This window comes from Macrosteles quadrilineatus, unplaced genomic scaffold, assembly GCF_028750875.1.
Source record: "Macrosteles quadrilineatus isolate MER2022 unplaced genomic scaffold, UCM_ALF_1.0 Scaffold_6__1_contigs__length_79288215, whole genome shotgun sequence".
Classification (NCBI taxonomy): domain Eukaryota; kingdom Metazoa; phylum Arthropoda; class Insecta; order Hemiptera; family Cicadellidae; genus Macrosteles; species Macrosteles quadrilineatus.
The window spans coordinates 50,179,802-50,251,890 of record NW_026542599.1 but is presented as its reverse complement, the minus strand read 5'-3'; the positions used below and the strand labels follow the sequence as shown (position 1 = coordinate 50,251,890).

General features: G+C 31.6%; 2 protein-coding genes across 2 annotated transcripts; one reads left to right on the top strand and one right to left on the bottom strand.

Annotated features, from left to right (window-relative positions):
- Positions 1 to 30,282: 30,282 nt before the first annotated feature.
- On the top strand, positions 30,283 to 32,244 carry LOC128997519 (dynein heavy chain-like). Its single transcript, XM_054423159.1, has one exon. The coding sequence runs from the start codon at positions 30,283 to 30,285 to the stop codon at positions 32,242 to 32,244; it is 1,962 nt and encodes a 653-aa protein (XP_054279134.1).
- Positions 32,245 to 39,505: 7,261 nt separating this feature from the next.
- LOC128997019 (hemicentin-1-like) lies at positions 39,506 to 66,437 on the bottom strand. The gene is made up of 8 exons (XM_054422597.1): positions 66,305 to 66,437; positions 49,527 to 49,614; positions 48,308 to 48,451; positions 46,054 to 46,271; positions 43,237 to 43,401; positions 42,003 to 42,137; positions 41,055 to 41,268; positions 39,506 to 39,962 (listed from the first exon to the last, which is right to left on the bottom strand). The coding sequence occupies exons 2-8, from the start codon at positions 49,612 to 49,614 to the stop codon at positions 39,850 to 39,852; spliced, it is 1,077 nt and encodes a 358-aa protein (XP_054278572.1). The 5' UTR covers positions 66,305 to 66,437; the 3' UTR covers positions 39,506 to 39,849.
- Between the last annotated feature and the right edge of the window lie 5,652 nt (positions 66,438 to 72,089).

Sequence of the window (72,089 nt, the reverse complement as noted above, 5' to 3'; positions counted from 1 at the left end):
AAAAACCAGAAAGTAAAAAAAGTGGTAAAAGTTTATCATGGAAGTGAGATTCTTTTGGGCCCAATTTAACTAAACTGTACTTGGGCTAAGCCTAGGGACTAGCATTTATATAAATAATGGAGTTGGAAGAAATGAAAACCTTTAAAAGTGACAAATCCCTAACATTATCTTTTGCTAATACAGTGCTAAGTAAATAGTAAAAATAATTCACATTTAAATTTATTTTAATATTTGCTATTTTATTATTTGGTAATACAGTATTGTATATTTACATATTTGACCAATAAATATTAGTTATTCATAGCAATACTATATTGTTAGTTGTTTAATGGAAAACTATTTTCATGCTTTACTCGTGTAAATACTAATGTACTAATGTATGTAGTTTAATATATACGCTCCACTGATTTCCTATGGGTTAAATGTTTTAACATTGTGATAACTACAATAATTTGGGGGATATTTGTTCAAGGGATCTTTGAACCAAATTGAAGACACGATATATAGAATTCCTGAATCAGTCACACCTCAGTAAATACAAATTAATAAAATGTAGTAACAATCCATAATTAGGAGAAGCAAAACGTATGTAGTCTAAATCCAAATTTTAATTTATACATCTTAACAATTCTAAATTATAGAATGAAAAACAAAACAACCGTAGTGATATTTATATTAGTGTAGCCTATTATTCTGTAAAAAACGGGTTTTTTACTGCATATGTATTTCATATTCTCTGTACTGTATTTATTTATATTTCCCAAGTTTGTATAAAGGAATTATATGTATAGAATATATCTAGGCATGTTTTTAATATGCATTTTTTCTTTATTATTCCTGACAACATATCTTACAGTACGCACAAAGATAGAACGAATGGTTTGAGAATAGTGGTTTAGCAACAAAGGTAGTAAAATTCTAAACATATTCAAAGCTGGGGACTGGAAACGTCAACCCGAGTAACCGGCAGTAAATTTTTGTCACAATCTGAAATGTTTCTACACCTCTGAATATTGTTGACCTTTTGTTGGTAGAGCTAAAATAAAATATTTCTACATTTTAGAATACATTTTTCAATATCATTCAAATAATTAAATAATGTTTCTACAACACATGTATATAAATGTTATAATGCATATTACTGTATGTTTTTCATTCAATAACATTTTCTTTAAACAAATTTTTTTTCAATACCACATTGTTGCTCTAAAATATTACTGTAAACAAAAAATGTAACATAACATGGTTATTGCGAATGCTGTAAAGTCCGTTAGTAATTAATTTATTCCAAAATTGAATTTAATATGTCATGTTGAATCATTAATTATAAAGGAACATTTATTAACAAGATATATCAATACAGTACTCCTTAATAAGCATACTGTCCTGGCATTGCAGACACGGCTGAGCCTGAGCATACCTTCTTCTTCTGCGAAAGGTGGCATGTCCGCCGAGCCTCCTTGATCTCCGAGATCGGCGTCGACATTACTCCCGACAACATCGTTGGAGCTTTGCTCCAGGGGGAAGGAAACTGGAACTATGTAAAGCAGTTCGTCAAGGCCATACTTCGGGATAAGATGGCCGACCTCGATCGGCCTTAGTTTTCTAAGGAAACCAGAAGGAAAGCCCTAGGGGCGTAGTATAAAAGGCCTAGCCCGAAATAATGTGCGAAACAGTTCCAGGCTAGTGTTTTAGGAGACGAGGGGATTTTCAGCCGGCAGTCCGGGGACAATGAGCCCGCGGGAGTCCGGCACTACTGAGTGGCCATTGAGCACCTCAGTGTGCTTAAATGCATTTTTACCTCCTCCCCATAAAAAAAACTCCTTAATTATATCAACATTACAACCATTATATTTTTTATTTATATATTGGGAAAGAACAAAATATGCGTTTGGTATTGTTTAACAAAACCCAGTTATCCTTGAGCATTGGACATTTAAAACGTTGTTTAGGCCAAATTAACAGCTGGTATTAGATAGTAACAACGCTTAACAGGATGCCTTAACCAATTCTTCAATCTTTACACACTTATTTTAGTTGAAAGTATTCATTATTGGTCCAGCATCTTAAAGAAATCACTATTCACATTCTTCAGTTATTACTCAATTATGTATAGGTAACTGTTTAAAGGTGCATCTCACGTATTTACACTTCACAAAGGCTACAATCGTGCATTATTTTATAAGAAATGTATATTTTTTTTACGAAACATATGGGACAAGAGTAAGATATAAATGAACTAAGCTCATATGAACTATACACAATTATTGGTTGAATATTCGTAATAACTAAGCTGTACAGCTATAATTTATCTCCTACTAAGAATTCGTTGTGAAATTTCCCCTTAAGTCACCAAAAGCCTAAAATTAAATCGACATTAGGATCCCTTTATTTTATAAAATAAGTTAGGTATTCTGGTTCTTTTGTTTGCGTTTTTTAAATATTTAAAATCTTAAGCTTTAATCATAACTATATGGTTGTCAGCTCTCATACTACCATACTCTGGACACTATGGCTTAAAATTAAATATGGATGCATTTACAAAGCAAACTTTTGCAATACTGTATTCTTTTCAATATAGTAATTTGAACAATGCGAATGATTGTATTAAAAGTGAGCGTGTACGGATAATGCACTAATTATATTACTGAGATTCAGTAGCATTATAAGTGCTTTATGCAGTATGTGTAAATGTAATAGTTATTTGTGTAACTAGTGGGCAAAGTGGCACTTTGCTGCACACGGGAGCAATGTTTACGAGTGGGGAATAATCTCGAGTGCAGCAAATGCCTTTTGCACTCGTGTTACACATTATATTTTTCCTACAGTCACTATAAAGCATATAAATAAGTAGTCTTTCAAACACTATACAACACGGTTTTAGGTTCAGCTGGCAACACAAATAGGTGTCCTAAAGAAAGTAGTCACCGTATCACTCCTCTATTTTTTCCTTGGCAAGCAATGTGCTCCACGACTTGAGATAATAGTTCCATATATTTTTGTAATTTGAAGTGGTTTCCGCGCCTAAACAAATGCTTTAAAGGTAGTTTCTTGTTTATTAAGATCGTAGGAATGTTTTAAAAAGGTTTAAAAGAAAAGTCCAGAAAGTTCAGAAATACCGAAACTATAAAAACGAAATGACAGGTTAAATCGTAGTTATAATAGCCAATCAGCTGCTCATAGTATTATTACCTTTAAGTGTTGCCAACCTATTTCCAAGCGTACATGGTTACGTGCATAATAGAACCAGGCTGTTTTGTATTGTTCCGTTGGAATCCTAATGTGTGCCAAAGTATAAACCGTACGACAAAGTATAAACAGTATAAATATGCAGCAATTAGCAGCTTTATGTAATATAAACAGTACAAGGAAGCCAACTTTGTCGGGTGACTGTAGGAAAAGTGCTTATATTGTACGTATTGGCCAAGAATTATAAAAATGACACAGTTGAACATTTTAACTACAGTAGAACCTTGATAACAAGACTCTCGTGGGGATTGTAAAATAAGACTTGTTATCAAGGTTGACTTCTTATCGAGGTTTGTAATAACATGTGATTAGGGGTAAAATAATTTTAAGGGGATTTGAAAATGACACTTGTTATCAAGGGCGACTTGTTATCGAGGGTCTTCTTGTAAACTAGCTGTTCTGAATCATATTCAGATTTAATTGACTACTCGATTCCCGTATGTAGGACGGGCCAACAGCTCGTTTTAGTGAACACTGTGACTGAGATTTGATGTAGAAACTAATTTGTTTCATAGTATTTCTTGTGCAAACTCCCTGAGATTGTTTGGACCACATTCCATACTTGGTCAACATGGCGCTGTTCTAGATTGGAAAACAATAGGGAACTGGGTAAAATTATTTATGATAACAGCTTAAACCATAAAAATAATTGGTGGGCGTCACAAAACTCTTTGTTCACCAGCAAATGTCGAAAGAATGTGAGTCACAGTAACTCAAAGTCCAAAGAGGTTTACTAGGATGGTTTCGTTTTTGGATGCTTTACTTTGGCTTTTTGCTTTCTTTAGGGGTTCTCTCCCTACAAGCTACTTGAAATATAAGATTTTTCAAAGTTGCCCTAGAGATTTTCTTGAATTCTCTAAGAAACAAAAGATATTCCTTAAGAAATATTGGAAGGAGTATTCGATGGCATTTTCAAGTGACTGAAAAGGAATGTCAAGTAGGACAAGGACGTCATTTGAAGGATTTTGTTTTCAAGAAATGGAAAAATGAATTTGTTAAGTTAAAATGGCAAAAGATAAGGTGTGTTTTGATGTGCCATTTATATAGGGTGAATAGTGTGTATTTTGTACTTTTTATAAATTGGGGCGCTTTCATTGCCTTATCCTTGCACAATTTACTGTACATTAAAATGAATTATCATTGCGCATGCAGTTGCAACATGTAGTATTGTATCATCAGCAGAAAAAGTGTTAATCCTAGCCTTACCATACTTTGTTTTATTATTTTACTTTTGGTCATTTGATAAATAAAAATTAGATTTTTGTGCTTTCGTACACCAGTTGCATTTACATACCTAGTTTTGTAAGGGAGAGGTCCAAATCTTGGTCTTGATATAATGTTGGCCTGTTAGATAGTAGGCCTACGGTATCATTAATTGATAGCCTTAACATTGTTAATGAGAAAATTATTTTATTGTTATTTATTAATTGTTATTTGGTAATAAATAAAAATTTCTTTGATATTATTTTATATGCCATTGATATTAACTTATTAAGCGTAACCTGGAACCATAAGAGCATACAACTGTATCAAATATCATGTAAGCTTAGGTGTTTCAGGATTCCTTGCTTGTAATATGAAAGAAATCCTGTTTATTTGAGCGTGACTAAAGGTTTAGGTTCTGTATTTGTCTGACCCAAGAAAAACTCTGATCTTCTTGACTGATTTTATTCACCTGGAAGTTTACGGATCACTAGCAAGTCTTCATTTTCCAAATATAAATCTTAAAACGATCTCGTAAAGTTAGCTTGATGATCATAAACACTCAACTTACACAGCATTATATTTATATGCATATACAGAGCTACTATAATAATGTTTTCCTAATGATTATTTGTCTGAGATTACAAGAATATTCATTAACACCGAATAACATTGATACAACATACTGTATAATAGAAAATAAAACTACGAAAGGTACAAAATTAGAAATAAATTCAAGTATCTTGCACTATAGTAAACATTAATTTAAAATTAGTCGTAATTAAAAACACATCTTTGTAACTCATACTGAACTAATTTCTAAGGCAATTATACTTATAAGTAGAATACAATGTATTTTTAGTTTTCACATGTATTGTTGAAGCAATATTAGATTTGATTACACACAGTGTAAAACTAAACTGTTGTTTTAAACTATTAAAAATATAATATCTAAGATGAAACAGCCAGGTGTACATTCGATATTGAAATAAAACTCATTTGAACACAGTCTATTGACTCATGCTATTCTGGAAACAATAACTAACAAACTGCTGAAAAGTTTACCGTACATCTCCCATTTTTTGCCAAATCCTTTACACTATACTTTGAAACGCTTTGAACGCACATTCCTTGTTTAAACTGATATTATAATGGGTGTATAAAAACTAACTAAACTAAATATAATAAAAAATACCGGAAATCTAAGCTATTATATTAGTGACTAGACCAGCATGAATTGATATTCTAAAATGTTATTATTTAAAAGAAACATTGTTAATTTTTACTATAACATATGAGATTTGTACCTAAATAAGCCAAATAACATATTCGATGGATTTAAAAAGTAAGAAGTAAAATATACACTTATATTTCACTATTACTAAACGTCTCTTTAACTCCAGTAAACGTTTTCGCGCCAGTTTTAATTCGATAAATAGCGTACATATATGATGGACACATGTTCCTACCCACTGATGAAGATACATCCTTGCTCTCTAAGGCAATTACTCGTGAAATGCTGGAAAGATTGGATATCGACGGCTTAATAGACACACAAGATCAATTTTGCAACATTTACAACAGAGATGTTTAGGATAGCTATTGCACTTATACTCGTCATACTTGTGTCAACATATATTACCACTATTTAAAAAAATTTTACTAAGCTTGAATATAACGATAAAATCACGGAAGCACTAACATACTAACAAAATAATTTTCACAATTTTTGCGTTTTAATCTATTTTATTAGCGAATTTCCCTAAGGGGAGCTATATTACCGTAGGTCTCATGGTAGACCTAGGCCCTAAACCAATTTACTTTTTCACTTTGGTGTCCCCAGAGGCCAAAACCACCATCAACTTTATGTATTTACGTATGTATTTATGTATGTGTCCATAAACGCAATAACTTGAGTAATTTTTGTAAGGTTTTGATGAAATTTGGGTTAAAGGCGTAAGGCGAAATAAACTTGAATGAGTTCGCGAACCAGCATGAGACCATAGACTAAGGAAACAAAAACGTTTTTTTTCCTTAGTCTATGATAGGACGGACCGTGGGAACTGGGTTTTACGGGGGGTTTTATTGGGTAAAAATTGGTTCCCAAAGTTCCCCAATTTCGCACTAGGTATTTTAAAGAGCTTTACAAACTAAAATAATTCAGTATATCAAAGTGTTTCAATCCTAACCATACGATTTCCTAATACACGAAATGTGATTATTGTGCGACAGGCTGCCACAACAACCAGTCAATATCAATGGAGTTACTGGAATAATGTGGTTTAGTACTTGATATTGGAACATAAGATCTTTAGGTTTCTATAAATTAAGGTTGCATAAATTAATTTTAAATAAAGTGCCACACGAAAAGGTTTAGTTTTCTAAAAATGCAAGTTGAATTAAAGATTTTTAATATTGACAAAGGAAAGTGTTGTTGTACATAGTATACTGCTTATAGTGACATTGCAGACGCATTTAGAACATTTCAGTTTTCCTACTCAGGAGTTAGCCACATAGTATTCTAAAAATTATTAGGTGAAACCTATAATGTGATGGTCAAAAATATTTTGTTTGAAATTAAAATTCATTCCTGGATCTTAGGTTTCATTCAAACTGCACTTAAGAAATATGAGTGTGTTTTTTTTTTTCAAGCAATGATCTTCAATCGGTCAGATGGTTAATAGTAAATGTAAATTGTAAACATTTTCAACATCACGCAATTTTATTCCTGAAAATGTTAGGAAGCTGAAATTATCTCAAAATATTTTTACAAACTAAGCCTGGTTTGCTGTTACGAGGATATTATTAATACAATGTTATTGTATAACATTTTAAATCACTTAATTTTTTGCCAGAGAAAAATCTTTAAACATTTGAACATTATAATTGCAATTTCTTTGAATTAAATAAATATTAGATTCCAGAATTACCAAAGCTAAAGTAAAAGTTCGACATTAAAATAATAAGTATGAAAGGTAGCAAAATTTGTAATCTACACTGTTATAATAAAAGTTCAAAACGAAAGAGACGAATTATTTTTATTATTATTTATTACTTTATTTGAGTTACATGTTTCGTAACTGGATTCAAATAAGTTATCAATTAACTCAACTACTAAAATCAACTATTACTCTTGGAAGAGGTAGGTTTTTTCTGAATCAGCAAGCCGCTAGAAAAACTCATCAGCCAAAATTAAAAGTTTTTGCAGCGTATATAAATATGCAACTAGTATATTAAGTAAATTGTTGTTTCCTAGATAGTTTAAACTTTTTTTAATGAAGCTAATATGCTTGTGGTCATAATATTAAAATCTATATTTTCAGTTTAAAGCTTAAACAACGTTACAACTTTACACACAGTATTTATTTTCAGAATTTCCTTTAGAGATAAAGTAGATTGTGTATAAATCATTGATAAACAACTAATGGTAAGATATGGCATAAACAATTTTAGTCAAAATTATTAATATCTTTTAAGCTAGAAGAAAGGTGATTTCGTAAAATATCATATCAAGTACTAACTAAGAAGCGAGTTTAACTGTAAGAAAGGACCGTGTGGTCCTAACTATCCTCAATAAATAGGTATTTTCATTTATTCATTTATTCATTCATTCATTCATTTATACTACATTATATACATTTCGTCAAGTTCTGAATCATCAATGCTCTAAATGTTCCCTACCAAAAAAGCTACCAAAAAAAGGTTCTGAACGTGATTTTTTTGTGTGAAACGTAAGGATATTAAGTCAGTGATCACACTCTCCAGAGAGACTGAGTAACATACTACCGTCCTGGGACTGTGTGTGTGATACACCGTGGCAGGAGCCGACTTGAAGAAGGTTTTCAAACAATACTTTCACCTAATTTGATACCCAAGTCTTACATATCACATATTCATTTCTATATATGCTTTAAATGTTTATTAAAAACTAGTATACATTATTATGTCGTTCATAAAAATTTTTGTTAAAAGATCGCATCTGTGAAACACAAAATGTTTTCTCTTAAAAAATGTGCTGTCCAACTGATTATATGCAAATTCACATTAACAATGCAAAATACTTGCAGAAGATCACAAATGAAGTTATGACACAACTGAGTGAACCAGGACATTAAGAATAATATAAATACTGTCAATTTAAAAACACGTAGCTACATGATCAATTTACTTACAGTTATGGAGTTTCTCTGACACAGATATTCTACAGAGTACACCACGAAAAGAAATGTTTTAGAATGAAACAAGGTAGTTAAACATTCTTCTACACACATACCATATTTTATTTTAGGACTGTCTATATCTGACCATTAATAACAACCTTATATTTAAAAAAAGTATTTAGTTTAACTGATGCAAATTTAACTCTCAGCATATGTTGAGTAACTTAGAATCAAGCGTTATCTTCTATATTAAATGCAAAAAAAATGTAGATATGACATTGAAAATGGGTTGGTTGATAAATTTTGGCTGTATTATTTAATTTTTTAACACAATCTATTTCGTTCCAAGCATTTTCAGCATTGGCCAACTATTGTAAAAGTGGTCAATTGAATATGGAAACTGAGTCACCTCTTGACATTATACTGTTTAATCTCTTATTGTTAAATGTATTTCTTTCTACAACACCAAGAACGTCCTACAAATGGAGATCATACTCAATTCAAAGTTTTGCTATGTAGACAAATATCTTATTCAAGCCAAGTGCTAACATTAATACATATTATGTATCATTACATTTTTAAATTTAACACAACACATGAAAGGAATGAACACCATTCTCTCATGTTTTGGAACTGCAATTTAAAAAGTGGTATAATTTTGATCAATATAGTTTTTTTTATTTACATTTAAATTAATTGCAACATTATAAATTGTTATATAATTCAATGTTCCACTTTCACCATAGTTTCATTAGCCTGAAAGCACAAAAATATGCCAAATAACACTTATAATAATATATTTACACTTATAATGTTTACTCACAAGACGGTAAATAAATATAACAGATAGTAAGTGGTGATCGTTTTCGATTGGACACTCCAATCATAATCAGACCCAATAGGTGAATATATTATTAAAATATTGGGTCTGATGATAGGAGTGGTAATAAGTAATCCGGTAATATCACAATGTGTATTAATGTTCTACCCCTGCATCTAAACGATAGAAAAGAGAAAAGTTCTTATTGTGTACCACAGTTTCTGGCTGTTAGTTGTTTCGAATAAGTTGTTTTCAAAAATGAAAAAAATGCTGCACCCTGTTGGTAAACCTTATAACTCTATAATGTCATTTAATATCATAGAACCAACTTATGCAGTTTAAAAAGGTAACTACATTTTTTAGTTCCTTTAAAATAGGAATACTCATAAGGCTAACATAGGTACCTCCATAGCCACTGGGGCGGAGCCCGAAAAGATTTTTGAGATAAGAATATATCTCTATAGGTTAATCAGGAATGTGAGCTATCATCATATCAAATTTCAACCCTGTCGGTTTAGTATTTTACTTGTTTCAAACAGCCATCCATACATCCAAACTTTCTCACTTGTAATATTAGTAGGATTAGCTTTCATTTAGTATTCTTATGATTACAATTAATGGTATATATCAGAATGCAATATTTGCATGCTTAACGGATAAAATGATATCCATTTTCACTTGCATCTTCATATTCATAATTATTTCTATTTAATCGGCTGTAAGGTAAGGCAAAATATTTGCCTTTATTAATTGAATTTATTTAATTTATTTTAATTAAATTAAATTTAATTTAATAATTTAATTTATTTTATTTAATTTATTTGCCTTTATTTATTAATTTCTAATATCATACTTGAAACATTATGAGTTTTACTATGCTGCATACAATGCATTAAAATTGCAAATCAATAATCCTTATCCGTACTGAATCGTTTAGGCTAGAAGTTTGGACCGAGGCAAATGCTACTGTGGTTGGAAATTGCCGCAACATAAATCGGTTTTATTTGTTTCCCAATAATATGCCTAAGTTTGTGGAGCTTAACACATTTGTATACAAAATGTACTTTAGTAATTTTTTGTTATTACTAGTAAACCACCATTTTGATAATCATATTTTTTTAGATTCATACTGTAATTTTTGTAGATCAATAAAATTTCAATTTAGCTTTTCTATTTTATTATACAATTATATAATTTAGATCCTTCCACTTCAAATCTCAGAAAAAATTCGGTATTATATTTTTTCTTTTGAACAGACGAATAAAATCATATCAATAAAAGAATTAAAAATTATATACTTTGCTTCGTTGCTTTCATTTGGTATCATTGCTTGAGGTGGATGTTATACAAGTATTCTGGAACCTTTAAACGTTGCTAAATTAACTATATTAAAAGTGGGGTTTGGTAAATGCAAACGATACCCGACTGACGCTTTGTTTGAGGAATCGTCCATTCTCACTATTCGACAGTTATACAGTAAAGAAAGCGGTAAAGGCGAGCAGTGCAATTATTTGTGTAATACTAAAACGCTATGGGAAGGGCGTTATTATTTACAAAATTTTTATTTAGTGAATAATATATGCCATTACTATCCAAAAATTATGTAAAATGTCTTTTTATCAATATTTGCGATAATTTCAACCTAATTAAATGATACTAAGAAAAAATAATCTGAATAATAAAAAAAAAAAAAAAAAAAAAAACACTGAGGTAATATATTCTCAGTGAGAAGAACTCAACATTATTTCACAGTAACTACTCATAAAACGTCTGCCAAGACGTTTCAATTAAGAGAAGTATCATCTTAACAACTTGTTGTAAAGTACAGTGTCATGGAAAGTTTTATTCCAATGCGTACACGTCAGGCAAAACTAACATTTCAATGTGTCAAAAAATACATCTTTTTATTTTCTTTTAGCGTGTTTTATGTTTCTTTGAAAAAATTATTGTTCTCTAAACCGATATATCTGCTGACATGAATTAAAACTATCTAATTTAGTTTTCAATCTCTATAAAATATTGTTAACTTTAAAAAACAAATGTGTATTCCTCTTTTAAAGAATAAAAACATATATAATTATAGATATAGATTATTACTAATTTATACATACAGTGGTAAATATTCATGTAAATATGGTGTGATGATACAACTACTTACCATATTTCAAAATGAAACTATAAACTATTTGACAATTAATTGATAGCAGTAATTTGGGCGACTCCAATGAAACTGCTTCTCCGCGGTATCACTAAAGTTTCCATCCAATTCAATCTTTTTTGACAGAACCAATGTTTGTATTTTGTGCTAATTATTCAAAATTATGTTGTCCTTCATAATCACAAAATATCATCATATCAGGCTGATATAAAACATTCTAAATTCACTTTCATGGCTATCATTAAATCAGTGATTAACTTTTGAGTTTTAAAAATATGATCACTCTGTAATATTATGAAATGAACATTAGGTGAACCATATATTTTTACATCATATGTGCTAAAGGCATATTTAGTAATATTAAGATTTAATAATAAACCGTCCACATGGAGTTTGTTCATTTTTATTTTCACTTAATTATACATTAAAAACAAATCTTTAAGTATTATATGTTATCAATATTGTATTTTTGAGTTGTTTCGTTTTCTTATAAGAAAGGTGTACATATTTTCTGTCACTTTGGCTACAAAAGTAATAAGCTTCAAAGCAGGAAACCTGATTCATTAAATTATAAATAATAGGTGATAGGTGTATTAAAGTTCATGACAGATTTTGTTCGAAATCGAGTGTTCTGCTGTAAAGCCCGCTAATGTTCCTGTTAGTATGCAAAGCCGTCAATCCTAGGACTGACTCTGATCCCATCCATTAGATGTTCAATCTGCACTCATTTAACACGTTCAAAGACGTTTGATTGATAATAAATTATAGTATAATATAGGCTTGTATACCATGGATAAGAACGATTAGAATCGAGGATATTTCTAATGAATAAAGGCGAGAGTGTTTCTATTAAGTATGAATATTTTAGTGGGTTTTTGTTAAATCAGTGCAGTAATTATTTATAAATCATGTATACTTTTGATTGTACTCTCAATAATTATGCAATGGTTAAAATGTTGTTATGTTTGATTTAAACAGTCATTTGTAAGCTAATTTATTCAACACACAATACGACAAACTCTCACTATTCATCGCATACTAAAGTGGCAAGCACATGTTGTAAGCATGTGTGACGTTAATTTTAAATAACATTTGTCAATGCAGATTTCGCTATTGTTGTCATTACTCTTACTTTCTCGTATCAAAATAGGAGATTGAAACGGTTGTAGAAAAATAATATGCCTGTTGATACTATGCTTTTATTGTACGTCTACGTACAAACTAAATATGCACAAATAATAGTACCGGGGGTCCACAAAGTCTTGGCCCAATTTAATAGCTTTGCTGTGCAATCACCATTAGAGTCAAACTTAACCTGTATACATTGTTTTGAGGAGAATTTAATCAAGTGTTATTATATTAAGTCGGCAACACCTGAACACAGCTGATTTACAACAATACAGTTATAATTCTATACAATAACAAATCAGAAATGGTGTGTTTACAAGAGGAATTACAGTGTGTTTTGTTTTTTCACGAAACACAATCCCATATAGCAGTTTGACGACCTTTTAAAGGAAAGTAAGAAAATCTTTATGATTCCCAGCATTGAATTGTTAGGGATACGAATACCGTTTAATTGTTAAAGTAATTACTGCTGTTAAAGCTCTAATGGTGTTAAACCTAGTTCACCATTTAATTTTGTAATACATTTTCATAACTTTCCGTAAAACTCACCGTGGATCATTTCAAGATCACTTATTTTCAGATTTTGAGTTTGTACATGTTTTACACTGCAAACACGTATTTTTTTATAAATTCATTTATGAAACATATCTTTTCATTTTGAATACCTTTCATATACTTCAATACTTTATTCTGAAATGGTGACTATACGAATGTAGGTATTTTAAACCAAGTATGAACGGAGATGAGTGTAGGGTGAGTGGCGCGATCTTGTAGTATTGAACTCACCTTTAATGTTAGTGTCTAAGGCTAACATGTTTCTTAAACCCGTTGGTAGTAATTCTAATGTTCGTAGCTAGCTAAGCTTAACAAATTAAAATAACCATTACGTGTTGTCCATTCATAGAGGGTAATAACAAATGCGTTAGACTATATAAATGTACAAAAAGAATCCAAAGAATGTTTCATATTATTTATTTTTAATATGCATCCAACATCATAATGTAACTCATGTTATTCTGCATACCTACGCACTTACTATTAACATGCATGTTTATAGCTACTTAGTTTTTAACTGACTAGATACACAAATGGTTCTTATTCATACACTTTAAAAATCTGTGTATTTTATATTTTTAAAAGCAGATTACATTATTAAACAAGATTAAATTGGTAATTGTGCTATTACACTAACTGATTTACTAACGAAAAAAAATAAAAACACCGTAAATTTGAACACTTCTACAGTGCAGTAGAGAATGACAAGGTTTTACATAATTTATGTGATTATTTAGTGGTAACCTCATCTATGTACAGAAACAATATCTATGTATGAAAAATACACAAACTAAAGGGTGGGATCACTGATCTCACTTCCTCACATTTCACTTATAATCCAACATTAAACCAGTTACTACCAGAGAATAACGCACTCGCAGTCCCAGTAGAGCAGTATGTTATCTAGTGTCTTAGGAGAATTCGATCACTAACTTAATCTCCTCACATTCAACTTTTTGTTTTCTGCTGTTACTTCCTTTGAAAACCTCCTTTTTCAAACATTTGTTTGTAAAACATACAAGGTTACTATTACAAAGTATTCATTTAAATACCTTTAATGTTATAAAATCAAACGCCTATTTTAATCATTGGTTTATTTTAAGTCCGTCATTATATTTTTTTTTGTATATACAACTAAATTATTTTATGTAACCTGCTTAACATGTAGCAAACTGATTTGAACCTTAAACTACAACTAAAATTGCAAGAAAGGTCTATCTGAGCCATACTCAACTGACAAACTAAAGATAATCCAAATTAGGTAATAAACAAACAAGCTATTAGATGATTCTGTGTGATCGTTTTCTGTTTCGTGGAAACGTAACACAACGTGTAGCCAATATTGAGAATTAGTAGTTTTCTTTGTAGTTTTCATCACTAGGTGTGAAAGTGAAAAGTGTTTGTACGCAATCGTGTTATACAACTGAAGTGCTGACGATCTTGGAAATACGATTACAAAAAAGACATTTTTGCACTTGTTTCATCATACTGTGGAAATAACCCTTCTAATCATTACCAAATTAGACCACATAATTTTAGGTTATACAAATTTTTCATCGATGTTTACATATGTTGTTTACAAATATAACTTAAAATATTGTCTTATTAGCAGCGTTTCCACAATGTAGTAATAAAGTTTTGAGGTTAGTAAACCGAAAAATTCACCATAAATGTTTCTGTTACCTATTTTACCTAAAACGATAAATTCACTTATAACTGAAACACACATTTTTGTATTTAAAGTATTCTATAATTTTAACAATGTAGTTTTCATAGTTATGAGTGCTCAAATTTCCCCAAAAATATTTCGTTGCTATTCTTAATTTGTAAACATTAGGATATAGAGAAAAATATTGTTAATATGTACAAGTTGTTCAAGATGCGTTCCGTAGATAAACATACACATGGCTGAGAAAGTTTCAAGCAATGCTTTCACCACTCTAATAAAATATTAACTTGCAGCGAGAGCTGAGTTTCGCAGTGTGTACAAGGATAAACCTCCAGATAACTTAACTTTGAAACAATCTATTCCATACTGAACTCTATGTTTATTTTTTATATCGTTAACAATTGTAAATGTAGTGATGCACTTTGAAACTCCTAAAATGGTATGCTTAAATTAATATTTTTTCCGCATTAACAACAATATGATTTACACAACCCAAAGTATATGTCATTTTTATTCAAATTTTTATGTTTGTATGGCTATAAAACTTCTTGATCTTGTTGTCTTAATATATGAAATTAATAAATTATTTGTAATTTCTCCACTTCAGCTAAATATTGTTTGAAGTAACGCTTCCAAACTATATTTAATTCCGAATTGATTTTTTTTATGTTCATTAATAAAGATTTATTAAGCTCAACTTCACAATGTAGTTGGCATATACTAATATGGGATAACAAATGTATTGAAAAAGATACTGTGTGTAAGTAACTATTTATAATAATTGTCTACTGTAGTAAAGATATCTTATGCTTATGTGTCAATTAATTAGTTCTGATTATATCCACATATAGACCAAAGATTATTTTTATTCGATATGCCCTTTAAACGTTTTAGACTTAAACAATACAGTGCTGAAGATTCTTTTTTTCAAAACTACAAATAGGCCTCCGCTTACAATTGAAATAACAGATTCCTCTAATTGTACTTAAAGAACATTGTAAAACTTTTTCACTTTATATACAAGCATGTTTTGAAATGACAAAGGACATAAATTATAAAAAAAACTTTTACCTAAGATTTTTTTGTAGTTTCATATTTTTGGGGTTTATATTATGACTTTAACAATTGTTTGAAACAATATTTTAGCGTATCAATTGTTTAAAACTACTAAATGATGTTATATAAATATTTAATAATTAAAATTAATGTGAATTATTTAATTCACATCAATTTAACGTTTATTTAAAAGTTAATTTAACACGTATAACGTTTATTTAAACGTTATACAATATTTTGTGAGCCAATATTGGAAATTATTACAAACGTTAGACATTATGTGTGAGAGGCACAGGTGCTGAGAGCGAGTTGTAAAGTTGTAAGGTCGCTTGTATGCTGAATAATATTGGAGCTATACTATATAGCTCGAAGGAAAATGTTTAAGTGAGTATGCTTACATTAAATTCACAAACGACATGTGATAATATGTAATATAAACATTTTTACTTCAAGCAAATTCGACACACCTACTATCGTTTGAACATTGGATTTCCCAAAAAAAGTTGTGAAATTCTACATAAATTCAGTTAATTAGTAATATGTTTCCAAACATTTTTTCATGGGCAACTTCTCCTTTGGTTTTAAACCGTCAAAATTTTGTCTTAAATAATTGTCATTGCAATTTGTCATTGTGTACTTGTATAAATTAAAACAACATTTGTTGTTCAGTGCTTCTGTTGTAATGATCACTTAATCTCAAGAGTAATACAACAAGGAGGTGCACCTATGCCAAGGTACTATATGTAACATGGTTTGTATATGCCAAGGGATTATTAGGCTATGCTTTGATAAAATGTCAAGATAATGTATTCAAGTATACGCCTACACAGTGCTAAGAGGATGTGGGCTTGTCCTCTAATATTCGGACCATCAAGGTCTGTTATCATAACTCCAAATATTTAATGGAGTAATTATCATATTTATAAGTTTATGTCTAAATTTAGTTTAATATCTTAATTTATTTAATGCACACGTATATACAACTAACCTAATAATAACCTTCCTCCTATAACAATTATGTTTTTGACACACACATAATTATAGTTAGGTTAATTGACAAATTTTTCAGTGTTACTGAATGTTGGAAAATTTTAGGGCTGGGATGTTCATATTTTTATAAGTTTCCTTTTTTTATCACTAACTGTGATAAATATTTCATTGGATTGCCATTTAAATGTTTGCAAGCATTTATACATGTAGTCGTTAAAATCATAAATTTCAAATCTAAATAAAATCACGTTCAAACACAGTATCACAATGGATGTATCTTGTATACAGGGTGGCTGGTCATCAGTGTTACAAAATTTTTTTGGCGTAAGAACAAAGTAAATGCAGTGTTATGATGCATATAAAAGGTTCCAAGTCCAAAAATTAGCTTCCCAAAGAATTATTTTATGTTTTTCAAAAATAACTATGTTTTCAAACTTAATACAGCTATTTCTCAATTACCGGTAAATGGATTTGAGTAGACAATGTCATTTTCGTGTTCTACATTAAATTTTAAATAAGAATAATAGAAAATGATGGAGGATCAGTTGTAAAAACCCCATTGTAAATAGATTCAAACATAAAAATTAAGATGTTTGATACAAATTTAAAAAACTTTGGTCTATTGTATTTGTTCACACCCTGTATACAAGAAAGTGACCGATTATGTTAAAAACTGCGCCATTTTATAAGCTTCCTAACCATATGCTACACTATTGAGGTTAAGATATTCTGTTGTTTGTTTTAGTGGTTTGAATACCAGAAAACAGGGAACTTTTTTACTGTTTTTACTGTTCAAGCTATAACAAAAATACAACTTTTGCTTAATACATGCCGGCTGTCTATGTTTTAAATGTTAAAGACACCCTGTTTTCTGGTATTCAAACCACTAAAACAAACAACAGAATATCTAAAACTCAATAGTATAGCATATCGTTAGAAAGCTTATAAAATGGCGCAGTTTTTAACATAATCGGCCACTTTCTTGTATACAGGGTGTGAACAAATACAATAGACCAATGTTTTTTTTAAATTTTTATGAAACATCTTAATTTTTATCTTTGAATCTATTTACAATGGGGTTTTTACAACTGATCCTCCATCATTTTCTATTATTCTTATTCAAAATTTAATGTAGAACACGAAAATGACATTGTCTACTCAAATCCATTTACCGGTAATTGAGAAATAGTTGTATTAAGTTTGAAAACATAGTTATTTTTGAAAAACATAAAATAATTCTTTGGGAAGCTAATTTTTGGACTTGGAACCTTTTATATGCATCATTACACTGCATTTACTTTGTACTTACGCAAAAAAAATTTTGTAACACTGATGACCAGCCACCCTGTATAAAGCGTTGTTGGATGTAGATTTCCTTTGGTTAAAAATATACATAAAATGCATGATTAGATTTTTGTTAAGTTTTAGAAATATTCACTGATATAGGCCTAATACATTTTAATATCTACAAAACGAGGTTTTTTTTAATGATCACTAAAAATATCGTGTTTGGTCTAAACCAAGTTTTCTAAAAAAAATATATATATTTTATATTTTTTTTAATAAATATTAACAGAAGTATATACGTTCTTAAACAATTTTTGTTGCATAATATGTTACCACCAACCTTGGTGGACTAAATTACATAACTTAGCCTTCTCGTCACCAAATTAATTTATTACAAATCTAACTTTGAATAAAGTTGGGTTGTGATCAGCTGATTAAATTGATTTAGCGTTTGTAGAATCTGATGTTTCTGCCAAGTGTATTCTCTTTGGTAGCAAAAAAACAGCTGACCTTTTACAAAGTTCATGTCGTTCACGGAAGTTTTTTTTACAAAAACCAAAAGCCAACAAACTCTTAATATTACAGAATCTTATATTTTTTTATTTGTCAAATATAAAACAATTAACCCACAATAATACCCAAATATTTAGAGTACAGCTATTTCCTTTATTAAGTAATTTGACCATACATTAACGGAAAGTGGTTTAATTTCCTCAAACACGTGCGCTTTTTGCTCCCATATTCCGAGTAAGCATAATTAAATAGTAACACTTTATTACAAGCTAAGAACAGTTATTTCCTTGTACAAATATTTATGTTGAGCATAGCTTCACCTCTTCTGGAGGTTAGATTTAGAGGTATGTTGATTGCATCGCTGGTGATTCTGAAAACCAAATAACTCAGGTAAGGAAAACTTGAAGTTATCAGTGGTAAATAGAATAGTTCTCTAGGAATTCATATATGTTGTGCTAACAACAACAAGGTTAAATGAGATTTATAAAGTTATTAATTGTTACTAATTGTTTATAAACTGTAACAAATCTATGGTGTAGGATAAAATATTTTAAGAGACTGACCTTACAGCACAATGTGACATTTTCCTACTACATGAGAACAAATGTTAAAAGTTAGCCTGACATATCAGGAGTATTGTGCAGCAAGTCAACCATACAAAAAAGCACGTAAATCCTAAATATGCGCAACTAATGCCGTTATCTGTGTTGCTGGAATAACAAATAATACAACTGAATTTTATATTTAAATTAAGTACTATTTTTACCCTATAGAAGAATACTTTTGTCATATGAAAAAATAAACTGAACTTTACACGTTAGGTACTACTGTTAACACGTTGTACAACTGTTTTCCAGCATGAATATAAATTACGAATATTTTGTCAAAAATGTTATAAACGTTCAAGTAAAAAAAAACTTCAACCAATAAAAAATACAAATGACAAGGAAGTGAAACGAGGCAACCTCTTGACATAGTATTGTCTGTATCCTGTTGGCTGTCGTCTTTGTTCTTCAGTAGAAAGACTGTGACCTAAGCATAAAGCTCAATCGTTGATTAATCTTTTCGTTTTGTGGAAAACATCTTACAGGAATAATTATAAGAAGATTTTTACATGATGTGCATGAGTTTGAAATACCGTTTTGCTACTTTAATATAAAGGTTGAGTCGATGCTTAATACAATAGTTTTAACAGCTTTTTCTACCCATCTACAGGAACAAAAAAGTACATAAACCATTGTCTGTCCTTAAGCGTTTAACTGTTATGGCTTAATTCGTGATTTTTAAAATAACTTGACGTTGAAGTGTTTACTTGACTTTAAAGATGATGTTTATAATAATTAATTATAGTCAACTTTAAAATATGATCACATAAAAATTTGTCAAATTACCGGAACAACAATTTACACTCATTAAGTGCTAATGTATGTAATCATGTTGAAGATTAATAGAGATACGCATTTGCTCATTGTGAAAACAATGGATAAGCCCATTAATAAACATCCATCCTCATCGTTCTGCATTAGTCTGATTAACATCTCCGTGATTATCATTTAGCACTAAGTCCTCATTAGATAGTCATTTCATATGTGTCAGGGGATCATTGCTTAAATAGGTATTGCAACTATTTCTCGAAACCAGCGCATTACAAATGAAAAAAACTAACGATTGGTTGGAATTGTTCAGTTTCGTGGCTCTTCTGAAACCCTTTCTGGTTGATTGATTTTTAAATTACAAAATAGGTAATTTGAATTTTTTGGAAAGGATTAAACTGGAATCTTTTAGCAATAAATAACATAATTTGGCCTGTAAAAGTTCGTTTGTTGTAAACGACACCCAAGAATCCAATGTTATTAGTTAAATTGGTTTAGTTAGTAAACCAGCATTTAATGTGCAGCGCATATACGTTTTTTGCCATTAACCATAATACTAAATTTAAAACCAAATAATTATGGGTCGTAGAATGGTTGTAGACATAAAACATTCAAGGGTCTTAGGGTCTTATCAGAATAGTATATTTCGTATCTAGAACCGCAAATGTTCGAGACGAAGTCTAGAACTTAAAACGATCGGAGGCTGCAAAATCCTTTTGTCCATTAGTACTAACGCTATTTGTCACCACAATATACAAAATTGAGAAAATGTATACAATATGCACACTAACAGTCAACATAACCGCAACTTTAAGGTTATGTGAAGAAATTTTTTGAGAAATTAATAAAAATAAAAAATAAATGTTGCTAAGCAGTGGTGATGATAAAACAAGTACATAATAATTCAAATTAACATGTTATACAGCTTGGGGCTGTCCCCAAATGATGATGGCAGCTAGCATGGACAGAAATACATAGCTTTCAGCCTCCAATTAACGTTAGTAAAGAGGCCTAACACATCGTGGTGTGGTGGTGAAATAGTATATTTTGTACGTAGGGCCGAAAATGAGGTTTTGACGGCGCAATATCGCTTTTAATATTATTGAAAGCTGCAAAAACATTTCAGTCTGTGGTATGAATAGTATTTTCGACCACACTATACCCTATTACCAATATGCACACTAATTCAACACAACTACTAAAAAATTAGATGGTATAAGTTTTTTACAACACCACGGTGTTTTAGCCGTTTTACAAACGTTTATTGCAGGCTAAAAGCTACGTATTGCTGCCTATGCTAGCTGTAATAGTTTTTTAGGGACCGAGTAGGTACTTACCTCCCTAGGGCCTAAAACCAGCGAATTATTAAATACACAATCAGTATCCATAGCATTGCAATAGACTTGTTTTAATGTAACCGCTGCCTAGTAACTATTTATTATTGTTTTTGCTGAATACTGACATTATTTCTTGACATAAACTTAAAGTTGTAGTTGTGTTTACTTAGTGTGTATCATTATTATTGTGGCAAATAGTGGTAATAGGGTATAGAGTGGTGAAAATAGTTTTCGTACCACAGACCGAAATGGTTTTGCAGCTCTCGAACGTTTTAAAAGCGATCTCAAGCCGGCAAAACCTAATTTTTGGCTCTAGGTAAAAAATATAATAATATACACAGGGTGATTGAATTTTATTTGCTGTATTAGCAGTGCAGGAATTATAGTTTACAACTTGTGTTTAAAAAGTGCAAATGTAAAACTAATGAAATGACAAACTATGTTTTGTATATGTAATGTTGCTATGTATATTGCAGCAATTTAACCTGTAAATCACGAATACATTTGCTCTTACTAAAAAAATTGAATGTTTAACATGATGTGATGCTTAAATTAAAACAGTCATTTGTAGACTAACTTATTCAACACGTGATATGACGGACTCTTATTATTCAGTGCATACTGAGAGTTCGCCATGTTGTAAAGATCGTGTAACGTTCATGATGAATACATTTACATAATGCAGATAACCTTTTTAAAATACTTACATACACTTATAATTGTTATAGAAGCAATAGTTTCTTTTACATGAAACAACTCATAAATAAAGAAGAGCATTAACAGGCAGCAACTTTTTTTCTGAAAAAAATAACAAAAACTAGCAATTTATTAAATAAGTAATTTGTAAAATAAGTATACAATTTCTTAAGCTTAAATTTTGAATCTTAATAAAATATGTATTGAATAAATGTTGAATAAATAAATAAATTACCTGTTCCTCGCACAACAAGGAAACAGCTTGGATGCGTTGAGAACGCGTTTTTTATGTACAGCCATTTAGCCAGTTGGGCATAATGGGCATTAAGAGCGGTTTTAGGATTTCCGGCTTTGCATTATTAGGGACAGTCTACAAATAACTTTAATTAGCGTTACTATTGTGTGTGTGTATGTACTCAAATCAATTGTAACAATTGTGATAGCTTCTACATTGGACAGACTGTGAACTTTATTAACCGCTTCAAAAACCGCATATCTGCGTGGAGGAAGAACAAGGCCATGGGAATAACTAAAGCAAGGTAATCAAAATCACTTAAGATATAAGTTATGTAACGTTATTTTATCCTGATACACAAGTAAATAATGACACATTATATCTTTCCTACAGTTACTATCAAACCTATAAATAATAAGTCTTTCAATCACTATACAACACGTTTGTAGGTTAGGTTAAACTCAAGCGTTGAACGAAACGGAAAGCACTGCAACAGCTGATCGTAGTTGAAGTATCTTTATGTTAGGTTTTGCCAAGCTTATTTTCAAGCATCTATCCACGTATTACCTGCATATTAAAAGCACACTGTTTTGTGTTGTTTGGTTGGAATACTGAATTGCTGCAAAAAATTAGTACGGCGAAAGTAAATTATTGCAGCAATCAACTACTTAATCACTTATAATGAGTGCAATGAAGCCCACTTTGTGAGGTATCTTAACCGTAGAAAAAAATATTTTCTAAGTAAATCTACTGTAAGATATATTGGTAAAGATTTTTCGAAATATGATTATTAAAACAAATAGGTTATATGTAGCAAAAGTACACAGCGTCACAAACAATAGGATCAATGTTATGTTTAATTTGCGGAAAACATACAGCAAAACTAACCTATTCATATTATTTATGTTAACAGTTAGATTATTAAACTGTAAATACAGTACAGCTGATTTAAATTTTTAATTTATTTGGGAAGGTAACCCTAGAAAAGTTTTTGCTAAATGTTTTTGTTAGAAAATGTAACTTTTTAGGAGCAAAGGAATGAAAATTTAGATTAATCGAGAATCAGCTTGTAACTTTTCCTTGTTCTGGACTTTCGCCTGGGAAAAAAACATTCTATGTTATATCTGCTGTCATCAATAATTTAAACTTTCTGTTCGAGTGATGACAAATGAGTTGTACTTTTATTTAACACAACAAATTACACACCGTAGGAAATAATTACCTTTTTTATCTCCTTGCCTTCTGGTGACAAACCCACGTCCACGTTACAACGGTTGCTCCCAGGAGGGCAGTATGTTACTCATTATCTCTAGAGAGTGAGATCATCGACTTAATCTCTTCACATTTAACTTCTTTTTCTTTTTTACATACATATTTTTATTTTATAGGCCTCGTTAGAGTTTAACACTTGATTCATGACAACTTTTATAATAGAATATATAAAACCTAATGACATTTAAATATCCTCATATGATCAACTAAAAATAGTCAACAGAACGTGTGTATTTAAAGTTAGATTTTAGTTTTACAGTAAAAAATACCCCACCACAGCGAACCTGCAGACTTAGTGAATTTAAATTGGGGTAATTGGATTTTTAACTTAATAGTTCTATAAACTAGACATACTTATTTCCTAATTTATATAACATTAGATTTAACGAGTACCTAATTCTGCTGCTACGGGGAAGGTAAGAAGGGTTTTTTTACTTAATTTTAATAGTATAGGATTAAAGAAATAAATATGCCAAATTTGATCACTATACATTCATAAGCAAGTAAACTACAACAGTTTTCTTTTTCTCCATAAGAATAAATTGGGAATCTTAAATATAAAGTTTTTTTACATTTTCTACATATTTATTTGCTTTTTAAACTCTAGCACGATGATAGTATTGAAATCTGACATTTCCTAATTTTAAAGGCAAAAATTGGAACACAAACTTTAGTTTTAAAGTTTTAACCCCCATAACACCCTGTTCCCATGACCGGTTCTTGCTGGTTTACGAAGTTATTACGGTTATCAGACCGTGCACCTTAATGGAAGATTTCATCAAACTCGGACCAAAATTTAGATATGTATGTATATATATATATATATATATATATATATATATGTAGTTGTTGAACGAATAGTGTGTTTAGCCTCTGTGGGGACAACAAAATTAAAAAGTAAATCGGTCCTGGCCCAGGTCTTACCGTGCCACCTACGGTAACAACTACTTTCCTATGGGAAAACTTCGATGTCGTTGCCCATACTACAACATCAATTTTCGTCAAAACCTGTTTACTTGGGATAACAAATCATTTATCCTTGAAATTAAAAACCAAACTACTTTATTAACGGTTTCAAGCAAGGTCCTATAAAAAAAAAACTATATACCAAACACAAAAAAATATTTTTTAAATTACTTTTACCTCAGAGTAATAAAACAAAATTTTGTTTTAAACAACATTTTAATTTTGTTTTATTACTCTGAGCTTTTACTTATAAATGTCATTAATATAGTCTGGAATATAAATTTTTAAATGCACTCGATATTGTGATTTTTAAATAACGACGATTACATTTAATAATAATTCACGAAACAAAATTTTTGCCACATTTCTTAATATTAAATCATAATCACGATTCTGTAAAATAGTAATAACACCTAATAATACGAAAAACTTGGTCCCTAATGCCATTAATTTTAAATATTAGGTTATATTTCATAAAACTAATAAATTTCATTTTTTCTAATCCAAATCGATACAGTACTTCCTGTATTTAAAATCAATTGTACAGTTAAATTCGGTGTTCATATATAAAAACGTTAAACATGTTTCTAGATGTACTATAAATATATACAAATAATGTTACAGTTGAGAAAGTTCTTAGCAATGTTTTTACTTTCTAACAAAATATTTACTTTGAGAGTCAAGTTTTGCAGTGTAAATCATAAGTAGTAAGTTATTTTTACAAATATGAATTTTTTTTGCATAATATAAAAATAAATGTTCAGCGAAATGTAGTAAGAGAATATTGGAAAATATCAAAAGTGTTAAACAGTATTTAAATCTGTAGGAGAGTGACCAGGTGCTTGGAGTTGTACTATTGTAACGTCTCTTGAAGGCTCAGTAATATTAAAAATACTATCTTATATGGGTGGACAAATTTTTTGAGTTTTTTTTTCGTTTTAATAGGCTTTATTATTATTTGTTTGTCACAATTTGTCCAATTAATATTTTATGTTGAACTCTCGTATTAGTATTAAGTATTCTTAGAATGCGTTCTTACATTGGTGAATGCTGCAAATTCATGGTCAAACATTCAAAATTAATGTCAATAGCTTCAATTATAAAATGTTTTGGGGATGTGACAGCAGTGTTCAGGTTACTGCTTGCAGATTCTAATTTTCAAGATTCATATGTAAGGTAAAAAACAACTTACTGAAAATGTTTGATTAGAAAACTTGGTGTGCTAACTGTTCACAATGTATTTACTAGATTCACTGGATATGTTATTTACTGGATTCACCAATTTAATCATCAGACTACCATTAAATACATTTTTGAATTAGGTAATAAAATGTTTAATTTGATGCCACAAAATGTAAAATGCTTAGATAATAAAAATCAAGGTACATTTGAAATCACTATCGATAGAATGAAGTGTGTATGATGTTGACAAATTTTTCACTTATTTAAGGAGACAAGCTATGTAAATGACCAATAATTGTAAAATATGACGATGTTTTTATGTAAATAAATGATTTGATTTTATGTAATACTCGATATTTAAGAGTAATAAGCAACAGGGCTTAGCAAAGGGATAGTATGGGAGAATGGAGATGGTTTGCATATGTTTTGAGATTATGCATGAGTATGCATGACTTGAGATATCATAAACAGACGAGTGGTAGATAATGTATGCAATGTACACCTACACAGAGTTTCTAGGCTAATCAGTTTGCATACTGATTAAAACAGGACTACCATAATATAAACTAAAACTATTATACCAACAAATAAACATCCTTATGAGTTTTTCCAGAAACCATTATAAAATACACGTAATTTGTTTTAAAAATTATGTTCAACGTTTCTTTTCTTAGACCAATAGTAAAATATACTTTTAAATCTGAGCAAACAGTCTAGGTGTAATATTAATCTTATTTGTAATTTGATAATATGATAATGTTGTGCATCTGTGTTTTCTGACAAAGGTGTTAGAATGGGTAGTAGAATCTACAAAATTACCTCCTAAGGGAATTTTTCAAGCGATGTTTGTTCTCACTATTAAAAAGATTTAAAAAAAGTATAAATACTTAACCTTTCCAATTATCTCTTTAAAAAGGCTAATTCAAAATCTGTTGTCCAGTACAATCACCGCAGATAAATGAAAGGTTATGCGTGTCTCAATAATCACTAGTTATTTCAAGCCACAATCCCTAGTGTATTGATTGAATTCCTACTTTAAAATAATATATAAAGCACATGCAAGTTAAGTATAAACATGACATAATTTATCCCTATAAAATAATCGATTACGGCAATAACATATATATTATTTATTATTTTATTTGCCAACGGATTTACACCAATTTTACAGTTTGATTGAGTTGTAAATTGCTCATTATGACTAGATAACCCATTATAATAACAATGAAAGGAATGTCAAATATAACAATAATAAGAGTAAAGTATACATGTGAAAAACTTGGACATAGAAAGAACTGAGTAACGATAAGCAAATGAGCCACAACAAACAAATCAAATCAAAACAAATCATGCACGTGAATTTTACTGCTACATAGCTATACAAAATAGCTTGTAAAAAAGCGCTATATGGATACCGTCAATTTCATCTTAGCAATAGATATTGGCAACCTTCGTGAAGATGAGATCCAGTATTCAGTGCCAAATGACAAAGTTTAAGTGTCTCAAATCCTGTTTTCATGGGTCACATGTGTCTAGAGTTTGGCAGTTCTTAGAATCTGGCTGATGCATTTAAATAAAAAAATATTTATAGGTAGCTATTCGATTTTTCTATGGTTCAAATTTAGACTTGTTCATGCTACATTTACTGATCACTTTATACAACTTTTTAGAATAACGATCTTTAAAAAATATATATATATATATACAAATGTATAAATACGTCTCTATGTGCTTGGATCAGTTTTTTTTATATTCCATTCTTAAGAAAGTTTATTTAACTATTTTCCAGGAACTTTCACAGGAAAACATAGAAAACAATGTCTTTGTTCGTTCTAATACTAAAACAGAAAACATTACTTAAATCTACCAATTCTCCAAATTTACTTAACACAATTTTTTTTCTAATCAACAAAACATTTATTAAAATCTTGAATTGAGTTTTGCATCTTATGCCAGGAACTCATTTACGCTACAGGATAGATTTGACAAGGCAAGGAAGTCGTTATTAGTTGAATTGGCAGCTGACTTAGCTAAAGTTTAAAACTTTATAAGACAGTCAACTTATAAGTTAGATGATATTACGTAAGTTTCAATCCAAACGAAGATATCGTATCGTAGTCAAGAATTATTGTTTGGCTAACTTTAACTCTCTACTTGCGCTTTGTTGGGTTGCACGAGGAATACACTTGATATAGCAATTATTTATTTGAGCAATATATATTAAATGCTACTTGATTGTTGAAAAAAATCAGTTAACCAAGTGTATAAGTTATAATAAAACTAATAAAACAATTATATAACATTACTAGCTGACCCGGCGAACTTCGTATCGCCTAAGTTATAGGTTTCCCCTAAGACAGACCGATGGAAAGAAAGTACCGTTACGTTTAATTTTCAAGATGATCTCGTTCGCATCGATCAATCACGTCCTGGTTGAAGTTCGTTCGCTACGCTCACTCACCTTTGGGTTGGAGCTCGTTCGCTACGCTCACTCACCTTTAGGTTGGAGCTCGTTCGCTGCGCTCACTTGCCTTCAGGTTAGCTCGTTCGCTACGCTAACTCGCCTCCAGGTTGAAGTTCGTTCGCTACGCTCACTCACCTTTGGGTTGGATCTCGTTCGCTACGCTCACTCACCTTTAGGTTGGAGCTCGTTCACTGCGCTCACTTGCCTTCAGGTTAGCTCGTTCGCTACGCTAACTCGCCTCTAGGTTGAAGTTCGTTCGCTACGCTCACTCACCTTTTGGTTGCAAATTAGCTGTTGTCATAAATGTAAAAGAAATAATAGTGCTGCACCCTGTTGGTAATCCTTGTAACTTTAATGCTATTGAACATCATAGAACAGAACCAACTTGTTTAATTGAAACAGCTGTTAAGATTCATTAATTCCATTTCTCATAAGGTTAACATGGGAAACTCCAGAGCCACTGGGGCGGAGCCCTGTTAAGAATTTCGAAACGGGAAATAGTTTACGTCCGATTCGCATACCTACAGAATTTACACACCAAATTTCATAACGATCGGTGAAGTCGTTCCGGAGGAGTTTGCAGACAAACACTGTGACACGAGAATTTTATATATTAGAAGATCTAACCCCTTAAAATATAAAATTCAAATGTGATATCTATTTTACCACAATTATTTAGTATAATTATTCCATAATTTGTTTTGAATAGGTTAGCAATAACAATTTATGTAATTACTATAAAGAATAAGAAATCCAAACAAATTCTTCATATATCAGTAACAATTAATTGAATAAGGTCAATTGTATGTAGCCTCATAATGTTGTAGTCATTGTATAGTTACACTCAAGTATTATAATGGAATTACACAAAGGGTTCAGAGTTATTGAATGTATCGCGTTGTTGTGGAATACTATTCGTACAGATAATGTATAACTGTGAATTTGCTATAACAATGTCACACAGGCTTAAAAAGGGTGGATGTCATCACATTGCACTATGCAATGCTTTACATTCCTACACCAATGAGTTGATTGTTAAATGTTTGTTTTCAACGCTTTCAGCACATTCCATTGTTTAAATGAACCAGAGGCATTTGATTGTTACTCGACAATGTGTATCAAAATATTGTTTTATCTGGTTTGGAGTTTAATTAATTTAGTCTTTCTTTTGTTGTTTGTGACATAAAGCGTATAATATTAAAATAAATACTGATATTAATTTGTTTAACTTTTAGTAATTGTAATCCCTTCACATATGTTATTAAAAATGATATAAATATATTTGAAATAGCTCATTAGGTGCTTACTTGTGTACAAGGCCAATGGAGTGACTTTTTTTTACAAATTTCAGATCATGCTATTTCTTACCTATAAATATGTAATTATGATAAATGTGAATTTCTAAACTATGATATCTATATACTACTAAATAATATTAATTATTTGTGACAGACGTATACAAAATAAGTTTACCAGAAACTAATTAATATAATATTTTAATCTATTTAAAAACACCAATCCTCAATCACCCTTGTTTCTTTTTTTATTTCTATAAAAAATAGATCTTCAATGTTGCGTTTTCATCCCGTTTGGAAGAAAACTATAGTTTTGCGATTGATTTAAAATTATGAAATTAAATGTAATTTAAAAATGAAAGTCAGTTAAGATTTTGTTCCTTATGTTATGTGATATTTCCCAGACCTTATTACAGGATATCTTAAATTAAAGTCGGGGTATGTATATTCTTTAGGAGCTGTGATCCTCAACAGGGAATGTGTGGGTCACTCATCTGCACGTACCTGCCATTTTGCTGTTCACTCAAATATGTTATTACAAAAATTGAGATGTCGTGGATATAGTCGACGTTGTCGAGGATACAGTCGACGTTGTCGAGGATACAGTCGACGTTGTCGAGGATACAGTCGACGTTGTCGAGGATACAGTCGACGTTGTCGAGGATACAGTCGACATGTCGAGGATACAGTCGACATTTCGAGGATACAGTCGACGTTGTCGAGGATACAGTCGACGTTCTCGAGGATACAGTCGACATGTCGAGGATACAGTCGACATTTCGAGGATACAGTCGACGTTGTCGAGGATACAGTCGACGTTCTCGAGGATACAGTCGACGTTTTCGAGGATACAGTCGACATGTCGAGGATACAGTCGACATGTCGAGGATACAGTCGACGTTGCCGAGTATACAGTCGACATGTCGAGGACACAGTCGACGTTGTCGAGTATACAGTTGACATGTCGAGGATACAGTCGACGTTGTCGAGGATACAGTCGACATTGTCGAGGATACAGTCAACGTTGTCGAGGATACAGTCGACATGTCGAGGATACATTCGACATGTCGAGGATACAGTCGACATGTCGAGGATACAGTCGACATGCCGAGTATACAGTCGACGTTGTCGAGTATACAGTCGACGTTGTCGAGTATACAGTCGACATGTCGAGGATACAGTCAACATGTCGAGGATACAGTCGACATGTCGAGGATACAGTCGACATGTCGAGGATACAGTCGACATGTCGAGTATACAGTCGACATGTCGAGGATACAGTCGACGTTGTCGAGTATACAGTCGACATTTCGAGGATACAGTCGACGTTGCCGAGTATACATTTGACATGTCGAGGATACAGTCGAAGTTGTCGAGTATACAGTCGACGTTGTCGAGGATACAGTCGACATGTCGAGGATACAGTCGACGTTGTCGAGTATACAGTAAACATGTCGAGGATACAGTCGACGTTGTCGAGTATACATTCAACGTTGTCGAGGATACAGTCGACATGTCGAGGATACAGTCGACGTTGTCGAGTATACAGTCGACAAGTCCAGGATACAGTCGACGTTGTCGAGTATACAGTCGACGTTGTCGAGTATACAGTCGACATGTCGAGGATACAGTCGACATGTCGAGGATACAGTCGACATGTCGAGGATACAGTCGACGTTGCCGAGTATACACTTGACATGTCGAGGATACAGTCGAAGTTGTCGAGTATACAGTCGACGTTGTCGAGGATACAGTCGACATGTCGAGGATACAGTCGACGTTGTCGAGTATACAGTCGACATGTCGAGGATACAGTCGACGTTGTCGAGGATACAGTCGACATGTCAAGGATACAGTCGACATTGTCGAGTATACAGTCGACATGTCGAGGATACAGTCGACATGTCGAGGATACAGTCGACATGTCAAGGATACAGTCGACGTTGTCGAGGATACAGTCGACATGTCGATTATACAGTCGACATGTCGAGGATACAGTCAACATGTCGAGGATACAGTCGACATGTCGAGGATACAGTCGACATGTCGAGAATACAGTCGACATGTCGAGAATACAGTCGACATGTCGAGGATACAGTCGACGTTGTCGAGTATACAGTCGACATTTCGAGGATACAGTCGACGTTGCCGAGTATACACTTGACATGTCGAGGATACAGTCGAAGTTGTCGAGTATACAGTCGACGTTGTCGAGGATACAGTCGACATGTCGAGGATACAGTCGACGTTGTCGAGTATACAGTCGACATGTCGAGGATACAGTCGACGTTGTCGAGTATACATTCAACGTTGTCAAGGATACAGTCGACATGTCGAGGATACAGTCGACGTTGTCGAGTATACAGTCGACATGTCCAGGATTCAGTCGACGTTGTCGAGTATACAGTCGACGTTGTCGAGTATACAGTCGACATGTCGAGGATACAGTCGACATGTCGAGGATACAGTCGACATGTCGAGGATACAGTCGACATGTCGAGGATACAGTCGACGTTGTCGAGTATACAGTCGACATGTCGAGGATACAGTCGACGTTGTCGAGTATACGTTCAACGTTGTCGAGGATACAGTCGACATGTCGAGGATACAGTCGACGTTGCCGAGTATACACTTGACATGTCGAGGATACAGTCGAAGTTGTCGAGTATACAGTCGACGTTGTCGAGGATACAGTCGACATGTCGAGGATACAGTCGACGTTTTCGAGTATACAGTCGACATGTCGAGAATACAGTCGACGTTGTCGAGTATACATTCAACGTTGTCGAGGATACAATCGACATGTCGTGGATACAGTCAAACGTTGTCGAGGATACAGTCGACGTTGTCGAGGATACAGTCGACGTTGTCGAGGATACAGTCGACATGTCGAGGATACAGTCGACATTGTCGAGTATACAGTCGACATGTCGAGGATACAGTCGACATGTCGATTATACAGTCGACATGTCGAGGATACAGTCAACATGTCGAGGATACAGTCGACATGTCGAGGATACAGTCAACATGTCGAGGATACAGTCGACATGTCGAGTATACAGTCGACATGTCGAGGATACAGTCGACGTTGTCGAGTATACAGTCGACATTTCGAGGATACAGTCGACGTTGCCGAGTATACACTTGACATGTCGAGGATACAGTCGAAGTTGTCGAGTATACAGTCGAAGTTGTCGAGTATACAGTCGACGTTGTCGAGGATACAGTCGACATGTCGAGGATACAGTCGACGTTGTCGAGTATACAGTCGACATGTCGAGGATACAGTCGACGTTGTCGAGTATACATTCAACGTTGTCGAGGATACAGTCGACATGTCGAGGATACAGTCGACATGTCGAGGATACAGTCGACATGTCGAGGATACAGTCGACATGTCGAGGATACAGTCGACGTTGTCGAGTATACAGTCGACATGTCGAGGATACAGTCGACGTTGTCGAGTATACAGTCGACATGTCGAGGATACAGTCGACGTTGTCGAGTATACATTCAACGTTGTCGAGGATACAGTCGACATGTCGAGGATACAGTCGACGTTGTCGAGTATACAGTCGACATGTCCAGGATACAGTCGACGTTTTCGAGTATACGGTCGACGTTGTCGAGTATACAGTCGACATGTCGAGGATACAGTCGACATGTCGAGGATACAGTCGACATGTCGAGGATACAGTCGACATGTCGAGGATACAGTCGACATGTCGAGGATACAGTCGACATGTCGAGTATACAGTCGACATGTCGAGGATACAGTCGACGTTGCCGAGTATACACTTGACATGTCGAGGATACAGTCGAAGTTGTCGAGTATACAGTCGACGTTGTCGAGTATACAGTCGACATGTCGAGAATACAGTCGACGTTGTCGAGTATACATTCAACGTTGTCGAGGATACAATCGACATGTCGAGGATACAGTCAAACGTTGTCGAGGATACAGTCGACATGTCGAGGATACAGTCGACGTTGTCGAGGATACAGTCGACGTTGTCGAGGATACAGTTGACATGTCGAGGATACAGTCGACGTTGTCGAGTAAACAGTCGACATGTCCAGGATACAGTCGATATGTCGAGAATACAGTCGACGTTGTCGAGGATACAGTCGACGTATAAAACCACATTTTTTAACTATCCAATGCAATAAATTTGAAATTGCAGAAACCTTTATCAGTCTTTTAAAAGTGCGGCCTGCGTTATTTAACATAGTGCTAGACTAGCGTGCTCGGTGGCCTGTGAACTACGAAACACTCCAAACTCTAAATTATTGATAGTGAGATGTTAGCCATTGCCGCGAGATGTTTTTTTACGTGGTGCATATTGTACTAGTTTTATACTTGAATCAACTATAATTCTTTTTAGATTGTCGAGGATACAATCGACATGTCGTGGATACAGTCAAACGTTGTCGAGGATACAGTCGACATGTCGAGGATACAGTCGACGTTGTCGAGGATACAGTCGACGTTGTCGAGGATACAGTCGACATGTCGAGAATAAAGTCGACGTTGTCGAGTAAACAGTCGACATGTCCAGGATACAGTCGACGTTTTCGAGTATACAGTCGACATGTCGAGGATACAGTCGACATATCGAGTATACAGTCAACGTTGTCGAGGATACAGTCGAAGTTGTCGAGTATACAGTCGACATGTCGTGGATACAGTCGACGTTGTCGAGGATACAGACGACAAATCGAGGATACAGTCGCAATGTCGAGGATACAGTCGACATGTCGAGTATACAGTCGACATGTCGAGGATACAGTCGACATGTCGAGGATACAGTCGACATGTCGAGTATACAGTCGACGTTGTCGAGGATACAGTCGACGTTGTCGAGGATACAGTCGACATGTCGAGGATACAGTCGACGTTGTCGAGGATACAGTCGACGTTGTCGAGGATACAGTCGACGTTGTCGAGGATACAGTCGACATGTCGAGTATACAGTCGACATGTCGAGTATACAGTCGACATGTCGAGGATACAGTCGACGTTGTCGAGGATACAGTCGACATGTCGAGGATACAGTTGACATGTCGAGTATACAGTCGACCTTTTCGAGTATACAGTCGACATGTCGAGGATACAGTCGACATGTCGAGTACACAGTCGACATGTCGAGTATACAGTCGACGTTGTCGAGGATACAGTCGACGTTTTCGAGGATACAGTCGATGTTGTCGAGGATACAGTCGACATGTCGAGGATACAGTCGACGTTGTCGAGTATACAGTCGACTTGTCGAGGATACAGTCGACGTTGTCGAGTATACAGTCGATATGTCGAGGATACAGTCGACGTTGTCGAGGATACAGTCGACGTATAAAACCACATTTTTAAACTATCCAATGCAATAAATTTGAAATTGCAGAAACCTTATCAGTCTTTTAAAAGTGCGGCCTGCGTTATTTAACATAGTGCTAGACTAGCGTGCTCGGTGGCCTGTGAACTACGAAACACTCCAAACTCTAAATTATTGATAGTGAGATGTTAGCCATTGCCGCGAGATGTTTTTTTACGTGGTGCATATTGTACTAGTTTTATACTTGAATCAACTATAATTCTTTTTAGATTAGACAATCTTTTCAGTGGTGAGGACTGATCCAAGTTTTGTGTAGCGTAGGGCTTCGTTTTGTACGTAGTAAAATTGAATGGAAGGACACTAGTAGTATAGCATTGTGGATTTTATTCATAAGTATGGCTTAAAATGGATTTATGAGTTTATTTGATCTGATGTGGTAATTTTAATTTTAATTTCTTGTACAATTAAATATTATAATAAGTACTACAATTATTTGTTTGAAGTTCATTGTTGGTGATGTCGAGTTAATGCTGTTCAATGGGTTATTGCGGACATTTTCCATCACGATTGTAAAAAACAATACACAACGTTTCGGGATCTGGAATCTGATCCCGTCCTCAGGTAAAAAAACTTAACTATCACATTACAACTAACAATACACAAACGCCCAACCTAAGTTGGAATTCAATAAACCTTTTGAACAAGTACTACAAACATTGTAAATACTATAATCTAAGTAATTAGTTTTTCATTAGTCCTACATTCCGAATGTTTGATATGAGTAATAAATTAAGGTTTTTGACGTTTTGTAATATTATTTTCCCCGTGTCATTCGTGCAACACTTACTCGAGATTTTTTTTTCAAAGTGATTCTATAACTCAATTAACTTAACAATAACTTTTATATAAATGATAAATATTCAAAAATATATCAATTATAAATATAATACTTCTATATTTTAAATGAAAAATATAGTGTATTACATAAAAAAAATACTACAGTATTAGTTATGTACAAGATGTCAGTAGTTGGATAAGACTTGTTCAGTATTACTATAAAAAATTACTCGATTTATAAATTGAGCCAAATAATATTTTTATTTTTATTTTTAATTAATACTTTTATTTAATGTTTAATAAAACTAGAAGACTATTGAACCTAGTGGTGTTCTTTTACTAACTATACAGTTACGAGTTTAGACATAACTCACCAAAAACAAATACGCTTTTTATTTATTGGTCCATTAATACCGTTTCCCTTGTTGAAACAAGACAGTATTAATTACGTTTTGTCCATAAAAAAGTTGAATAAATAATTATTTAACATAAAGCCTAGATATGTCAAGTGATGTGTCAATCGTTTTGTGTACCAGCTAACACAACGATACGTAAGTGATTTCAGTTAATTCAATATTCAATCAGGTGCTTGACAATGATGCTGGGGAATATTTAAATCAATATCAATTTATTAGTGCAAGTGGAGTGCGTTTTTACTCGTTTCAACAGCCCTTTAAACCATTACTAGTTGCTCTTTAACTAATTCTCTAATTAGTTTACCGTCAAATAAATGTAATTTGATGACATTTTGGTGAAAATATTCTTTTTTTATCAATAATACAATTTAAATTTATTAATCCGTGTCGAGTTTCAAGGCCTAATATGCAGTTACCAGCTGGATAGGAGTATAAAGTTTAGTAATCACAAATGTGTTAATAGAACAATGTTAATATAATAATAATATGTGATCACGGATACATATTACCCATCATGGTGACAAAATCGTGAACAAAACCCATGCGATCACGAAGGATATCACCATCGTTTTCCCTACCAGTGGAACATTTTAGACATCTGCCGCTATTGAGGCGATCTCGATTGAGCGCGATATCCTCCGACCATTGCGTCATCGTGAACACTTCCAGCGATAATGGCAAAATCGTGAACATCTACCGCACTCACGGAGACATCATCGTCGTCACTTGCGATGCGGTGAAATCGCTGGCGGTTGGAACAAACCCCGTAGCTGGAAAATTCCAAATTAAATATAGCCTCGACTTAAAGATTGAAAGTATAAGTTTTATTTTTGAAAGCCATGTTTTTAGGCGAGGTTTATTACTGTATTGATCAGCTTGTGGGCTTCACTCACCTTAATTTGTTAATCCAGGACTCGTCAAAATGTAACACAACGAAGACACACAACACACACATACACGCACATAAAAATCTTCCTTGGATTTACTCCGACGTTTCGTGGGACCAAGATAACGTCCCGTCTCCTCAGGGAATTAAAACTTTATTTTTCTCCCGTACACGAGCTGAACGCCTAACCACGACTACCAGATCAGCTGTTCCTGTAGAGGGGGGAGGGAAGGGGGGTTGGTGGACGTACTGGTTATTGTAGATTAGCCTTTGACATCCTTGGCCTTGTCTCTCAGCTGTTCTAGTTCTTAGTTCTAGTTCTAGTGTAAATAAACAGTTCTAACATAAACCGATGGTCGTGATAGAGGCTCATCTTCAATAGCCATAAATAGCGACTCTGCCATGTTCCGTTTCCTCCAATCCGGTTATTTGTATAGAATTTTGCTGGAATCCCATTTTACTGTATGATTTGTCTCTAATACATGTTCACAGATTCTCGAGCCATACCTATCTATATTTTTAACCTTTTTAATGTGTTCGTTAATCCTCACCGTCACTGGCCTTGACGTTTGCCCTACGTAGTTTCTACCACACGAACAAGGAATGTTATAGATAATATCTTTTGTGTTTTGCTGTTCATTTTCAGGTTTTAGTTTGGTGAGACGGCTACGAATTGTGTCTTTACTTTTGAAAACTGTACGAATTTTGTATTTTGAATTTATGCGCCTTAATTTTTCTGAGACATTTTTTACATAGGGTATACAAACAGTAGTAATGGGTTTTTCCTCAGTGGTGGGTTCCAATAATTCTCTGGAGTTTACTTTGTTTAGGGCCTTATTAAAAATAGATTGGGGATAGCCACAAATTATTAATTATTATTAATTAATATTAATTTATAAGAGTACAGTAATTCGTTTTTTTTTTTTAAAAAGACTTCTGATCTATAAATTAAGTAAAACCTGCAACCCAATTACTACGTGTTTTGGTTGTTTTTTGATATTGTGATCAACGAGTGAGTTGGTCAGTCAATCAGTGATTTGTGTTTTATTAGTATGGTTTAGATATTTTATGTAACCCAGGGAAATAAACAAATAATAATATACATCTCAAAGCAGACAACTTAATTTTTTTTAACTAACTGTAACTTTGTAAGTTCAGTAATTATTGGTATTGAATGTGTTTGTTTTCATTAAAATTTTAACTTCAAAGCATTGACTGTGCTAAGGGTTTGTTAATGCTCTAAAAAAACAACAAATGTTTCTCTGTAAGCAATGTCACCTACAATGTTTATAGGTTCGTAGGTTCGATAATATGAACAAACAAATGGAACATAGGTGGACAGTTACTTTCACAACAATAAAATCAACACAATTCATAAAATGTACTGTTATTTTCCGTTTCGATACTTTTGTAACAGTTTTTAATGAACAAAAAGGTGTTTGTGATTATCTTTTCAAGCAATTTTTAACTTAATAGTATTTTTTTTTTTTGTTATTGCCACCCTGCATTTGGTAGGTTTTTACGTTGTATACCAGTGGGTTAAAATAAAAAAAAATTAATTTGATAAATAAAGGTTTTATTTACAACGATTTTATCACAGTTCTTTTTACAAATATATTACAAGCTCTGTTTCATTAAAACTATTAAAACAGCAACAACACTTACCAAGTTATACATTTTACAAATTGTGTAGACTATTAATATACATAAACACAATCAAACATTGAACATATATAAAACAATTTACAAAATATATTCAGTTTCATTGCAGATACAAAATAATTGCTATGTACATAATGAGCTAAGAACAATATTCGTAGCACAAGAGAAATCGTGTTCTTGATTATCATGAACGGATTTAGATTTATAACATTTGTTAACAGGGATTTTTGTTGCAATCTATACTCGTATTATGAAAGTTTTAGATATAAAATACGATACCTGAAGTAAAGATTACTTTAAATTAGCTATAAAACAAATATAGTGATAATAACTTTTTCATGATAATATTGATATATTTGATTAAAAACAGCTTATTGTATTGATAAACGAGAACTTCTGTTGTTATACTTTTGTTTATCGCTATATGCTAAAGAATTTATAAACTGATTAAATACTTTACAGTTTAGTTAGGGGTTATGTGATTCTCCAATAAATAATTGTAATCAGATGAAAAAATCATGCCCTATTAGTTGTAGTTAACATTGATAAAAATTAAAAGACGCAAAGAAATTATTATAAAAGTTTAATTAACATTTCCTTATGATAAATAATGATTTTTTTCCTTTATGAATTTCGTAACAATATACTTCCTGTGCGATCAAAGCTATAAAGGCCAAATACATATAGATATAAAAAGTGATTTTAAAACCAAATTATTATACAAATTAGTAAACAATAGCTTAAATAGTATAAGTCTGTCATCCGGTATAAACCCTCTATCATTGTATATTACTTGCATTTACAAATGTTATTTTATTAGTATGGATAGATACAGCACTAATATGTAATAACAATATTCATCTTGGTATGAAACGGAAACTAAACATAACTGCAATAAAAGTCATGTATGTTATTAAATAGGGTATTATTACAAAGTAAAACACAATTGAAGACACAAATAAATAAATTATTTTCCAAAATAAAGCCTCTGATTTTATATCCCATAGTTAAACTTCCTATGAAGTTTGAGTTAACCAGCAAGTTTACTTAAGACGTAAAATATCCAGGGATCAGCAAACGGTTTGGAGCCTGCCTACACTGTTAGTCGAGTCAGCAGAGAAACAAAGGCAACAAAGAATACAACACACACACTGGAGGTAGCCATGACAGTCCAGATGTCTTTGAGCTTGCTTGTCTCTGGATGGCTGCCGTATTGTCCCCTTCTAGAAACACATAAATGAAAAATTTATTCAGCAATTAATTTGGATTTTCTTTCATCTCCTTAACTTTTAAACACTTAACTCATATTTTTGTAAGTCGATAAATATAAAATCAAATATCTGTATGCAAGCTGGTATGGGGTATGTTAACTCCAAGCCGTGTTGACCTCTTTAAAGATTTTGTAAGAAATATGCCTGTAATATATTCTTTTTACGATTTCTAGATACATCAAAGTATTACAGCTACTGAAAATTACGATATTGGTGGTTTACAATTTGAAAACTTCACTAATAATCGTGTAATGTAACAAATGTTATGTATTCTACTGCTTAGTTCAAATAAAATTATGGACTAAACAATATACATGAAATACAATTGTTGTCCACTGATTATAAGAATGTCCATACCCTAAAGATAAGTTTATTTGTTGTAGCATGTTTAAATGCATTTTAAAATAGTAACTGCACTCTATGCTCCTAAGTTAAGTTACGATGAATAGGAATGTTTAGTTTTTTGCATAATACAAGTTCATCAGAAAAAGTAACAAATAAAAAACATAGGACATTTATATAATTAATTTTATGATTATATCAATCTTAGGTGTGGTCTGTCTTTCACATTTTTCATCTTTACGTAATTTCTTTTTTCGCATATATTTTTATTTACTCAATATTATAATAATCCACTACAATACTTTTTTCAATTTATGATATAATTTTCAAGAAAACGTGGTAAAAAAATAGTAATTATTAAAACAGTCAATAAAGTGTTTAATAAAATAGATTTTTAAATATTAACATTATGAAAAGATGACAACATTCTAACCTTCGTGCATATATATAATTTCAATGGTTCAACAATTGTTTTATTTTTATGTAATTAATTATAAACTTTCTTTTCATTTAATTTTGTTCTTACTAAGCCTCGACCTTTTTTCACCCAGACTAATGTATTGTGTACAGACAGTGTAGTTATGCGATCCATCGGTGACCATTGATAACATAGTTTAGTTCATCGCCATGTAGTTACAGAACTTATGCTAACCACAGCACCGCTGTCGGTCTATATTTAATTATATTTGTCTATGTTCATACCTTTAGACACAAAGACGTAGATAGTGTCCTCCTCGGTGTTGGGAGCTCTGCACGTGTAGTTGCCAGAGTCTCCGTGTGTAGCTCTGCTGACGACCAACCTACTATGTGTCTTGGGACCGGGTTCAGTGCTGACTGTGACACCACCTCTCACTGTGTCGTAATTAATCATCCTCTCATTGTGGTACCAGAACACATACTGCGGTGGCGTGGGACTCTGAAAAGATAAATTGATACTTTAGGGGTTAAACAAAGATTTATGAAGGTGAGTTAACAAACATTTTACTTTTCAAATACTTACAGTAATGGTGTTGGTACCTTTAAAGGGAAATTATTGTTTAAGGAAATGTAGCCATTTTACTCTAGTGCTTGTACAGAAAGTTTAAACTTTATTTTTTTTTTACAAGTTGAATAATACAATTTCTAAATTGCGTAACTAATGTGATTTTACTTAAAGAAAAAAAAATGTTTGATATAACCATTATATGCTATTTAAGTGCTTAAACAGGGGGTTATACTTGATTCTTAACAATCTCACAATCAGGTTATTCAAAATAGAGTAATTAAACAGTTTAGTTTGAAAATAAATATCGCAGTTAAATATTCATATAGGCTAACTAGGGGGAAATAATTCCTTTGAAGAATTTTTTTCTTGTACTGGCAATATTGCACTGTACCCGTTATAGACAGTGTCCCCTTAACAAAGCTTTTTGAGTGGATTCTATATATTTCGTGGACTTAAGTATACTAAACATGAGCTCTTGAATATAACAATTTTGGGACTGATGACAGAATGATACTGTTAATCACACTAGTCAATATAGTGTTTCGGGGCTATTACTAGGAATTTTAACACGTCTTTATGACTAAAACCAGACAAATCTTGACGAATCATTAGATAATAACTAACGTGAACATGGTTTCTTCTAAAGCTCTTTGACAATTACTCACGTTTTCAATGATACAGACGAGACTTATTGTGCTGCCCTCTCCGATGTGGTACTCGCCACTCCCAATAATATAAGCTGATGGGATCACTACATGAAGATTGTAGTAGTGAGAGATAATACCTTTGCCTGTTGCTACCTGGAAGAAAACAGTTTCGTCAACACAAAAGTTACTTTAAATATACAAAGATGGCATACATGTGTTACTTTAATGCACATGATTTTTTTGTAACTTTGTGGTGTCTAGAATTTATATTGAAACAGAGCATTAGATCTAGCACTGTAGAAAGTTAGTGTTCACTGTATAAACAATGGATGTGCAAATTAGGTTTCACTGTATAAAGATCAATGATTTGTAATTACATTTATCTTATTGTATTTTATAATTTAATTACATTGTTTCTGATGTCTAAGCTTTCCAGTGTTATTACACACAGCTTTAGTAAAAAGTTTTTAAAACCTGTATTATATACCTAATATAAATGTTTACAAATAAAACTTGCCTTTTTGGTACCACTGAACTACACTTGAGATCCTATTTTAATGAATTTTGCTTCGAGGATACCATTCCCTGGTGTATGAAGTATTTTTTTTTTTTGTTTATTTGTATACATTCTAATTTTTAATGGTGATTTTTTTGATAAACAAAAACGGAAAATTCAGATTTATTTTACAAAAGTCGTTTAAACAGTTTTGATTTAGGTGTAGTGTGTTATGGCGGTTTTATTTGTTAACTTAAATGGTTTGATATCAAATGCTGTAAAAAAATTTAAGCAGTTTGAATTTTAAATTTCTTGTGATTTTATCCACACAATAGTAGCCTATATTTACTTCCACCATTTATTCACTGTTGACACGCTATTATTTGGGAGAATGTATGGGTCAGTTTGCTGTTACCATCTAATTAATTCAGTATTACACAACTTCTATAATATAATATAATTTACATGTTTGTATTGACTGGTTGTATTTCTTTACTTGTATTTGTTTCATGCTCATGTATTTATCATGCATTTCCTGTTATTAAATATATCCATACAGAGGGTATCCAATATAAGTTAAAGGAGTTCTGTCATGGAAAGATGATACATCATATCACAAAAGCGTGGGACACATCGTTTAAGATAATATATGTTTAAAAATTTTAACTTTTTCTATGAGTAAGCCAAGTAAAACTTTAGACCTTATCAATGTCAAAAGGAGGAATCTATATAAAACGTAGTAGTTAAATCCTTTACCTGGCATTCGTAGGTACCGTTGTCCCTTTTCTGGACAAACTTGATTTGCAAGTCCCAGTTGTCAGAGTGGTCAGAGTGCAACACTTGGAACCGCTCGTCATTGGTAAAGGTAGTAGTTCCTGACGAGAGAATGTGCCAATCCCTTCTCCGTACCCAAGATACTTCCTACATACACAAAAACGATGTAATACATAGTTTTATTTACTCTAGGATAGTACACAACAACGGAAAATAGTATAAGATATTTAAAAACTATTAAACTTAATATTTTAAGACTAAAAATGACTAATGCTTTGGCGAAATACAAATCACTGAGTACCCTACGTGCTACTTACAAGTAATGCACGCATTAAGGGGGGGGGGGGTTCTCACTCTTGAGAGTTCGAAAATACAATAGGGTTACGTCAAAATATAATACAGGCCTACACAACTCAAACGGTGTCCAGTAATATTTTTAAACAGCAGAATAAAATAACACGGCTGAAATAAAGTAAATGAGAAAATTGTGTTACTGCAAAACTATATTAAGGTAGGAAGCGAGCTGATCTAGCTGAAGAGCTTGGAACTTTGGTCCTCAAGTTCTTAGATTTTAATCCCGTTAATCATTGAAGGATTTTATCTAGATGATAGAGTCACGACCACCTTAAGGTAAAGACTGAAATAATAAGGAAAGTGTTTCCGCACTAAAAGCTAGCAAACAACTTGGCCAGAGTACAACATTTTGTGTACGTTTTTAAATTTTCAGTATGATAGTTTAGGAAATTGTATGGTTTATATATATGTGCTATCTAATAAGGTTTATAAGCTAATATCATAATTTAAAAAAGGTATGAGCCATGACCTTGCAAAATGGTGTATTTGAACACCTTAAGCTATTTTGTCTACAAATAGTAAAGTGCTGGTATTTTTTTATTTTTTTAAAGAACGATACATTTTTTTCCATACTGCAGCGAAAACAACCATTTTAATGCATGCGTTGCGGGTCTAAAGTAGCATTCTTACTTTCTAGGGAGTAAAAAATCATTTTTAGTCTCTAGGAAGTAGTTATAAATTTTGATTGGGACAATCGTATTGATCGAAATTATTTATTAATTTACGAGGATTTATTAGATAAGAAGTTAGCGTATTGCTGTCGATCGCTCGACATACTAATGGTATAATGTACTGTAACACAATCGCAATAGACGAATTGATTGAATCATTTAAGCTGACAGCTGTTTGTTTGCATTAGTAAAATTGAAAACGTAAGACATTTAAAGAGGTTATCTTTTCATAAAAGTTGTTTCATTTTCTATCTTAGTTTGTTAACTAATGATGCAATAAGACAAAAAATATATTTCACCACACAGGAAAAAGTGTCTTTTTCACCTCTATCGTAAAACTTGACCTCGGGTCAAAAAGAGTCACTTTAGGCCCTTGTGAGGAAATATACTATTATACGCCTCTGTACAAAAATCCTAGAATCATTATAATGTTACAATGAAACTTAACTTAATGTTGGCAATATTATTGGTTAAGCATATACAAATTGTGTCATTTATTTTCAGTCTACATGCTTTTTAATCCATACATTTTTCAGATACATCTTTAAAAAAGTGTATCTACAATATTAAGTTTATTTATCAAATCTAAATTTATTTAATTTGTATTTGTTTTCTATCTAAATGTTTTCAGTAAGTAGCTTGAAAAGATGTTCTGAAAAAAGAAATCCTTGTTATACCGATTCAGAGAAAATGCATCCATACAAAACTACAGTAAACAAACAAACGTCAGTTTGGAGAAACTCTTTATTTTATGGCATTTCATCAAGTGAATCTGCAACTAAATTCTCAAAAGAGTTAAGAGTTATTTCACGAATCGCACGTTTGAAGCTCGTTTATTTCAGCTCTCCTTTTACTAGGATCTAGAATTACCTTTGTTACGGATAAAGTAAGTACTTACATCATTACTTTCATTGAGTTTATTCCTTTAATTCAACTCGCATAGTTCAGTTGTAGTAATTTTTAAATATTTATATTGTGTACTCTAGCAAGTAGATTTAAAATACCCATATAGCCAACAACAAGTATAGTACTTAATAATATTATTTGAACTAGTGATGTTTCTTATAAACACAATTATTAAGTAATCCAGCAAAAAATTTAATGTTATCTCAATGGGAAATCTACATTGAAAATTACTATTAAATAAAATTTATTTCGATTCATGGTTTGCCTACAACGTTTTTACTCCTTAATAGAGCATATTTTGTTCAGAATTTAAATACCTCTAATCTTTCATATTACATTGATATTAAAAATGTGTTTAAATTTTCTTAGTGCCTTATAATTTACGAATACATGATAAAATATTAGGACGTAATACTTTTTATTATTTAAATTTGTTAAGGCTAGCATAAAATATGTTTATTAAAATTAATATTTAACTACTAATAAAATACCAATACTTGAAAATTTTTAATAAATAGATACAATTATGAATATAAACATAAAGTGTCATTAAAATTTGGCTAAAGTTTAAGTTTTTATAGTAATTGATATTTTAAAGGTTAGTTTATTATTTGTTAAACTGTTTTCTAAACTAAAAAAAATCCTTTAAAAGAATTATTGTAAAAAAAAATTAAAATTATATTCAAATTAACTAAATTGTTATTGTGGTATTTATCTGAAATTAGTTATGACAAAACCAGCATTTGTTCCAACTTGTTCTAATTAAGTTCTCAACCTAATGATTTGACCTCTTTCTTATTGGATTGATTTCTCATTGCATATATTTTCAAGCAGATTGATATTAGGTATTATTAATGAATAGACCTACAGAGTGGTCAGGGATGTTCTTGATCTGGCAATTGAGGAATGCCGTATCACCAAGCTGTGTAGACACATTGGTGATTTGACCGTTGTCGAACACCGGAAGGTCGAACGACGTGAGCCGAGGGGGCGTAGTCCTAGGCGAGGGGGGTTTCAAGGGAAGCCAAGGGGCACGAGTAGTTGACCCCGTCACTGGCTCCTCTATTTGGACACCTGGGAGCTCCTCTAGGGGATAAAAATAGGATGAGGCGGATTATAGCATTGGAATTTCAAACATGCAGGGCATGATTCATCATTATAAGATTATATGTACAAACATATTGTAATTTTTTTAAAATACTTTTTTATAAAAAAATATTAGTTCGTAGAATTTGCTGATACTCAATGTATGTACACTACCTTTGTAACCCTATACACAAAACCACAAGGATATTTATTTTTTTGCTTCAGAATGATGCATACATATGGCTTTGATCCTTAAATATGCGTATCGCGAGTTCAGGATTTCTTGGATTCTCTAAAGTTTCATGGTTCTTAAGGTATTCTCACTTCAGTATTCACAGTCAGGTCACATTTTAGGGTTAGCAAATATTTACATTATATATTGGTTAACGTTAAATCTTACAATTGCGTTTTTGAAACGGAAACGTAATTTATTCTGATTAACTAATTGCAGTTATTGGGTTGAAATTGAAAGTGTTTTGCTGCGTACATTAATCCACCTAAACTCGACTTTCTCACATACCTAATAACCGATCAACTAGCTGGGTTGGTGGCATGTGAAGTATTTATTTATGAAAGGCAACTGTTAAAAATACATTTATTATTATGGAAGCATAAGAGGATTTGCCACTAAAAATAGGTAAAAATCATGAAAAATTTATATTTTTTAAATTTATTTGTACATTGGACCCTATTACATTCAAAAAGTATGATATAATCCATGTTTGAATGTTATTATATGTTTTAACCAGCGGGTTTCACTCTTGACGATAGCTAAAAGATCAAAGAACACCTTCTTATTCAAACGTGGTTTTCCGCAACATTGAAATTTCACGTTTTTCAAGACAAAATTTTATATATCTTGAGAGCCACTAAATGTACATTGTTGAAATTTTTACTACTTATTGTAGACAATATTAGGAAAATATTTAGGTAAAATTAGGTATCTAAGATGATTAGGTACTGAAAATAATTTGTTTGAACTAATTCTTTTTTCTAAAGGAAGATTATATTTAATGTGTCACAGCAAAAAAGGTATCTGAGATATTACTAAAAATCCACCTAAATATTAAGTTTAGATGACTGTCTTAAAAAAAAACAAACACAAAATTTATCAAAATCCATAAAGAAATCTCTTCAGAATATAGATTTTTAAAAACTCTTACAAATTGACAAAAAAAAACCTCTATTATATTTTTTTACCACCTATAATTTATATTTAAAAGTAAACCAAAAATTTTCTATTTTTTGTTAAATTACACCCTACTAGAAAAAAAATAGTTTGACGACTTTCCTCATTAAATAAAATAATCACCCTTTTTAGTGGTGAATCCCCTTAATGCAGATTAGTTCACATAATTAGAACATTATTTGAACAACAGTTTAAAATCACTCCACGACCAATGTCATATATAAATTATCTACTTATCCAAGCGAATTATTTCAGTAAATCCAGTCTTATTCACATTCAATACAAATGGAAGCTAAATGTAAACGATTCCAATTTTAGGGTTGGTGTTTTGATATACATTTATTAGCAAGAATGTGAGTGTGAAAAACAAACAGTATTAAAATATCAGGGTCGGTGAAAGATGGGAGACAAAAAATACTAGGCATGAACTAAAATCTCAATATGATCAAAGGAAATCTCTTAAAAATGTGACCAAGTTTAGAATAGAAATACTTATTCAATCTATTAGATATAGTTGTAGTTAAAATGAAAATATTCTTTGTTGGAATGGAAAAGGTCCCAACAAGTACTTTGCCATGAAACGTTTTGTAAAACACAGCAGAACAACAGACAAAAGAACTATGACTACTGAATCACAACTAAACGAAAAAGAAAATAGAACAATTGCGCTAGAACAAAATACATAAATATACTCACTTTAATATTATTTCATATGCTTTTAAACCAATAAATCAGTTCATAAATATTTCCAACACAATATGTTATTATATTTTGATTACAAGCGAATCTAAATAAGAGATATAGGAAATGATTATATCAGAAGGCCGGAAACTCAAAATAAACTTACCAAGGAACTTTGAGTGGTCAAAGTCCTCATATTTGCTCAGATCTGATTCGTTGTAAGACCAAAATCCGCTCAAATCAGGGACAGGGTGGATGATTGCAGCGCTACTCCCTGCGGTGGCGTTTACTGCAACTACTCGTCCCTGCCCTGCACAATATAGATTGGTTTATAAATAATGTTGGCACAGTTCCCTGATAATTATTGTGCTTTGGTAAAAATGTACACATACAGCATAATTTTCCAAATGTTTCAGAAATCGGTTATAATCTGTAAGTAATTCTTTTTAAATATCGGTATGCAAGAAAAATAATATATTATTGCCACCAATTTATGCATGAAAAAAGTATTATACTGTTTGTTTACAATCTATTTAAAAAGCACAGATCCTTTGTGTACCACAATAATCTAAAAAAAAGTTTAACGTGCTTTTTTAATAAATGCATGTTTAAAGACTCATAAATGTAGCAAAATATGTATTAGCAACGTAATTTATTCTCGAATGTAAGACTTTATAACACATATCCAAGGATCGTTATACTTCAGTCTGTTACATAGATTATCTTTATAATCTTATACATTATTACAAGATGTATAAAACTATGTTCCTAAATAATAAATTGTAGATAGTGCTACAACGCTGCAATAAATGATCGATACATTTGAGCCTATCCTGCTTTGTTTTTTTTTTTTGTTTTTTATCTCCACATGAATAATGCAATATTTTGATTATTAAAGGTGTTTTAACAAAATAAAGGAGCTTAGCCAGGGCCTCGCTCTTCTTGATTAAAAATTCCATTATTATATTACATTCTCTCTCTGGCTACATCTCTACCTCTAATTTTATTTTTGCTGCAGTGTATTGCAATACTGTAATGTTATGCTAATAATACATCGCGTTTGCTGTATAAGTTAAAAATATATTCATTTACCTTACAATTGTATTCATTGTACTCGCATTGAAGCTGTGCAAATATTATTCACAAAAATGAAACTAATAATTAATCACTTAACATTTTTTACACATAAAGTTTTACTGTAGAAATGTAAATAAAAATAAAATGTATAACTCCATCAAATTCTATTTGGCTATATACATATTTCATATCAAATTAATTTTGCTTATATTTTTCGTAGTGATATTTAAAGGTTATTGTTTATCATGAAAAGACAAATAAAGGGCATTGCTATATCTGTGATGACGACAACACTGTTTGTTATATACCTGCTAACGAGAGCTGGGCTGTGATCAGCATCGCTATTGTGGTGACAGAGTGTAAATACAGCAACAGCTGATTAGGTCGGGTCAGCATCTGGAACAATCTACATATTAAATCAGCTGACATTGTTGATACAGATGAACTCAGTAGTTAGTGTCGCGTAGCGGTAATTACTGTCCAACATGTCCAATACGTTTATTTTGATCTTAATAGTGTAAAAATAATTTCTAAATGTATAAAAAATAGCCAGTTCAGGTGAATAAATGGTTTTGCAACTACTGTATCATTATTTCACAGCCTTAAGTAGAAGGACTTGTACGATAAATAAAAAGAATAAACATTTACCGTAGGAAATAAAATTTTTTGCGTTTAAAATAAACTAGTTTGGCAAATAAAAAAAATAATAGGTGCTAGTTACCTTTTTAAAAGTCAAGATTTCTCCGTTATTTGTGCTATGACCCTTTACAAATTGTACATTTCTATAAAGTGAATTAAATTTCCATACTTTTTGACTTTTGTAACTTTTTTATAAATCATACGGTTTTTGAGTTATAACGCTTAAAAAGATTTTAATGGCTGCTATTTTGAAATTATACAAAGTAGAAACTTGATGTTTGGCAAAGGAATGGTTCCTATTAGTCACACATACTAAGTTTTAAGTTGGTACCTCAAGTAGTTGCAAAGTTATGGGAAGCTATGTAAAAAATATATACACCGACAGACGGAAAACGAAGGGGGATAGGGCATATGTTTATATGATATTTATTGTTTGCTTTCACCTAAGGAACATGATCATTGAGTTTCGGGAGGGAGTTTCAAAACACCCTGTATTAATAAAGAAAATAAAAAAAGTTATTATATTTCGAACTCCTATATACATTTTTACATAACCCTTAACACTTAACAATAAGCCCAAGTTAATTATTAACAAGGTGATATATTAAATCAGTGTGTGATCAACTTAGCTAATCGGCTAGTAACCGCATAAGTAAATTAAACAAAGTTGTTAATCTGTACGAGAACTACGAGAAAATAAGCTAATAATTAATTGAATTTTCGAAATACAAAGTAAAGTTTTGTAACGCAGCGCCTTTTTAAAGTAGGTACCTAATAATAGAAGAAAAAAGAAGGATAAGCAATAATTTTATTAGTATACACTTTCAAATAGATTTATTATTTTCATAAAATTGGTCATTATTTAATATACTGCTATCTTTATTCCCCTAAAATATCAAGAAAGGGGACTTTCTTTTCTGCTAAACACAGTTTGGTTTGAGCGTGACTTTACCTCGTCAGGAGGTAAGATTTAGTAGTGTGTAAATTACACAGCTGGTGATTCCGAGACCCTTCTCACTACTGACGCTATCTGCTGCGGTTCTGCCTTGCTTGCCACATTTAGGTAGGGTGGATTTAAAATAATCAAATTGTGGTTTTGATATTTTACGATACAATTTTTTTTTTAATAACTAATGATCAATTTATTTTTACCATAAAATTAGACTTTTTTCATAAACATTTTACTAAATAATTTGAGAAAGAATAAGATGTATAAACATAAAAATTTAAATTCATTTACGAAGATCGAAAAATTTTCTAAAAATATTCCACCTTCGTGTGTATTGTAATTTGTAATTAGGTAACTATGCAATTTTTAGTCCGTATAAAAGGTTTCTTGCATAGTTACATGCAACATAAACATCAACATTTTAATTATGCAAGCATAATATTAATCAATACTCGTTTACCTATTGCTCGAAATCGAGCTATTGAAAAATTTTTATAGTTTTTCACCACGCAACGTGGTCAAGTGTACGATGATAAATAAGTTTACAGTTAATGGTTAGTATAATGATGTTGTGCAATATTTTAATAAATTAAAGATTACGACCCTTTACTACAGCAGTATTATGTACCAAAAATGCTCAAAAAGTCTGTTAACCATTTAAATTTGCGTGAAATGTTTCGAGGTTTAAATAAACCTTTTTTTGCTGTGTGGTTGTTATAAAATCCTGTTTTAATTGCAATTGATATTAGTTTATTGATAATAGATTCTTGTAACAGTAAAATACGTTGAATGCGTTAAGATTATACTTTTAACTATAACAATATTATTACCACAAGTGATGCAACTATAATTATTCTATTAAAGTACTTATGGTGTAGAAATAGTTTTTACTTGTGTATTTGTCTCTCTCTTGATGTGTTTATACCAATCCAGTTGGATTGGAGACGTATACAAATGTTGTCACAACACGATAACTCGGGCAAAAAATGTGAACTAATGTATATAAAATAACCACTGTCAATCACCCTTAAACGTCCTTGGTGGATCTTGTAAAAGCTACAATTTATTAGCCTCTAAAAAACGTCAATTTTAACCAAAGTGTTCACTCAATATGCTTTGTTTACGTATCCATAATAAGTTTGTTCTTTTATTCTTGCACACAGTTTGTTTAACACAATCGAAGAGAATGTGATTAAACTCAGTTTTACCCTTGATTTTTTATGAGATATTCCTACAGTGATTTCAATAATGGCAACAATAATGCTGTTGTACGTCATTTTAACGTGTACAGAAGGAGTAAAACTACTGTTTTAAAATGCTTTTACATACATGCAAACTAAACTAAACGACAACGCAACTCGAACTCAATATTTTAAAAGTATCATCAGGACATTTCACTCCATTTCATAACATGTGTGAAAATCACATAAGGCCCATCAAAGATCCATCAATACAAGGTATTTTCTCTTTAATCTGTTATTTGCTAGTAAAATTTGTTGTTCCGCATATTGTTAAAAGTTGTGGAGCATAGTTTGAGACATAAAGGAAGCTGTGTCCTAGCACCGGGATTAACTACACAATAGAGAAGTTTTATACTGCCTTTGTTAATGGAGTTGAGCCTAGAAACCACTATTTTTTTATGACAGGAACGGGCGAGTTTAATGTTGGATGTAAAACGCGATCATTAAATGAAATCTCCGTACCAATAGAGCATTATTAGTATATTTACTTAGCTTTTTGCCACAATCATGTTCCTAAGCATGTTACTGCGCTAATTGTGGTTTTAAGTTTCAGTGGGTCTATACACTTAGATTTATTTATATAAATCGCATTTTATAATATAATACTACCATTTCTTTAACTAGGCTCCGGCCCGTGTTATTGTTTGCTTTACCTTACGTCAAGCTTATCCTAGAGGTTGCTGTATTATCACTTATTTGGTACCAATATGCGGGATTTGAAGACAGGCTTAAGTCTACCGATCTATCGATAACCTCACTTCCCGAAGTTATTACACTAAAGTTATAATTCTTACAGTTACAAAAAGTATAATTTGATCATTATATGGTAAAATTAATACCATCTCTATGATCTAGGATACCTGTGTCTTTATAATTAGATCTAAGGAGTCTAAAACACACTGAGAGACTTTGCAATGACTGCAGCAAGTAATTTGATCACGAAAATAGATATTGGTGAGTTTTGTAATGATGATCAGGGTTTGACGACAAAATTCGTACTTTCACGGGCCAGATATGTCTGTCTTGAGTTGTCCATTCCTTTAAAAATTACTTTTTCAATTCCCCAACAAAATTGAGTTTTTAAATACTAAATACTTTTTGAAACGTGTTCTTGAAATTTTGACTTTTCTACCCATATGTCTTTCACGTGCGTAAATTGTATACATGGGTCGATATGTACGTATCTTGGAAAAAAGAAGAAGAAAAAAAACAGTTGGATGGATGGAAAACAGGATCAGTAGATTATACGTCAAACAAAGTAAACCTTAACTAATGTTTTTCTAAATCACTGATGAAAAGTAAACGAAGCAATAATAAATACACTTTTGAATCGTAACGTAAAACATCGTCTATATCAAAAATTGAAAACACCTACAGTCTAGTCATATTTGAAAAATTACCTAAAAAAACTCTTATAAGTGTGAAACTTGGTACGTATTTTTAATTTTACTTCCGGAATAACATACTAAAAGTCCTCGAAAAAAACTTGTGCTACGGCCACCATCTTGGAAAATGGCGTCCAAAAACCAGTTTTTCCCCGATTACTTAAAAACTATTCATCATATAAAAAACATTGAATGTAGAAAATGTTTGCCAAAGAAAGAGCTATAACTTTTGTATAGGGAATATTTCGATATAATTAGCCATAAAATGCAATATTTAGAAAATAAATTTGAAAATTCGTAAAAAAATATTAACTGCCATTAAAAAGGTCTTAAATAAATTATTTAAAAATTTGTTTCATTATTTGAATTTAAAAATTGGAATGTTCTGAACTTTTTCATACCAGAAACACAACTTCCTCTTTCAATTTATATTTTCTGTGAAATTTTAAATGTCGTAGCAAGACTACCATAATAAACTAGCATAATAATAATAACGCGGAAACTCTTGGCAAGCAGTAGAACTCCAGTCTGATAATAAATAAGGTTGGGGCAATTATGTAACAGGACACAATGATAAATAATTGTTTGCAATAAAAAATAATTAATTGTATTAAAGGGGTTTGATTTTTGTTACATATACAATATTAACCTATTTCCACTGATTTAAAGATTGTTATTTAAAATAATGACGGGATTTTTAATGCCATTTTTTGGGTACTAATCAAGGTAACTAAACGTTTTATACGTCAAATTGAAGCTAAAATAACTAAGTTTTATTTCCGTTGTAGCAAGGGAGGAAAATTTGGCCTTTGCATGCGCAAAACAGGTGCGCGGTGGTAGGCCGCTATTGTGACTCATACGCTTGACGCCAGTCTCCACTACGACGGTTTACGGCACAACAGAAGACACAGATTGCAATCTGTGTTTCGCATAACTTATATCTATTGCTAAATTAAACTGAATTTAAATCTACTTGATATTAAAGAAACTTGAAGCTGGTTTAATGAGTTTCGTGGCACCGAAGTTTTTGAAAAGACATTCACCTGGCCGGCTAAAAAACAAGCGATAAAATAGTCGAAGAAATCCTACAATTCTGCATCAGCAGCCCGAAAAAAATCGATTGCCCGACGAAGTCTTCAGTTGAACAAACCTAAATTGGTCACTTGATGATGTTATCTATAAAAGATAGAGTTGTTGTGCCGTAAAAGATTGAGTAAGACATTGGATAAAACCGCCGATCGCTCAAGCGTACAGACTTTGCCAGTTTTACGCTCATTAAAGATTGATGAAAATCTGAATTTTATCAAATCATTCCGAACTGTATCAAATAATGGGGGAAAAAAAACTTTTTTTCTTTTCCCTTCAATTTGACGTTTAAATAATTTAATTAATCTTTATTGAATAGTCCCCGAGCAACGACCGTTTGAAATCCCGGCATTCTTAATTAATGTCATTAATGTCTTAATGCTTTGGTAAATTTCAATATCCATTTACTAAGCTAATTGCCAATGCATAGGTGTTTTTGCGAGGGCTTTTGTTGTGTTATTCCAGTAGGTAAATAAAACATATATACCAAATCCCATCCTTTTACCATAATGAACTCAGTATGGGATTATTATGGTATTCTATCAACGAAAGCAGCAGCAGTGTACCATTTAAAATGTCACAGCAAATATAAATGGAAAGGAAAAGTTATGTTAATGGTATGAAACTGTTCAGGAAATTCTAATTTTTAAATACAAATAATAAACTAAATTGTTTAATAGTAAACTTAAAACTTTTTTTTAAATTGCAATTAATGTTTTTTTACGAATTTTCTAATTTACTTTTTAAATATTGCATTTTATGGCTAAACGGTTAATTATATCGAAATATTCCTTATACAAAATTTGTAGCTCTTTCTTTGGCGAATATTTATTACATTTGATGTTTTTTTATAGGATGAATATTTTTTGAGTAATCAGGGGAAAAACTGGTTTTGGACGCCATTTTCCAAGATGGCGGCCGTAGCACAAGTCTTTTTTCGAGGACTTTTGGTATGTTATTCCGGAAGTAAAACTCAATATACGTACCAAGTTTCACACTTATAATGGTTTTTTTTTAGGTAATGGAGAAATTTTGATTTAAAATTACCACACTACTAATGTTTCATGACAAAATGATAAATATAGGGTCTCCTAAGTCTTTCGAGCAATCACCTTTGACGAACATTCAGAAAAAAAAATAACGTCTTTGTACAACAATTTGCAGTCAACTAAGTATTGAATTAATTTTATATGCTATGAGTATCTGTTGTTTCACTGACCAAATTCATGCATGTACAAAACAGTATTAAATAAATGTATCAGAAACCTTCGTAGCACATTTAAGAAATATTTGAGAACTTACACATAACTGTAACTTTAAGTAGTAGGAAATGTATTAGAAACAGTGCTTTCATTACAAAATTAGTCCTAATCATTTAAACAAAATTGAAAAAAAAAATACATAAGGACAATTGTTTTTAACAATTCCATAGCATCAGAAACATCTGACAAAGTTAGGTGGTCATTATTAGTGACATAGTCACCTGACTGCGATCTCTACGTCGTTAGAAGTTAGATAACTTTTAAGTCAGCTACGTTCCAAGTATTTCAGTAAATTTCCATTTGAATGAAGCGTATCGAAGTCAGGAACTACTGATTTGATCAACATTGGATTTTTCAGGAATCCCATGAGTTTAAAATAAGTAATGGGATACGTTTTTGTAACCTATTACTTTTAACAGTATACTTCATATTAAATAAGCAATATTTTCCTTTAAAGTAATGGGTTAGTACTAGTTATTGTTTGACTATATTAATTTTTATCATGATGACTAAATATATTATATGCTATATGTTTTATACATTTTAGCGAATTTCCCATATATGGAATAAGCTATTACTGTAGTACTCGTGGTAAGACCTGGACCCGGGACCTATTTACTTTCTGTTTTAAAATCCCTACAGACCAAATCCACCATTCGTTCAAATTCAGGTTGTAATCATATAACTTTGACTACTCTAAAACGCCAACTGTGGCTTTGACAGAAGGGAATGTCGTGAAACTGAACAAAGCCTGTTTTGAATACTGCATAGTGAAATACCGTGCATTCCTTCAGCAATGAGGCAATTGTAAAAATGTTCATTTACGGTGATTTCTGCGTATTCTATTGTTTGGTGACACAATCAGCTAAACATTTTCTATTGACAATGTGCATGTAATAACTTTTTTTAATTAGGATCGAGTTTCATTAATTAAAAGAAATAATTGTCAATGCTTGGTAAAAACCCAAGCTAAAAATCACATTAGATTTTTTGTTTGTCTCTCGAATCAAAAACATTTTCGTCTACAAAGTATAACATTTATCCAAATTCTTTTGCCATTCTTGCTTTTCATTCGGTTCGGATAATTTTCCTATTGCATCTTTTACATTTGTTTCTTGTACTTAATAATATATTTACTTACTACTTACTTCATAATATTTACTTAATAATATTTGTATTCTATACGTCAGTTACAGTAAAATCATAACATCTAAAGATATCTAAAATTAGGGGACTATAAACTGCATTTGGATTTTCTTATTAGAATAAACCGATCCAAACGAAATGGTGGATTCACCGGATGAAAATTTACATGATTAGTGCATTACCCTCTAAAGCAATGCAAACCAAAACAATGTAAGTAAACCCTCGTGCAAGGAACGACCATTTTGTAACATCTTTTTATTGGGGCGTCTAGAAGCTGCACTATCTATTCTATGCCTTTTTCAGTCCCAATGTGAATAAACCTTTTGGAAAGATTGACTAGATTTATTTATTATCTTCAGGTTTAAAATATTAAATCCTTTGTAAAAGCACTTGTTAAGCGGGGACTTAAGACTGCTTTGATTTATTATGTCTGGAACGTTTAAGTCTTGGCTCTTGCAGCTTACCTAGTTTGAATGCCTGATTCAGGCCTACATTGTGGATATTTCTTTGTTGTGCACCCCATGTCACACACAGCACAATATCACGTTTTAACCATGTAAATACTTCATTGTAAATTTTATAGAAAATATAATATGGTCCAGCTTTCGTAAAGAGATTTTAACGACTTTTAATATACTATATATATTTATTTTTTAAACCCTTAACGAATGTACATGTATGGGGATATACAAAAGTTTTATTGGATTCCAATCCAAGCGGATTGTGAATAATTCTAATTATGTTATGTCAAAGTAGATTACGTTATTCGAAATATATATTTTTGAAAGTGCACTGGCTTTAAACATTGCATACATTCTGATTTGGTGACATAATATATTACTCAGTGTATTTAAATACAACCCTTGTTAAGAGATTGTACATACATAAAAACGATAAATGAAATATAGGCTACGGGTATTTGATTAAGAGTTTTTATTGATGTTACAAAATCGACTATTTGCCATAAAAACAAATAAAATTGATCTGCTACTATATTCATTAAGTTCAATAGTTGTCCGTTGATTTTTCATAATTTCCTAAAATAAAAATAAATATAATTCCTTGTTTATATCAGATGATGTAAAAGAGGAAATAAAATACTAGTTAGTCTATACCATGCTATAGTCTATCTGTGTGTTCCTATTTGAATACTATCAACGGTTACATGGATATTATTTAGAACACGTAAAGAGATTGAGTTATGACACCAAGATGTGATTTCAGTTTGGCGATAGATATTGGCAAGCTTCCCGATGACGTGAGTTAGGATTTCAGTGCCAAATGTCAGAGTTTGACAACAGAAATCGCCTTTTCACGAGTCGTTTGTGTCCTACTCAAGTGTGGGGACTCTTCCAGTCCATCCTTAAATTTTTTCGACGGAAGTATTATTTTTACAAAAATCTGTCTAAATTTTACATAGTCGTCGTTATTCATTGCCTATTAATTTACCTAGCACGGAAGCAATAATACATTACTAGAGACAAACAGAGACAAAAACAAATGACACAACGAATTCGACATTAGAATTTAGAGGTTAAGGTAATTCCTTTTAATAACTTGCTACTTAATACTGTAGATATTAAATCCATGGTTTCAGCGTGAAAAATAATATCATCACTAAACATATGATAAAACATAATTATTATGTATCTACATGGACATTATGGTTCTGTAACATTCAGAGTCAGTTTTATTACATTGCGTGATAGCTAGGTATCTGAATGTATGTATAGCTTGCATCCATAATATCTGTTATCCATCCATCTCAAAAGATTATGTTTCTTAATATCTATAAAATAAAATATTATATCCCCTTATATGGGAAAAATCTTATGATTGCTAATTTAGATAATTTTAATGCAAACAGAACTGCATATGCATGAATACGCAATAGTTCCTAGAAGAAATACGTATTATTTTCACAAGCAATATCAATAAGTATAATAATTACAGTTTGAACTGTGGAAATAGGCATGTTTGACCTTTAAACTCAATGATCATTACCATTTAAAAGTTGTATATTAGTTAATAGTTAACTTTTGTTCCTTTTCAATAAAATAAATAAAGAAATCACAATCCTTATTCGATTTCGAATTCAACTCATAATTAATTGTATAAAAACAACATATACTATTTTTTGCAGCACATAACCAAAGTAAACACCATGAAATCGAGATAACAAAGTTAAACGTAGGTGGAACAGTAATTATCAGATACTTTACAAATAAAAATTCACGTTATATGTAAAAAATCAGAAAAATCTTAGGTTACCTATGTTAATATTGTTGCAAATATAATTTTTAATATTATTGCTAAAATATTAGATTTTACAAGTTTACTTAGGGCATACTTAATTATACACATACCTTTTGCACACAACTTCACTAAATGCGTTCTGTAATTAATGAGTGCAGTTTATGAAAAAATTATTAATTTTATGTTCAACGCAATATTTCTCCCCTTAGGCTGACATCACATGTCACATATTGCATATCATTTTAAAGCTAGAAATGTGGAGATGTATTTGACATTTTTGAACACGATTTGATCAAACATTTTCTTAAGCGAGTTGTAGCACCCTGTTTATAGATTTTTTTCAAAATTTCTTATTTAAGAAGAATTTATAAACTTTTGAATGGGTTAAGCTGTACCATATTATACGGGCCCAGATATAAAACTCAATGAAGATTCTAAAAATGCAATTGAAAATATCATTATGTAGGTTAAAAGTTGAGTAATATGAGATTTTATTAGGCGATGTCAAGAAATTTGTAAAAATCTAAAAATGGCTGTTGCCGGAAGTAGGAGTGAGATATAACCATCCAAATTGCGTATTTTTATCGCAATTTGCTTGCTTAATAATGCCTTAAAACATTTGACACTGACTACCAAACAGCCTGTATGTTGTGGACTTAAGCTAGATCAGCTGCCTACACAGCTTATATATGACTTCTTCGCTTTTACATATCTGCTTTAGAGTAGAATCAATATAATCAAGTATTAGAATTAGGTCGTAAAATTGATTATAAACAGCTAACGAACAATTCTGTACAATTTAAAAGACAAGTTGGACCCATATCACAGATTTTAATATAAGATATGTTTTTTTGATGGAATTTAAATATGTCTTCTTGTATAAGTCAGTGTTTGGAACAGTCTATTAGCCAAGCGTAAAAACGATTCCGTTAAACAAAAGTTTAAGATAATTTTTTATTGAACTTGCTTATTGTTTATTTGACAGTCTAAAATTAATAATAGATACATTTATCCCTATATGATGTAACGTGGCACATTGATACCATTATAAGTTTTAACCATTTCATTGTGCAAACTACAACTCTAACAAATGTGAGTGGCACTAGAAAGTTTGATTACTGTCTAAAGCCTACTTGGAATTTTGCTCATTGCAATGCTTCACAAATAAGTAGATTGTTAAATGTTTGTTTGCAATGCTTTCTGCGCATTCAATTTGTGTGATTAGCCCACTGCTTTGTTATTCCTAGGCTTCATTGTTTATCAAAAGTTTGCGTTAGCTTGAGTTTTATTAATTTATAAATACCTTTTAATGTTTCCGCAAAATATCCCTGCCCACTGGACAGGGGACAGAACTGTAAATATTAATCAAATAGTTAAAACCCCGTTTTAAGTCTTCTGTGACACACAATTAACACATTTTTCTTAATTCAACAAGCTGGCATTAGCAAAAAGAAAAATTTAAAAAAAAAACGTCAGGATAAAATGATTCTCTGCTAGTTATATCAAATTCCGAATAACCTCTTTGGTCATGGGGAAGGGAAATCCGAAACAAGGCATGATTATTTAATCAATGAATAGTCTCTGAAGCTTAAAGTGTAAAATTCTTTGTAAAACAGCTTGTCAAACGGAACCACTTTGATGTATTATGTCTGGAACGGTTAAGAGCCGCCTCTTGAAGATCACTTAGTTTGTATGAGCATTTCAGGCTTACGTTGTAGTTTATTGTTGTTGGCAGTTTGTTGTTGTACGGTATCACTTTCTTAGATAAGTGTATTTAGGATATAGGCTTGTTCTAAGAAACATTAGAATGAAAATATATTTGGAATATGTGAGACATCATATTAGATACTGTACCAGTAACCCAATGATTACTGTTCTCTACATTCAACTTGCTATCTTAATGAATTCATAATGAATTTTGTATGCCAAACTTATATTGTAATGTCTTAAAACTAAATTAATTACACCAGCCTTAAATAATGAAAGTTTTAGTAATAGTTTGGAATTGAGATGATTTTAAGAAAATATTAAGGTCATCTATGCCCGATACTTTGTAAATACCTACGAATAATGTGTGAACGTGTATAAAATGAAATATTGCCAAAAATATATAAAGTCGTATAGAAATCAATGACAAACACGTACGGGAGATTTAAAGTATCAGCAAATTTGAGAGAGATACATTTAAAAAAATTATTTCAGCTGTCAACTTCTAATATTTTGGCACTGCCTACTGAATCCCGTCATCGCAGTGTTGCCAATATCAATCGCTAAGCTGAAATCACTATATGGCATAAATCAACATGTAATACTTTCATATAAGACTCTAACAATTGTTTTTTCAAATATTATAATAACAAAAAATTATATTGTTGTAGTAGAAATAGTAAATAAATAGAAAAATTCACTTTTTGATATTGAGAATTACTTACCTTACTTCTAATCGTACAGAAAGTAAGTAATATAAACGGAACTAGTTTGTAGTAATAATATACTACATAAATTACCCAATTTCTTATTGGGTGGTTTTATGGTGAAAAAAAACTGTCTCCATGAAATTAGTTTGGCCATAAAATGATATTCCAAGAGTACTTTTTTAATTCTTATCTAATAACAAAAACTGTATTAAACTATTCTATATATATACACAAAATAGATAAACAAAATACATCAAAGCAATTCCAAGCCCCTGCTTAGAAGATTGTTTCACAATGGTGTTACACTTTCAGTCCAATGGATTATTCTATTTTGCCCCTCTCAAGACAATCAGTTATCACCCACTGACAATGTTCTAATCTATTAATTTTGTCCTTTCAGTTGAAATTTATTTTTAACTTTACGTTGGTCACAGACAAATGAAACATAAGATAAGTGCGGGATCTGCCTATGATGTGTTACAGTATAAACACTTTATGTGCTGACCCCCACTACTACCTGTACCCCTAGAGAAGGGGGGGGGGGATTGTCGCAAACTTTCGAAAGTAGAATATCATACAATAAGTAAACTCGAGTGCAAATGATAAAAATCGTTTGTTTAACATTGTAGAGTGGCTATAACACACCACTGTAACACAATGTAATGCAAAGAATGGTTTGGAAACAACCATTTAGCAACCTACCTATTTGCGTGAAATTATTAATCATTTCATTGTGTAATTTTCAAAACGATCTTTACTCGGGTTGATCATAATATGTGCCCTTTTAACAAATCACTGTTCAATTTACAGTAAACTCAACTACATATGGATAAAGACTTTATTTGAAAACTTATACAATAATACATTTTATGTAGGTAAACGGTTATATTTTTCTACTCTTTTCCACTTTTTTTCGACTTAAGCCTGTTTATTCGTAAACTGATGGTAATTACAGAAGCCATCTAGAGCAGTTCATGTTTATAAATGGAATTTTGTTTTTCCTAGCTGGTCATCAGCACCAGTCATCTAGTTGTTTATGCTTCAACAACTAATTTTCCATTACTTCTTTTTGTCTTTCCAGAAGTTCTAATGTTCTTACTGAGCTTTGTTATCATCAAAAGTAAAGCTTCAAGTATAAAACCAGTGTAAAATGTAGGGCTTCGTTTCTTATAATGAATTATTTAAGAGCTTTAAAGGTTGAAAACAATGCAGCTGATAGTTTCCTATTATCCTTTTCTTGGGTAAAAATCAAGATAAACTTATCGTTGTATAGTAAATAAGTAATTAATACATTTTCGTAACACCTTTCAATCATAATTTCTTACTGAAATACGTGTTTAGCCTTTTGCGGTAAAATCGTGGTACATGTTAAATGAGTAAATGTTGTACAAAGTACTGATTGCAACAAAAGTTGATGTTTATACATATGTTCGATACGTTGATTAGTTAATTGGGTGGTTGTGGTAAGTGGTTTGAAATGAACTTTGTACAATGCGGGTCATACTTTAAATCAATAGCAACTATTCAGTAGCAGTAAATTGTGCACATGCATTATCGCTACTTTTAAACCATCACAAATAATTAATCATTTATTGTTTCATTAATCTATTATCGAATAAACTGCAGCTGGAATTTTATTTTTGTATTTACAATGTCTACTCAAGTAGCACTTAATATGGAAGACTCATTTTATTATGACCAAATCGTTAAAAATAGGCTTCGTTGGATATCTTTAAAAAGGGCTTAATTTCTTCAAATACGTTAAAATTTCTCCTTCAACTAGGAAAAATTCCCTTTTTCCTGCGAACTATTTATTCATCAAAAGTATCATTACTTAAAAACTAAAAATGTCTCAGATTGAAACAATTTTTAAAATTAAGACCTCTAAGTTCTTTCAAACTATTAAACTATACCATTTATCTTCCTCTTTGAAGAATTATTAAAAAGCTATAAGTATCAAATTAACATAATTTATGGAAACCAATAACTAAATGGAAAATGGTTTACATAAATTTCATCTGGAAAGTCTGTGATCAGTGCAAGTATTTAATCTATTGGTCCAGTAATTGATTTGGTGAATAGGGGAGCTAATGCCACTGGGGTCTTAATGGATCATTTAGAGTCCTTTTCCAGTGTCCCCCTTTTCCTTTCTGTGTCCCATTCCAAGTAAGTGGAAATCTTGTTTTATTGGGTATCGAGGAATGGATTTAAATGGGTTGAACTCATATTTAAATATAGAAATCAGTTGGTATAGTAGGTGAAAAGAAACAATAATCTCAATTTAACGTCTTCACTTCAAAGCGTTAAGTATGGAGTAACAAAAATGAGTATGGAGTATATGACAACTACGACAAGCTCCAACTCCGTTCAGCATTTCACGACCACCGAACAAGGCAGCACGAGCTACTGGATGTGCCTAGGGTTAGGCTTGTAAGATCGCAAAGGAGTTCCAATACAGTGGTAATACAAATTTTTAATAAGCTACCTCATTCAATCAAGCGTCTTAGGCGTAAACTTTTTACGAAGAAGCTCGTCCCTCTCCTTAAGTCAAGAGCATACTACTCACTAAAGTATTTTTTTAGGATACATTTCCTGAATTTTCTGACTAAACCGCAAATCCACATGCCAAAGTTTTTGTAAATATGTATGTTTCTATCTTCTTGAATCAGTTGTATTTTGTGTATTGAAATTCTGACGCCATCAATCCCTTATTGGGTAAAAGATGAAGACATTGTAATAAGGTAATAACAAAAGGATAATAGAAAAAACAGGCGACCATAAAGCAAGGAGCCACTTAATATAACGAATTGCCATGGCCATACAGAAAGGAAATGCCGCCAGCATAATTGGTTCCACACCCACAAACGATATTTTATTTGTAAAATTAATGTAAGAATTAAATTTGGTCTATTAATAAAAAAAAACTGGTAAAAAAAAAATAAAAAAAGATCAATTCGATGGCCACTGTTGTTTATATCCAGTGTAAAGGGTTTGCTACATATGGTAAGTGATGCAAAAGTCTATCTGTAAGCTATTATACTTTAATACTTTTTATTGAAATAGCAACCGTACAAAGTATGTAGACACAGCCGTTATTTAATTGCCCATACATCTAATGGAAACTAAAGGGCCTACAGTTTATAGTGGGATCCGAAACACATGTTTGCCTTGGTATAACGAATTTGTCTAATTATCAGGATAGTAGATCAGGATAGTAGTGCGGATAGTGTTAGTACTCACTAGTGTATATGTTAATACACACCAGGTAATCGCATCCACAGTGCATGCCTATAAATATCCACAATTCGTGACCTACTAGTAGCTGGATTACAGGACGACGCCACCGCCCCAGTCAAATTGACCTAATATGTTTTTTTCTGATAACACCCACATTATAATTCAATCTATAGAACGTAATAAACTTCTACACATCAACAATTTAAATCTCTTATAAACATAAAAATAACAAATACCTATATTTCTCTACACAACAAAATAGGAAAAAACTCTAATTATTATCTTAAAAGCAGGGAAAACAACTATATATAGAAGTAAAGCAGTATTCCAAATTCTCAGGACGTTATATATAAATGCCCCATAAGTATATAGGACAAACAATTTAACTGAAACGCCCATATTGAGGCCTTAATCTGTAAAATTTATTCAACAACCCTCACAAAAAAAATATTTGTCTTATTTGAGGTAGTTTTTGTCAGGAGCAAACTTATGTTAAAGTCCTTAAAGAAAAATAATCGATTCAAAAACATCCATTACGAATTATTTTTAAGTCTTATTAGATCGGTTCTGTTAAAAAAAATCTGTTTTAAATCTGGACAGTCTCAATGGATTTGATAAACATGTTTATAATGGATATCATTAAAAAAAAATATATATATATCTAAAAATATGATACTTTGAGTGCATGACATAACTATGAGACAAATCACAGATATAAACTAATTTTTTCCAGCTATAACCTAAATGGTTTTTTTAAAATCCCTCATATCCTGGGTAATTGTCTTATATTTAGTTACCATAAAATCTCCAATCAAATAACCCAAAGGTCTACAAACCATTTGAGAAAAAGTTGAACAAGATTAAGAATCTGGTTTAAATCATTTGGTTGATTCTTTTTGAGTGGGCTGATTTGTTTCGTTTCCATATTGATTGTTTTGGATATTTTAGTTATAAATATAAAATTGAATGACGCCAATATATGCAGCATTTTGTTCTTCATATGCTACAAAAGTGATTTTCATTAAGACTTATATTTTGCATATAACGCACCTTTAAGATTGACCAAACTCTAAAGGTATATTCTTGGATTAATTTAACTCAACATCTTTCTCTAGCATATTTCTTGATCTATCAAATTTTTTTGTAAGGTTTTTATACTTAATTTTTTATGGTTGTTTAGGAAATTAAAAAATTTGCTAGCTTTAAGCCAAACAAAATTTTAAAACGTGTTTCTATTTCAACATTTAGGATTTTCTACACAAAGCCTTTAAACTTTTGAAAAAGGCCCTTTATCCATAACTAAAAAAATTTAAAAAGAAGCATTGCCTCAATATATTTATAATTGGAAACATCCCTACTGTTGTAGGTAGAAGACAAATCCTAAATTTATCTAACATTCCTTTTAACTCCCTATAATCGTACTACAGTGGAAGTATACAGCTAAAAGTTATATCTTAATTTTAAGTACCTTTTCTGTTGTAGGTTTATCCAAATGGACTGCACAATGCTATCTAAACATGGTATGAAACAGTTCCGCACGACCAGTTCAACGAAATATCCACCGGGGCTGAGACTGGTTGCTGAGGGACCCGTCCTCGCGGATCGTCACAACGCGACTGTGCTGGTACCGAGGGTGTAAGGGTGTAAGCGCATGAGTAAACCCCCTTCCCCCACCCATCACTACCTAGGAGGGTTGGAAACTCACCCGAGTATCGACACTATTAGAGAATAGTAGTGGAGAACCCTAGAAACTAGCTAACGTGTTGTTTATCGAAACATAACTTAAGAAGGTATAACCGATAACTTTACTTTTAATTATAATTCACTCCAAATGAATACAACATCTAGTTAAGTAAACTCATTAATAAAACATTGAAATTTCTACATTTTATACTGGATATATCATATTAGAGTACTTGTTTGTGAGATGTATTTTAATGTCATGCCAATGACTGTTACCCTTACTTTATTAATCAACAAAACATTCCATCACTGTACCTAGACTACACCGTCTTTTAACAGTATATTAAAGATCTTTAGAATCAACCTATATAGTTTAGTAAAAAATCACACTGATGATAAATCTTTCCCTTACCTTATAACTAAACAAATAAACAAAATTATTTTACAGTATTTTACTTATTTAATGCGTCCGTCAACAACCACGCATGGTTGCGGTAAACAATTATTTTCAATATTTTTTCGCAAATTGGCTATTTTTTTAAAGTTATGGAACAATCTCACAAAATTAAATGTAATATAAACCATTTAATTCAATAAGTGGTCCTAGGACACTAAGTCTATAATAAAAATCTCACATGGTTAGTTACTAGACTTATAGGTGCAGAGGTGTAATAAGCAGTTAGCTTTTCAATGTGCCAGAACATATTTGGAATTCTATTACTGATAAAACCATTTTTTATACAGAAATTGTACTTATAGTTCATATATGGTGCCAGCCAAATAATTTATATTTAAATTAGAGTATAATTAAAATTAGCCTAACGAACTGTTATTTATAAATTAAATTTTTAGTTGGTATAGGATATGTTTCGCAAAGTTTATAGTTTATAGTATAGTCTGTTAAACACTTTTTAAAGTTGTTTAATGGTTAATCATTAATATGCTGTTAATTAAATTCTTTTCAATCGAGTTAAAACACATTGAAACAAATTTGAAACGTGGTTGAGATAAATTCATGAAAGTATAATTCCAAGTCAGATTTTTTTCTGGAACGGTGATTTTGTGGTTTAGAAGTAAAAAAAGGTTTCCCCAAGGGTTGGCCAGGGAGCACGGTCCAACTACCTGCGGGCTCCATATATCTTGGAACTTATCGTCCGTGGCAACCCTCCCATTTACATTACAAGTTCACGCCTTATAATTCTGGGTTGGAATAAATTTGCAATATAAGATCTTTTTATTTTATAAAATAGAACCAACATTTGTGTGAACTTTCACTGCAAATTAAAACGTAGTTTAAAATATTTTTTTTTTACATAAAGCACATGCATTAGGTTTGGTCTTACTTTGATTTTATTTATTCATAACAAATGAAATCTTCAACTAAATATTTTTTCTTAGAGACCGGAAGCATATGTAACATTCGTAGTTGTAAAAAAGATTTTCCTACAGTCACCTGACTAAGTGAACTTTCTTGCACAGATTATAGTCCAAAAATCCTTACTTCAGTGCACTGTTTTTTTCCTTTGACACGCAGTTTTACTTTGGAGTACAGTTTTTACTTTGGCACACACCAGTATTCCCAGCAAACAACACAAAACAGCGTGCTTTTATCATACAGGTAATCTGTGTACGCTTGAAAATAAGTTGGCAACACTTAAAGATATTACGACTACGATCAGCTGGTGATGGGTTTCCTTTTTCGTTCAACGTTTGGATTTAACCTAACCTAAAATCGCGTTGTACAGTGTTGCAAAGACAATTTATTCATATGATTTATATTAACTGTAGGATAAAGATAATGTGTGACACGAGTGCAATAGTTATTTGTGCAACTAGTGAGAAAAGTGAGAAATTGACGACGTTGCCTGCAGGTTACGCGCTCACTATTTCGTGCCTTCACGTTGCAAATCTGGAGTGAGACAAAGTAATTAGAGTGAGACAATGTTAACATTGTCTCACTGATGAGCGAATTGGCCACTTTGCTTTCTCAAATCAGTGAGAGAACATGTACATTGTTAGGTAACTGTAGGAAAAATGCTTTTGCTGCACTCAAGAAACTAGATTTATAGTAAACATTTCTCTCGTTTGCAGCAAATTGCCACTTCACACACCAATAGTTCCAATTATAACAGAGAGGTTATTCTTTACAGTAAAATTAAGTATAAGCACGATTCATTACTACAAAGTATTTAAGCTTTAAGAGGATGGCCAAACTATTAGACTAGACATAGTTTTTAGCCTAAAATATTTAAAAAGTAAAATCATAGATACCCCCGCCGCAGCAAACCTGCCGTCTAAGCGAATTTCCATTTGGCCGAATTGATTTTCAATTGATCTATTTAAATAACATTAGGTTTAACGAGTACCTAGGTTTGCTGCTACAAGGAAACTAATAAAGTAGTGTGTTTTTAGTAAAATATTGATAGCTTACTATAAAATAAATAAATTTGCCAAGTTTGATCAAAATATATCCATAAACAAGCAAACTACAACATTTTACAATATTCTCCATAAGAATAACATGGGAATTTTAAATTTATCATTTTTTTAGTTTTCTCCGTAACCAATAATCGTACAAAAACACTTTGATATACTGAATTGTTTGTTTTTTTAAGCTCTTTAAGAAGGTTTGGAGAAAAATTGGGAAATTTTGTGTTTTGAGGGTAAGAAGTGAGAAAAACCAATTTTTACCCCATAAAACCCCCCATAAAACCCTGTTCCCATGGTCCGATCATGCTGGATCGCAAACTCATTCAAGTTTATCCCGCCTTACACCTACAAACCAAATTTCATCAAAAACGGATAAAAATTACTCAAGTTATCGTGTTCACGGACACATATATATATATATAAATCTATATATATATATATATATATACCTATATATATATATATATACATATATAAAAATTTGAACGAATGGTGTTTTTGGCCTCTGGGGACATTAAAATGAAAAAGTAAATCGGTCCCGGGCCTAAGTCTTACCATGAGACCTACGGTAATAGCTACTTCCCTATAGGGAAATTCGCTAAAAATCATAGATAAAACATACTCATAAAGTAGATTACCCATCCTTATGGAACAGCTGAAGCCAATTTTATTGTTAGTTCTGACCAGTGTAGTAGATGTTGTGTTTTTTTTACAATTTGTTTCTATTATTTTAGGGTTAGTTTCTCATTATTTGCGCCTCACTGTTTGGTTATATAGCTAGTGGACATGTTATTGTTTATGATTAGATAGTTTTATTTGGTTATTAAAGGGTTTTAAATTACTAAAATAGCAAGAAACGAATTGTAAACAAAACACGACTCTACAGTACACCGGACAGAACTAACAGTAAAATTGGCTTCAGCTGTTCCATAAGGATGGGAAATCTTTTAAGGGAGTATGTTTTATCAATGGTAAAATGCAATTTGAAGCTACAAATTAAACAGCATAAACTTTTTTATGACACAAATCACTTCATACACACTGTTTACAATCCAGACAAAACATAACAAAACGGATACAAATAGCCTACAATTAACGTCAACTGTATGCCAAGTGTGAGGTTAAGAATGACCTATATTCAACATCTGATTCAGTGCTGGCAATTTCATCATCAACAAAAAAACACATTTAAGCAATAATGTTGTACTGTACATACTGTATTCTATCCTAAATTAAACAGTTTTATTAATGGTTGTTTTTACATTTTTTTAAGTTAGAACCCCATATTGAATATACATGTTTTATGTTTGGGTATTCAAGCAAATAAATTATTGTCTTAAATTATAAAAAGTAATTTACAGCTTTTTTATCCAGATGGACGAGGCAACTAAATGTCCTTTCTTAGATTTAACCCATGTAACAATAATACATTCCTAATTCACAAAAACTTATCTTTCAGTGGTCAATGAATATTTTTCATATAATACATAAAGAAAATATTCCAGACTATACTTTACCATAACAAGTATTATTTCTTAAGCAAGTGCTACAGCAAGTAACTACGCTCCAATATTGTGTGTAAGCAAGATAGGCAGTTCTCGCAAAGCAGTGAAGAAAATATACTCCTAAGGTAATTTTATTCAATATTTTCCCTAAACTAGGCAGGCGTTGTACGAGGTTTTAAACAATGGAATCACCCGGTATGAAGCAAAATGTTCCCAACAGGCTATAAAGATTCTATATGTAAGCCTAGCCAAACATACCCCAGCTCCGGTTATAATATTTCATATATGATCACGGATCTTAGCGTAAGGGCATAATACAAATTGGCAATAGCTTTAGGCATTTTACAAGTTGGTGCTCAATAAAAAATTGTATATGATCCAACTAAATGAAACTAACTTCGTATGTTTTCGTTTTTATTTAACACAACTTTTTCATGTTTTACCGGTAACGAGTATTTACGGAAATTATTTCAGTATTCGTTTACTTGATAAATTTTAAAGTTATTTTTTTTATGCCAAAGACTACTTTTGATATTATTTCTAACTCAAATGATCTTACTTATTCATTAGTATATATAAAGAAACTTAATAATTATTATTTCCTAAGCCACTTATTTTAACCTCTTACAGTAATTAAAATCAATTGATAATAGAATAAAATTTAGATTTTTTATAAAGTACTGATTGCAACAAAAGATGTTTATAAATAGACTTGATACGTTGATTAGTTAATTGAACACATTTGGGGTTGTTTAGTTTGAAAGGAACTTTGCTTAATGATGGCGATAGTTTTAATCAATAGCAACTGTTCAGTGGCAGTAAATTGTGTACATTCATTATCGTTACTTTAATAATTAATAATTTATTTTATCAATACTAGTATTTATAAATAATATATCTAAATTAATATTAATTACTAAAATGCCACCTACTAAGACTTTTATATTGAGAACTGATTACTATAAATTAAACATGGAGAAACACAACCAGGAAAAAAATAGTGTGTGCATGTGTGTTAAATATTATTTCTAATTATGTGTGTAAATGTATAATTTACCATCTCATTATTGATGTATGTAAGCAATATAAAGTACAGTTTAGTAAGATTTATTAAATAAAACTAAACCAGTTTAATAAAAAATTAAGCATTAAAAAAACTATAACAAACAAATGTAAAAAAAAACAAAAAACAAAAAACCAAGTAGATGAAAAACTTACAGTATTTAATGTGAGAATAACAAAATATTTGTCTAAAAACCTTTTATTGAGATTTTTTTTAATCCAGGATGGCAAAATGTAACCTAGATTTCAACTTTGCAAAAAAATAAAAATATTTTTTTATTAGAAAAATAGAATTTTACAAGGCAACAATGGAAAGAAAAAAAACTATCCATAGCTCAACTTACTTTCAATCAAAGCTCCAAAGTAAGGAAACAATAAACAGGTGATGTATTTTATTCCATGCGTTTTTTACCGCTCCAGCTCATAGCAACAGCAACAGCAACGTATGTAACTAATAGAGGTATTTTTGCTGCAATACTACGCAAACACTACTTACATCCTACAAGTTAGGGATTTTTTCTTTCCCCTTATTGTATAATACAGTAACACCTTTTTGTACAGGGTTTGTATGTA

Bases quoted from the DNA above. Each gene is read 5' to 3' on its own strand.
- LOC128997019 (XM_054422597.1), bottom strand. From the start codon at position 49,614: ATGCTGACCCGACCTAATCAGCTGTTGCTGTATTTACACTCTGTCACC. The intron at 48,452-49,526 runs GTATATAACAAA...TATATTGTGCAG, and splicing joins AGCCCAGCTCTCGTTAGCAG to GGCAGGGACGAGTAGTTGCA. The intron at 41,269-42,002 runs GTGAGTAATTGT...TTATCTTTTCAG, and splicing joins TCGTCTGTATCATTGAAAAC to AGTCCCACGCCACCGCAGTA.
- LOC128997519 (XM_054423159.1), top strand. From the start codon at position 30,283: ATGTCGAGGATACAGTCGACATTTCGAGGATACAGTCGACGTTGTCGA.